This window comes from Plecotus auritus (genome assembly GCF_963455305.1).
Source record: "Plecotus auritus genome assembly, chromosome: 4".
In the NCBI taxonomy this organism is placed as follows: Eukaryota; Metazoa; Chordata; class Mammalia; order Chiroptera; family Vespertilionidae; genus Plecotus; species Plecotus auritus.
In genome coordinates, this window is record NC_137775.1 from 102,276,811 (window position 1) to 102,345,385 (window position 68,575).

General features: G+C 55.1%; 4 protein-coding genes across 14 annotated transcripts; 3 read left to right on the plus strand and 1 right to left on the minus strand.

Moving 5' to 3' along the window:
- Positions 1-15,085: 15,085 nt before the first annotated feature.
- Positions 15,086-30,359, plus strand: POU5F1 (POU class 5 homeobox 1; the record flags this gene model as incomplete). 4 transcript variants are annotated; one of them, XM_080665063.1, is made up of 8 exons in its annotated part: positions 15,099-15,245; positions 15,373-15,520; positions 17,519-17,543; positions 18,420-18,506; positions 28,728-28,842; positions 29,153-29,283; positions 29,583-29,741; positions 29,887-30,359. In XM_080665063.1, 4 exons carry the CDS (start codon positions 28,731-28,733, stop codon positions 30,148-30,150), a joined length of 666 nt encoding a protein of 221 aa, XP_080521189.1. In that variant the 3' UTR covers positions 30,151-30,359. The 4 variants fall into 4 exon arrangements, with proteins under 4 accessions (XP_080521188.1, XP_080521189.1, XP_080521187.1 ...); XM_080665061.1 differs by having other exon boundaries at positions 15,099-15,520; XM_080665062.1 differs by lacking the exons at positions 17,519-17,543; positions 18,420-18,506 and having other exon boundaries at positions 15,086-15,520.
- Positions 30,360-31,443: 1,084 nt separating this feature from the next.
- TCF19 (transcription factor 19) lies at positions 31,444-34,941 on the minus strand (the record flags this gene model as incomplete). Of its 3 annotated transcripts, none has more annotated exons than XM_080663537.1 (4): positions 33,888-34,465; positions 32,429-32,984; positions 32,142-32,172; positions 31,444-31,836 (listed from the first exon to the last, which is right to left on the minus strand). In XM_080663537.1, exons 1-4 carry the CDS (start codon positions 34,123-34,125, stop codon positions 31,714-31,716), a joined length of 948 nt encoding a protein of 315 aa, XP_080519663.1. In that variant the 5' UTR covers positions 34,126-34,465. The 3 variants fall into 3 exon arrangements, with proteins under 3 accessions (XP_080519663.1, XP_080519662.1, XP_080519661.1); XM_080663536.1 differs by lacking the exon at positions 31,444-31,836 and adding an exon at positions 34,838-34,941 and having other exon boundaries at positions 31,932-32,172; positions 33,888-34,407; XM_080663535.1 differs by lacking the exon at positions 31,444-31,836 and having other exon boundaries at positions 31,932-32,172.
- A 312-nt stretch (positions 34,942-35,253) lies between these two features.
- On the plus strand, positions 35,254-47,541 carry CCHCR1 (coiled-coil alpha-helical rod protein 1). 6 transcript variants are annotated; one of them, XM_080663551.1, is made up of 18 exons: positions 35,254-35,311; positions 36,343-36,409; positions 36,485-36,686; positions 38,566-38,869; positions 40,730-40,893; positions 40,977-41,112; positions 41,224-41,334; positions 41,526-41,675; positions 42,091-42,201; positions 42,305-42,411; positions 44,614-44,726; positions 44,882-44,927; positions 45,074-45,210; positions 45,336-45,524; positions 45,606-45,707; positions 46,399-46,550; positions 46,651-46,819; positions 47,056-47,541. In XM_080663551.1, exons 2-18 carry the CDS (start codon positions 36,394-36,396, stop codon positions 47,220-47,222), a joined length of 2,376 nt encoding a protein of 791 aa, XP_080519677.1. In that variant the 5' UTR covers positions 35,254-35,311; positions 36,343-36,393; the 3' UTR covers positions 47,223-47,541. The 6 variants fall into 6 exon arrangements, with proteins under 6 accessions (XP_080519677.1, XP_080519679.1, XP_080519681.1 ...); XM_080663553.1 differs by lacking the exon at positions 35,254-35,311 and adding an exon at positions 35,342-35,368; XM_080663555.1 differs by lacking the exon at positions 35,254-35,311 and adding an exon at positions 35,363-35,426 and having other exon boundaries at positions 46,693-46,819; positions 47,056-47,511.
- A 2,567-nt stretch (positions 47,542-50,108) lies between these two features.
- PSORS1C2 (psoriasis susceptibility 1 candidate 2) lies at positions 50,109-51,101 on the plus strand (the record flags this gene model as incomplete). The annotated part of the gene is made up of 2 exons (XM_080663556.1): positions 50,109-50,163; positions 50,746-51,101. 2 exons carry the CDS (start codon positions 50,109-50,111, stop codon positions 51,099-51,101), a joined length of 411 nt encoding a protein of 136 aa, XP_080519682.1.
- Positions 51,102-68,575: the final 17,474 nt, after the last annotated feature.

The window sequence follows — 68,575 nt, forward strand, 5'->3', positions numbered from 1 at the left end:
GTATGAGTTCCTTATATATTTTGGATATTAACCCTTTATCAGATGTATCATTGCCAAATATGTTCTCCCATATAGTGGACTCCCTTTTCGTTTTGTTGATGGTTTCTTTTGCTGTGCAGAAGCTTTTTATTTTGATGTAGTCCCATTTGTTTATTTTCTCCTTAGTTTCCTTAGCCCCAGGATATGTATCCATAAACATATTGCTACGAGAGATGTCTGAAATTTTGCTGCCTATGGTTTCTTTTAAGATTTTTATGGTTTCCCGACTTACATTTAAGTCTTTTATCCATTTTGCGTTTATTCTTGTGTATGGTGTGAGTTGGTAGTCCAGTTTCATTTTTTTTTATGTATCTGTCCAATTTTCCCAACACCATTTATTGAAGAGACTCTCTTGACTCCATTGTATGCTCTTGCCTCCTTTGTCAAATATTAATTGAGCATAAGGGCTTGGGTCGATTTCTGTTCTGTTCCATTGATCTATATGCCTGTTCTTGTGCCAGTAACAGACTGTTTTGATTATGGGGCTTTGTAGTATAACTTGAAATCTGGTATTGTGATTTCTCCAACTTTGTTCTTCTTTCTCAAGATTGCTGAAGATATTTGGGGTATTTTTTTGGTTCCATATACATTTTTGGAGTGTTTGTTCTAGCTCTGTGAAATACGCTGTTGGTATTTTAATAGGGATTGCATTGACTCTGTAGGTTGCCCTGGATAGTATGGACATTTTAATGATGCCAAGTCTACCAACCAGGAACACAGTATATTCTTCCACTTGTTTATATCTTCCTCCATTTCTTTTTTCAGCATCCTGTTGTTTTTTCAGTACTGATCTTTTACCTCCTTGGTTAAGTTTATTCCTAAGTATCTTAATTTTTTTGGTTGCAATGGTGAATGGGATTGTTTGTTTAGTTTCTCTTTCTGAGAATTCATTAATGGTGTCTAAAAAAAAGCCATCAATTTATGAGTGTTGATTTTGTATCCTGCTACATCGCCTAATTAATATACTAAATATAGTAGTTTTTTGGTGGAGTCTTTAGGGCTTTCTATGTATAATATCATGTCATCTGCAATTAATGAGAGTTTTACTTCTTCCTTTCCAATTTGGATGCCTTTTATTTCTTCTTCTTGTCTGATCACTGTGGCTAGGACTTCCAGTATTATGTTGAATAAGAGTGGTGAAAGCGGGCATCCCTGTCTTGTTCCTGTTCTTAGGGGCAATGGTTTTAGTTTCTGCCCATTGAGTATGATGTTGGCTGTAGGTTTGCCATATATGGCCTTTATTATGTTGAGATATACTCCCTCTATTCCCATTTTGCTGAGAGTTTTTATCAAAAAATGGGTGTTGGATTTTGTCGAATGCTTTTTCTGCATCTATTGATATGACCATGTGGTTTTTGTCTTTTAGTTTGTTTATGTGATGTATCATGTTTATTGATTTGCGAATATTACACCAGCCTTGCATCCCTGGAATAAATCCACTTGGTCATGGTGTATGATCTTTTTAATATATTGCTGAATGTGATTTGCTAATATTTTGTTGAGGATTTTAGCATCTATGTTCATCAGGGATATTGGCCTGTAATTTTTTTTCGTTGTAGTGTCTTTACCTGGTTTTGGAATTAGGATAATGCTAGCCTCATAAAAAGAGCTTGGATTTTTTTGGACTAATTAGAGGAGTACAGGTGTTAGTTCTTCTTCGAATGTTTGGTAAAACTCCCCTGTGAAGCCATCTGGACCTGGGCTTTTGTGTGCTAGGAGAGTTTTGATTGCTGTTTCTATTCCATCAGTTGTTATTGGCCTAATCAGATTTCCTGATTCTTCCTGATTCAGTTTTGGGAGATTGTATTTTTGTAGGAATTTATCCATTTCACCCTCATTGTCCAGCTTGTTAGCATATAGTTGTTCATAGTATTTTCTTACAATCCTTTGTATTTCTGTGGTGTCAGTGGTTATCTGCTTTCATTTCTGATTTTATTTATTTGGGTCCTCTCTCTTTGTTTCTTGATGAGTCTGGCTAACGGTTTATCCATCTTGTTTTACTTTTCAAAGAAGCAGCTCTTGGTTTCATTGATCTTTTGTATTGCTTTTTGTAGTCTCTATGTCATTTCTTTCTGCTCTAATCTTTATTATTCTCTTCCCTCTACTTACTCTGCTCTGAAGCTGGCAATGGAGGAGTCTGTGTAGACCTGACCTTTACATTTTACTCAGTAGGAGTTGGGACACTTATTAATAACATATAGAATTATTCCATTAACTAATTAGGAAGACTTTATAGTTTTAATGTAATAGAAGGCATAGAGATAAAGGGAAAAGAAAGTAAAGTAGACAAACTGAAAGGGACTAGGTAAGTTGCAAAAGTCTATATGTTACAGAAGGTATATGTAAGTTGCAGAGGGTTTATGAAGAATTGGAGTTGAGGAAGTAAAAGGTGAGAAGGGATATAAAGAAAGGGATATAACAGGAAGAAAGGATATTAGAGTAGGAATACTTAATAGAAGGCATAAGGCATGGAGATACATTTTGAAGGAAAAGAAAGTGAGTTAAAGTTGTAAGAATATTTGTAAAAGTCATAGAAAGGTAGTAAAGAGAATTCTTAGAAGGAAATTATAGGTATACTATATAATAAATATAATTAGATAAATAAATCTAAAGTAAACTAATCCAGAATTTGTTTGGTTCTTTTCCAGTCTATTAAAAGGAAAAGCTTCTTTACAAAGGAAGTTACTACTAGAGTACAAGATTGATAGATATCAACCAATCTACCTAGTCAGAGGGGGGAATGATAGGGGAGGCCTACAAACTGATAGGTAGAGCACCTGAATTAATCTGAAAAGAAATCATATTATTTTAAATCTTATAACACATATGCTTATGTGCATAGTGGGGTTAAGTTTCTTATGTGTGAATAGGGGGTTAAGTTTTTCTTAAAGTTTCCTTTTCAAGGCCTTTGCGAAGCGATGGGGGAAGTGACTCAGCTGTGAATCCAGCAAGCAGATCCAATAAACATGGTCAGGTCGACCCACCAGGAGTCAAAACATCATCTCATCAACATCATCTCATTGCCTGACGACTAATTACAATAGCTGACATCTTCAGACCATGAGGCCTGCATGTAGCTGCATCCTGTACCCCAATTCCCTTCCCGCTTGTGCCCTAGCCTTGAAAAACCTGTTTCCCTGAATACTTACCTTGCAAGGGCCATAAACCATGCACAACCCCCACAAGGGTGGCTGATTGCTGACATCAGCCAGGGCCTTTGAGCTTAGTCTCACTGCCCCCTTACCACCATCAAAGGGGGGGTGCAAAAGCCCGAGAAAAGCCTGGGAACGGGGAACAAAGAACTGAGTGCCCTTTATAAGATCAGAGGCCGCTGCAATCAGCGCTCAGCTTTGGGAACAGATTCCCCTGAGCCACAGCATGGATGCTCCTGCAATAATATGCATTTTCTGAACCTTCCGAGTGCCTGGTTGTATGTCTTCCCACCGCCTGGAAATTTTGCCATAACAGATAGAGCATTGGCCTGCAGACTGAAGGGTTGCAGGTTCAATTCTGGTCAAGGGCACATGCCCAGGTGGCAGGCTCGAGCCCCAGTTGGGGGCATGCAGGAGGCAGCCAGTCAATGATTCTCTCTCATCATTGATGTTTCAATCTCTCTCTTCCTCTCTGAAATCAATAAAAATATATTAAAAACAAAAAAGAAAGAAAGGAAGATGAGGACACAGCCATCTCCATTAGAGGTGACCAGGTGACCTTGTCAGCGACCTTGACCAGACAGATTTCCTGGAGGAACATGAGCAGAAGCCAGAATGAAGTGGATCAAACTATGAAAGAAGGATGAAGAAATGTGAACGGCAGGGGCAGATAGGCCTTAGGTGTCCAACTCTGGAGATGGGTGGGGTATGGTGGGCAGGACCGGAAGGTCGATTTGGATTCTGAGCATTCTTCTTTACATCCAAAGCTTAGAGTAAGGGGATTAACATTTATTAACTATTTCCACAGTCTTCAGAGAGATCTTCTGAAATAGGTTTTATAATCTGAAGAATAAATTCCTCCATCTACCAGAGCCCTCAGAAAACTTCAGTCCTTTGCCCTGAATACAAAGACAATAATGAGAAGTTCTGGGGGCTAGACCTCACAATTTGGGTCATCATTCTCAATAATGTGCAAAAAGTCAGTATGTTTTGCTTCTCAGAAGGATTTCTTTGGGGGGGATTTCTTCTTAAAGAAAGGTATTTATTTTAAAAATATTTTTATTGATTTTTAGAGAGAGGAGGGGAGAGAGATAGAGAGAGAAACATCGATGTGAGAGCAAAACATCAATTGGTTGCCTCCTGCATGCCCCCCACCAGGGATTGAGCCCACAACCTCTGCATGTGCCCTGACCAGGAATTGAACCAGCAACCCTTTGGTGCATGGGACGATGCCCAACCAACTGAACTGCACTGGCCAGGACAAGAAAGGTGCGTGCAATACGTGTGTCTGACAGAGGATTTGTGTCCGGAGTGCACACACTATAAACAATCCCTAAGACTTGGTAACAAAAAAGACAAACAAGCAACACTAACAAAAACGAGTAAAAGAATTAAACAGACACTTTCAAAGGAAGATGCATGAATGGCCAGCACGCATATGCTACACAAAGAGCCGGGTTCAAGAAAACTCAGCGTGTTGCTCGCTGCTTCCAAAGAAATAACCCGGAGGACCGGCTGGGAAGGACATGGGTTTAATTAGGGCTTAGGTGTGCACTGGGGTGGCCGGCCAGCGAAGCTACCGCAACACAGGCTTTCACAGCACAGGGTTACATGGAGTACAGAAAACAAGGCAAAACAGGGCAGGTGGAATGCATCACCTGCAAGCTGTGTGAGAGCAAAACGCTGGCTGTTTCTCTGCAGTTTGCAGTCCGGGCTCACATCTAGATACAGGTTCTTCTGGGTCTTTCTTAGACGCAGGAGCTGGCCAGGCTCCCAAGGTCTCACAGTTCGCTTACGGATGGCCTTCGTCCTATTCCACAGGGTGGGAGGGGGAGTTGGAGCGTGGGAAGGGCCCATGTTCTCACATACCACACAATAAATGAAGAAGTTTCCTAACTCAATAATCATCAGGAGATCGGGAAAAAGCAATGTAAAACCACAGTGATAAGCCACTATGCATTCATTAGAATGACTAAGAGTGCCCTGGCCAGTTGCTCAGTGGTTAAAGCATCAGCCCTCTGCAGGGTCACAGATTCGATTCCCCTTCAAGGGCACATACCTCGGTTGCAGGTTCAATCCCTGACTCCACCCCTTTTCCCCCACACTTCCGTCAGGGCAAGATAGGAGGCAACCAATCAATGTGTCTCTCTCATGTAGATATTTCTCTCTCTTCCCATCCCCGCTCCCTTCCTCTCTCTCTAAAAATCAATGGGAAAAATACTCTTATGCCTCAGATGAGAAAAAAATGGCTAAAAGTAAAAAGATTAATAACTACAAATACCGGCAAGGGTGTAGGGCAACCTCAACTTTCATTCACTGCCTGGAGGAATACAAAACAACCACTTCGGAAAGTAGTTTTATATCTTCTAATAAAGTCAAACAAGTCCTCTATAACTAGCATTTACATCCCTAGGTATTTACACAAGAGAAAACCCTAAAGACTCCACCAAATGATGATATATGTCCATAAAGCCACATACAAGAATGTTCATAGTTGTTTTATTTGTAATAAATGAAAATGGGAAAACTCCCAAATGTCCAAAAATTGTGGAACAATCTGCAATAGAATACCACTCAGTAATAAAGATGGAGAACTGCCGACACGTGCCACAGCAGGGACAGATCACACAGATAGCATGCCACAGGAAAGTCCAGGCACCAAGAAGGCTCTATGAGTGCATTTATGAAGTTTTAAAACAGGCAAGACTAATCTATGGAGCCAGTCTTCAGATCAGTGGTTGTTTGGTGGTTGTTTGGGCATGGCGGGGGGATGAAAGGAGGCAAAGGAAACATCAGAGGGGGAAGCAGTCTATATCTTGATGGGGGTGTGGGTGACATGGCTGTATATGTTTATTAAAATTCATTTATGGATTCACTAAAGATCTATTCATTTCACTCTATGAAAATTATACCTCAATTAAAAATATTTATAATAACACATTTTTTAAAATCCTCACCCGAGGATATTTTTCACATTGATTTCTAGAGAGTGGGAGGGAGAGAGAACGTGGGAGAGACGCATTGATTGGTTTGTCTCCCTCGTGCTCCTCTACTGGAGCCGGAGAATCTGCAACTGAGGTACATGCCCCTGACCAGGAATCAAACCCGCAACCCTTCCGTCGGCAGGCCGATGCTAACCACTGAACAACTGGCCAGGGCTAGAATAAAACATTTTTTCAAATGTTTTTTTTTTATTGATTTTTAAAGAGAGAGGAAGGGAGAGGGAGAGAGAGATAGAAACATCAATGATGAGAGAGAATCACTGATGGACTGCCTCCTGCACGCCCCCAACTGGGGATGAAGCCCACAACCTGGGCATGTGCCCTGACCCAGGAACCGTGACCTCCTGGATCATGGGTCGATGCTCAACAACTGAGCCACGCCAGCCAGGCAAATATTTCTAATGTTAATTAAAAAAAGAGATCATTGCAGGCATGATGTCTGAGACATCCACCACAGCATTGTGAAGGCACAAAGGAAACAACCACAAATCCATAATAAGGAGTGAGTTAAGTAAACAAGAAAACAGTGGAATTCTAGTTCTTGTGGCTTCAATACCGTTTTCGGAAAGCAGTCTTGTACTATTGTGTATTCTTCACAACACGTCTCTGTCTGCCATCAACTGTGGGCTCTTTGAAGTTAGGCACCGCCCCAAGTTCTAATAGTCCAGAAGTCAAATATTCTGCCCTGTTACTCCTATGAGCACGCAAATCACTTCTTTTTAAGCTTGGGGCGAGGATCTCTTTGGACCCCACCTGACTCCCTTTCAATCTCTTACATACCAGGTGTATGGGGCTGGCACCCCAAAGGAGAGACGGCGCAAACAGCCTCTGCATGGGGTTCATAACCGGTGACCTGAGACCCCGTGGGAACCCAGGCCCGGCCAGAGGGGGAGCCCGGAGCGCTCAAAGCTCCTGCTGGCCGGCACCTACACATTTTGTTTACAGAAAAGAGTCAAGTATCAAACGGCCACAGGGTGAGTATTAAGAGTGTATGTGTCTGCTGGCCAACATTGCGTGACCTGTAAGGTTTCAGGAAAGAGGGAGATCAGTGGCCAGAGAAGGCATTAGGGTGGTGGGGGCAGAAGGTGGAATTGATGGGGAAGTAGCTTGCTTATTCGTAATATATATTATTTGCCAGGAACTTTATATTAGTGTCTTCTTTAATCTTCACAATGTTCCTCTGAGGAGAAAGCTTCCATTTCAGAGACCTATAACTGAGAGTTGGGATTTGAGTAACCAATCCACAGACACAGCCAGGGGCGAAGCCAGCCTGATCCCAGGCCCCCACTGGCCCGCCCTCTCCCCACCTCAGGGCTCCTGGATGGGACAAGAGCTGAGGGGCCTTTCTGGACAGCTTTTGACAATCCAACACAGAGTCGCCGTCAGCCATGGCAGCTATGCCCAGCTGAGGGAATAGGGTGTAACACGAACCCTCTGGGGAGGGGCCGGAATGCCCAAACCACAAGTCTGGACACTTGGATCAGGACCCCATCTGGACACGGATATGAGTGGGGCCGCTGCCCACTGTGGGCTGTAAGAGTGCAGAGCTCCGACCACTCGATGCTCAAACTTGGCGGCTCCAGGGTCACCTGGGAGCCCACAGGACTCTGCTGCCCACGCCACCACCTCTCCATCTGGACTGGGAGCTGGGCGCTTGCGCTGCTGACACTATTGTGTGAGCTCCCCTTTCTGTGTGTAGCCTGTGTGTAACCCTATTGGCTTATTGGGGAGTCTCCCTGAATACACCTGGCATTGTGGAAAGATACAGACATTGTGAGTAACTCCTTTCAGGATGTAGATTGCTCGAGACACCTCCTGAGAAGCGGGGGGGGTTTGAATGGGTCCTGAGATGGGACAGTGCTTCCTAGGGAGAGCTGGATCTGCACTCAAAGAGGAGGGGCTCCCCCTCTGCGCCCACCCCCCCGCCCCCACGCCCTCCTTCAACAACTGTAATCTCTCCTCTGGCCCACCCAGCACCCCTCCTCTCCCTCTCCTCATAATGACTACAACAGGCGAGGAAGAAGAGAAATTGCCTTTGCCCTCCTGGGCTCGCCGCTCCTGGAGTCCCTGCCCCCCATTTACTTTTTCCCCATGCCACTCCATTCCCTTTGTAACTGAGTGCCCATGTGTCCGGAGAGCTGTGCTTGCCTCTGGGGACAACACAACGAGTGAGGCAGCCAGCTGTCAAGGACGTCACTGTCTCCTGGGAACAAAGGCCGGGAGCAGCTTGTGAACTTCTCCTTCTGTGTCAAAATGAGGTCTCGGGGCCCTAGAGGGAGGACAGGGGTCATTCAGGGATGGGGGTCATTCAGGGACGGGGCCTATCCAGGGCTGACACACAGGGATTGCAGCTTCCAGAACTTTCTATTGAACACACAGAGATAATGTGTTTAGCAATTCAGTCCTCCTGACTGAATTCCTTCCAATCTTCTGGAGGAATGGGCAAGCTTGTTCCAGAACAAGGACAGGCAAGGTGAAAAGACCAGTCCCCAAGGGTTCTGGCCCAGGGCACAGGTTCTGCTGGTCACCACTGTCCACCCAGATCCTAGGTCAGCCTTCTCCCAAATCTCTCCCAGACAGTGCTGCACCCATAGTGGTCTCCATGGACGTCAGGCTCCGCCAGACTGGTGAGAAAAGACGCGGCACTGACACTGGCTGAATTCACAGGGGCTGGAAGCTCCTGAGACAGAGAAACTTCAGCCTCTTTACAAGGTTCCATTACAAATCCAAACGGCCTGCGAGCCTATGAAAGGTCACTCAGCTGATTAGCTATAACATCTGCAGCGGATGAAGACACAGGGAAAGGAGAATAAAACCTGAGAAGTGGGAGGTTGGAATGGGTCTTGAGATGGGACAGTGCTTCCAATCTCTGTAGAGACTGGAAAGTGCTTCCACTGTTTGTGAATGTAACCTGACAATATTAATGAAAACATTCACCCCGCTCCCCCCACAGCAATCCACAGTGGGGAATACCTCACATAGAAATGAGAACTGGAGGGCAGAAATATGTAGGGTGTTTATTGAAGCTTCATTTGCTATGTTGAACTGGAAACAACCCAAATGTCCATCAAAAGAGAAAAGACTCGGGCTGGGGAAGGGGGTCAAGAGGTGTTGGGGAATTCAGGGAGGGTGGACTAGAAGGGTCCATGGGGAAAAAAGGGGGACATCTGTAATACTTTCAACAAAAATAAAGATTAAATTTTTTTAAAAGAGAGAAAAGGTTAGGTAGACTGATAGATGCACACATGGACTATTATGGAGTTACTAAAAGGAGTTTAATCTTGTTGGGAGTAAGTTTCTCCTTGACCCTGCTTGCTGTAGCAATTGTCGGGGTACTTACTCTTTGAATCCTGCTCCACTATGCCAACTGTTGGGTCTAAGTCCCTCTGCCAGGGGTTGGACCTCCTTGGACGCCGGGTCTTAGAAGACAGAGAAGACATGAGAAGTCATGGGTATATAATAGAGTGTTTATTGTAGTCCAAGTAGCCATTGCTACTAAGGAGCCATCAGACAAAACAGTCCACAAAGCAGTCCTTGCTAACACAGTAGCAAACACAGGAGCTATTGCTAACAAAGTAGCCTCACCAAATAGCCTCGCACCCCCTGGTCAGTGACACATCTTCCCCAAAACACAGCCCCCCAACATAGGAGCTGTACAGGAACCAGCCACACTGGCTGGTCAGTACACACTTTATACCAACTTAGACAAAAGAGGCTTCTGGCCAAATAGTGACCTCAGGGCACCCCTGGGCAGTGTCTGCATCCTTGCTTTTGCACCCGCAGATAGCAAATTAGCCTTGAGCACCCTGATTAGGATTCCCATGCTCAGAGTGGCCTTGAACATCCAGTGTATGCTAGATAGGGCCCCCACAAACCAATTGTATGGAGAGATGTTTATGAATTGTAGAGTATTAAAACAGTGCTATCCTAGCTTTGTGAGAGCAAAAACAAAACCCTCAAATCTATGAATATCTGTTTCTATGATCCTCAGAGAAATACACACTAGGGTACACAGAGACCAATCTGGTGGCTACTCCTGGTGGTGAAAATAGAATGCATTTGTTAACTTACCTATAATAATAAAAGTGTAATATGCTAATTAGACCAGACAGCCAAACGACCTTCTGGACGTCATTCTGAACGTCCTTCCAGATGAAGCTGCAGCAGCAGGGGCCAAGGCAGAGGTGGTTAGGGGCGATCAGGCAGGCAGGTGAGCAGTTAGGGCCAATCAGGCAGGCAAGTGAGCAGTTAGGGGCATCAGGCAGGCAGGCAGAGTGGTTAGGGGCAATCAGGCAGGCATGCAGAGTGGTTAGGGGTGATCAGGCAGGCAGGCAGAGTGGTTAGGTATGATCAGGCAGGCAGGCAGGTGAGCAGTTAGGAGCCAGCAGTCCCGGATTGTGAGGGGGATATCCGACTGCCGGTTTAGGCCTGATCCCACAGGGCCTAAACTGGCAGTCAGACATCCCCTGAGGGGTCCCAGATTGCGAGAGGGTGCAGGCCAGGCTGAGGTAACCCCCTCCCTGTGCACGACTTCCGTGCACTGGGTCTCTAGTCTTTTATAAATGTTTATAAATGCTCACTGGTCTATAGGAACAAGCAAGTATTACTTTTGTAAGTTAAACTTTATACGTATCAAAAGTTTCTTGGAAGTGCCCTTAGTGGTCCCGGACCTGTCTCTTGCTTCAACCATGTTTGGATGGAGCAGACCCAGGGATGCCCCTTCTTCCAGCCTCCAGCCACCCTCCTATGTCTTATCCAATCACCACCTTCAGAACCACCTCCGGGACCAGCCAACACACCGGTTTTTTTCTACCTTAACTTCTTATTGCCAAACAACCATGAGATCCCAAATTTCTCAGAATTATTCCACCGAGATGGAGGCTGTGGTCAACCACCTGGACAACCTGCATCTTCAGGCGTCCTACACCTACCTCTCTCTGGGCTACTATTTCGACCATGACAATGTGGCTCTCCAGGACGTGGGCCACTTCTTCCACAAGTTGGTGGAGAAGAAGCGCGACGGCACTGAGCATCTCTTAAAGTTGCAAATCAAGCATGGCGGCCGAATTCTCTTCCAGGATGTGCTGAGACCTCCCAAGATGAATGGGTAAAACTCAGGATGCCATGGAAGCCGCCCTGGCTCTGGAGAGGATCCTGACCCAGACCCTGTGGATCTGCAGGTCCTGGGTTCTACCTGCGCAGACCTCATCTCTGTGACTTCCTGGAGAATCACTTCCTGGATGAAGACGTGAAACTCATCAAGAAGATGGGCAACACCTGACTAACATCTGCAGGCTGCAGGCCCCCAGGCTGGGCTGGGCGAGTGTCTCTTCAAAAGGCTCACCCTCAAGCACGACTAGGAACCTTTGGAGCCCAGAGGCCTTTGAGGGGCCCCTTTGCATTCCCCTGGTGTCTGGCTTTTACCTGAGCCTCTTCCCGAAACTACTAGCCATTCTTTTTACCACTCTGGAAGCCCTCTCCCATGCATTGGACCAAATGAAACAATAAAGGTTTTTGCAGAAAAAAAAGTTTCTTGGCATCAAAATTACAACTAAAATACAGAACCATAATTCAGAACTGCCTGAAAGCTGGCTGAAGGAAGTACTACAACCAAAGAAGTAAAGAAGAAAGCACATTGAGACTGGTAGGAGGGGCAAAGGCACAGAACCGGCTGGTCTGAAACTCACATGTGCCATTTTTATAATCGAGAGAGCGATCGTCTCTATGGAGGCTGCCTGTGAGGAGCAAGGGGTCCCAGCCCCACACCAGACCCCTAACCCAGGTTTCCAGAGCTGGAAAGAGAAGTCCCTGCCACTACGGGCTGTAAAACCCAGCTGAGTGACACAGAGGCTGCTGGAAACCGAGGTGTTCTATTTAAAGGGCCGGCACATGAACTTAGTAGGATTCTCAGCACCGGGCAGCTCTGGCAGCTCTGGGGTACTCAGACACATATGGGGAGGAACTGGATTGTCTCGCAACTGGGCAGGAACTCTGGGATGACTTTCTCCCAGACAGGGGTGCTCGCAAGGATCATTGTTCCTGTGCTGGAAACTCCCCTGTCACAGGGTTGACTGGCAGCCATATCTGAGTCTCCAAGCACACTGTTTGCCCTGGTGATTCCCTGAGACCCTGCTCCATCCAATTTGCAGCCCCACCCAAGTTGTTTGCAGCAGGTTTTCCATATGAATGGCTTGTCCTGGCCCAGGCTTCAGACTTTGTTAAAATCTCTCAAACAAGCTACAGCTCGTGACAACATGCCCCAAACCTATCAATAAAAATCCTAAGACCTGGCTCAGGTGGCTGGGGAGGCTGAGCCACTTGGTCCTACAAGGATACCTACTATACAAGGCCACTCTACCAATTCTGGGAAACATAGCAGCTCTACTTAATACATGGAAACAAACACAGGGAAGCAGTCAGAATATGGAGACAAAGAAACATGTCATAAATGAAAGAAATGGAAGCAAGCAAACTACTGAATACAGGGTTCAAAACCATGGTTACAAGGTTACTCAAGGATCTTCATGAGACTTTCAAGGATCTTAGAGAGAATGTCAAAGACATGAAAATGACCAGTCAGAAATGAAACAGGGATTCAACAGTAGAGTAGAGGATTCTGAGAATCAAATCAAGTATTTGGAATATGAGGAAGCAAAAAACACCCAAGCAGAAGAGCACAAAGAAAAAAGTATCTAAAAATATGAAGATAGTGTAAGGAGCCTCTGGGACAACTTCAAGCGTACCAACATCTGAATTATGGGGGTGCCAGAAGGAGAATAGAGAGAGCAAGGTATTGAAAACCTCTTTGAAAAAATGACAGGAAATTTCCCTACCTGGTGAAAGAAATAGACTGAAAAGTCCAGGAAGCCCAGAGAGTCCCAAACAAGAGGAATCCAAAGAGGTCCACACCAAGACACATCATAATTAAAATGTCAAGGGCAAAAGACAAAGAGAGAATATTAAAAGCAGCAAGAGAAAAACAGTTAGTTACCTACAAGGGAGCACCCATACAGCTGTTAGCTGATTTCTCAACAGAAACTATGCAGACCAGAAGGGAGTGGCAAGAAATATTCAAAGTGATGAATAGCAAGAACCTACAACCAAGATTACTCTACTCAGCAAAGCTCTCATTTAGAATTGAGGGTCAGATAAAGAGAAAGCTAAAGGAGTTCATCACCTCCAAACCAGTATTACATGAAATGTTGAAGGGTATACTTTAAGAAGAGGAAGAAGAAGAAGGAGGAGGAGGAGGAGGAGGGAGAAGGAGAGAAGAGATAAAAAAAATATGAACAAAAAAATGGCAACAAATACACATCTATCAACAATTGAATCTAAAAATCCAAATAAGCCCTAGCCGGTTTGGTTCAGTGGGTAGAGGGTCAGCCTGCAGACTGAAGGGTTCCAGGTTTGATTCCAGTAAAGGGCACATGCCTGGGTTGTTGCCTCGATCCCTATTAGGGGGCATGCAGAAGGCAGCCGATCAATGATCTTCTCTCATCATTGATATTTCTATCTCTCTCTCCCTCCCCCTTCCTCTCTGAAATCAAGCTATATATATAAAAAGCCAGCAACCAGAACGCTGTAACAACTGGTCGCTATGACACCCACTGCAGCTAGCGAACTGGCCGATGGGGGGGCGGGGGGGCTGGCCAACCTCCCACAGCCCCTCCCCCAGTCAGCCTGCCCCTGATGGGCCCCCACCACCCCAATTGGCCTGTGGCTCCTCACCCCAGCCAGCTCTGCCCCATCAGCCCCCCACTCTGATCAGGGGCAGAGCCAGCCAGCCAACCACCCATGGCCCCTTCCCATGGCCGTCTCCACCCCCAATCGGCCCCCCATCCCAATTGGGGGCGGGGCCTGTGGCCAATCCCCCGTGGCCCCTCCCCCCAGCCAGCCCGGCCCTGATTGGGGCAGGCTGGCTGGCCAACCTCCTGCCATTTCCTCATCCTGACAGGCCCAACCCCAATCGGGGCAGATCGGGGCCAGACCAGCCAGACCCCACCCATGCACGAACTCATGCACTGGGCTCTAGTAAGAATATATTTAAAAATAAATAATATATAAACAAACAAGAAATCTAATGAACAAAATAAACTGGTGAGTGAAATAGAATCAGAGGTGTGGAAGCATGGAACAGATTGACTAATCTCAGAGGGAAGGGGGGCAGGGGGGTGGGAAGATATTAACCAAAGATCTTACTTATGGATACAGGCAGTAGGGTGGCGAAGGCCTGGGGTGGGGCGGGAACCGGGTGGAAAAAGGGGGACATCTGTAATACTCTCAACAATAAAGATTAAAAAAAAAAGTTTCTTGGTGATGGTTATACAATGTGAATGTACTTAATACCACTGGGTGGTACACTTAAAATGGTTAAAATGGTTTTATGTTATATGTATTTTCCACAAGTTTTAAAAAACACATACATATTTTTTGATGTGAGAGAGGGAGAGGGAGAGAGAGTTAGAAACATCAATGATGAGAGAGAATCATTGACCAAGCTGCCTCTTGCACGCCCCACACTAGGGAGCCTGCAACTCCCGCCTGTGCCCTGACCAGGAATCCAACCACCGCCTCCAGGTTCACAGGTCGGCGCTCAACCACTAAGCCACGCCAGCGGGCTATTTTACCACAATTTTTAAAAAACAAAACAGAAACAACTTCTGATGCACCCCCAAATTATTCTGTGACTGAGAATGGAAGTTGGGGTCTGTCAGAAGCTCGGAAATTACTTAAAAACGACTTTTAGATGCAACATTTAATTGTGAGGCTGCGCCGGAATTCCCGTGGGACTAGATGATGTCCAATGAGATCCCAGGGAAGAAGGAAGTCCCGCCTATCAAGCCGCCGCTCCCAATGGGAGCCTCTCTGGACGGCGCAGGGTCCCGACTGCGCAGGCGCAGAAAGCTCGGACAGTGAGTGCGGGAGCGCGGGAGGTCCGTGTGCGGATCCCGCTCCGCCTTCCAGGTCGTCTGAACGCCTCCAGCTCCGCAGCGAGAGGCTTGCGGTCCAGGGAAACAGGCCGGATGCTCCAGCCCCACCGCCGGGGCTGACGGTGCGGGTCGCGGGCGCCGGGTTTGGGGAGGGCCCGACGGTGTAGAACCCTCCCCGAACCGCGGCCCTTCGAGACCCTGGTGACCACTCTCGCGTTTCCTCTGATGCTGGCTGCCTCTCCCGAGCAGATCCCCAGTCCGCTCCCGACGCCTAGTATTGCCGCGTGGCCCGAACAAAGAAAACAATGATATCAAATTACCTTCCAGCCCCACTCGCTGACTAGCTGCTCGCTGCTTAGTGCGAGGAGCAAAGACCTCACCTAAAGGGGGCAGCCTGGTAAGAAACGAGCGGGGCGGGGCCATAACATGCCCCAAATGCTGTCCGCAGAGTGGGCCTGGGCTGGGGTCTCCGAGGAGGTGAGTTCCGCCTCTGGGGGTTCAGAAGGAGGTGAGGGGGTGGCGGACCAGCCCCTGGGCAGCCGGAGGGGAGCACAGGCGGAGGCAGCGCAGGGCTGCTGGAGCGGCTTCGCTACCATTGCTTCCTGGTCCTGACTAACACGAACCGGCTGCATCCCAGCCATGTCCCTCCATGGTAGACCGTCCCTCCCAGGTTACAGATGAGAGGCCTGGAGGTCATGATTCCCCTAAGCTCACACTGTTCGTGTGTTGGTGAGTGAGGGATGTCACTTTTTAAAAAATTATATTTTTTATTGATTTCAGAGAGAGGGTGAGGGAGAGAGCGTTAGAAACATCAGTAATGAGAGAGAATCATCGATCGACTGCTTCCTGTGCCCTTCCCACCCACAACCAGCCCCGGATCCAACCATGACCTCCTGGCTCATGGGTCAACTCAACCACTGAGCCACACCGGCTGGGCAGGATGTCACTTTGTTTAGTCTTCTTGGTTCCAAATCCTAGGCGGGTCCCCTTTTCCCACACGCGCCAGGCCAAGAAGTTGTGGTTTTGAAGGCAGCAGGAAGGGCCTCGGAAGGATCTTGAGCAGGGCAGACAAGTGGTCCAAGTTGTGTTGGGAGAGATCCGTGAGCAGTTGCGGGGGAACGGGGGCGGGGGCCGGGGAGAGGCGGGGCTGCGGGGCGGGGAGAGGCCAGAGGGGCTTGGGTTCCTCCAAAAGGAGCCGAAAGTCGGCCTGGAAGCCGCTGGGAAATCGCTGGGCTGCTCAGGCCCTGCGCCCTAGGAGCGGCCAGGAGAAGCGTGAGCTTCCACGCCGAGGGTGAACGGAGAAGTCCGAGGCACAGGCTGCTGAGACCCCGGGCATCACGGCTGGAGTCTGGACTTAGCAGTTAGGAAGCGGGGGCCTGGGCAGGCCAGCGTCATGCTGAGGTGGAGGCATAAGCAAGATGTGATGAGACATTGACTAAGTGAGTTACAGCAGTACAGTCTCATTTTCTGTTTAAAAAGCAAGTTACTATATTCATGAAAAGTTCCCAGGAGGTGCCCTAACCGTTTTGGCTCAGTGGATAGAGCGTCGGCCTGCGGACCGAAGGGTCCCAGGTTCGATTCTGGTCAAGGGCATGTACTTTGGTTGCGGGCACATCCCCAGTAGGGTGTGTGCAGGAGGCAGCTGATCAATGTTTCTCTCTCATCCATGTTTCTAACTCTCTATCCCTCTCCCTTCCTCTCTGTGAAAAATCAATAAAATATATATATATATAAAACAAAAGTACCCGGGAAGCTCATTTGCCAAGCTGATATGCTGGGAAGAAGGGTGTGTGTGTGTGTGTGTGTGTGTGTGTGTGTGTGTGTGTGTTGGGGGGGGCTATCACTTCCTAATATTGTTCTGAGATAGTTGATGTTACTTTTTTATCAGGAAAAAATCAGTCACGTAAAATATCTCGTTAATTAAAAGTGAAAGGGGTCGAGACCCACAGGTTGAAAACCGCTGTCAGGGTTCGCCTAAGACCATCGGAAAACACATTTATTTACATTATGATTCATAACAGTAGCAAAATTACAGTTATGAAGTAGCAACAAAAAGTTTTATGGTTGGGGGTCACCACAACATGAGGAACTGTATTAAAGGGTCGTGGCATGAGGAAGGTTGAGAACCACTGGTCTAGAGGAAGACATTTCTGGATAAGAAGCCAATGATAACAGCAGCTGTTTGATTAAAACTGCCCTGGCTGGTTGGCTCAGTGGTTGAAGCATCGGCTCCAGGACTGAAGGGTCAAGGGTTCAATAACCGGTCAAGGGCATGAATCTGGGTTGCAGGTTCCCCAGCCCTGGTAGGGGCACCTGAGGAAGGCAACCAATCGATGTCTCTCTCACATAGATGTTTCTCTTTCTCTCCCCCTTCTCCCTTCTTCCCACTCTCTAGAAGTCAATGGAAAAAATATCTTCGGGTGAGGATTAAAAACAAAAAAATGTTTTAAAATACCTACTAGGTGCTTGAGGGGAGGGGTAGTCCCCTAATCCTCTAAGATTGGCATTATTTCCTCATTTTATAGTCCATCTCAGAAGAATTATCAGTGAGGTACTTGTTAAAGAGATTCTTGGGTCCAGCCGGGGTTGCTCAGTAGATGAGCGTTGACCTATGCACCAGGAAGTCGTGGTTCAATTCATGGTCAGGGCATGTGCCTGGGTCAGGGAGTGCAGGAGGCGGCCTATAGGTGCTTGCGGGGAGGAGGGAGTCCCCTAATCCTCTAGATTGGCATTATTTCCTCATTTTATAGTCATTGATGTTTCTGTCGCACCCTTTCCCTTCCTCTCTCTGAAATCAATAACAAACAAAAAGCTAGATTCTTGGGCCCCACCCAAACCTCCTGGGTCAGGCTCTGGAGAGGAAAGGGCCCAGGTGATTCTTAGGCTCTGGCAAGCCTGGGGGTGGGACACTGCCCTCCTCCCCCCTCAGGAGCTGGTGTTCAGGGGAGGGTTTCCCTGCTGGGTTGAGGGGACTAACGCAGGGAGACTGAGGAATGAACTTTGAACTAGAAAAGGGTAGCCCCTGAGGGAGTGCAGTGTGCCGTGGGTCAGCCCACCCTCCTCTGAAATCGGGTGCAGCAGTGGGGAGTGGTCTAAGGCGGGGGAAAAGGCCTAAAGTGGCTGGCGTATGGAGCAGAAAGGGGAACAAATCCTGAGAGTGCACAGTCTCAGGTAGACATGGACATGCAGCAGCAGGGGTACCGAGGTGTGCAGACATTCCTGCCCCGAGAGAGGGGTGAAGGCAGGGAGTGGGGACCTGAAGCTGGAGAAGTCAGCTTTCGAGGGGCCTTCTTTAGCCTGCCAAGGAGCCCGGAAGTCATCCCGAAATCACAAGGGGATCCTGGAAGGAGCAGCAGGATGTGTGCAAGCAGCTGTGTTTCCAGGTGAGTCACTGGCGCTGAGGACAGTGTCCGTAGTCTAGACGGGAGGGAGGGAGACGAGCTGGAAAGGCTGGCTGTGATCCACGCAAGCCATGCTGTGGTGATAGGGAAGTCCAGATCCGAGGGACAGGTAGGAGACGGCAGGGCGTGGCCGGGAGGCTGCTGGAGGACAGGCGCCCAGTGAGGCGCTCCCTGGCTGGGAATAGCCAGTTCTGCTATTGAAAAGCGGGTGGATGGGCAGGACTCCTGTGCGCTGCACGTGGTGAGTGAGTGGTACCTGTGCGGCGTGTTAGACATTGGCAGGCACGTATTGTGACCTGAGGTGGAAAGAGGAAGTACCTAGTAGGTACTAAAGCCAGGAGAGTCGGAGGACTCCCTACTGAGGGGCCTCAGTTTGAGGGACAGGTGCCTGCTGCCTAAGCCTGATCCTAAACATGTTAGCCTCCCCCGTCACTGTGTGTGCTCCTCACTGTGCGTCGTACATTTACTGAATAAACCATGAGATTTGATCTTAATTTGGTCTGGGAGCCTTTTTGTTCCGCGGCCTCAGGTACCAGGAGGCTGCCTACTGTGGCATCAGGTGCTTCTGCATCACAGCCCCGCTCTGCCTGAGCAATCAGGTAGATTGGGGTGAGAGACAACTCCCAGGCAGATTGGGGTGAGAGACAACTCCCAGGCGTATAGGATGAGGGGCAGGTTGTTCCGCGGTGGGGGCTTCTGGGTGTGCTTGGTTTGGACCTTGGGTCAAGGTGGCCCACAGCTGTTTGGATGCACTGGTGCCAAGTGCAGGAAGTTAGAGCCTGGCAGTCATTGCTCTAAAACGATGAGCCTGGATGAGGTCCTGCAGGGAGGCAAGAGTTCCCTTCCCGTGTCCACTCCCACTCCCCTTCCCCACTCCCTTAGACCACTCCCCACTGCTGCACCCGATGTGATGCCCTAAAGCCTCACCTCAGGGGAGCCTGTGGGACCATCCCTGAGTGTTGACACCTACTAGCAATGACCCTTTCCCACACCTTCCCCCTCAGCAGCCAATTCTCTGTGCTAAGACTTCTTTGTCCTTTCCCAGCCTTGGGTAGCCCTTCGTGAATTCCAGGCTGCTTAAATGACCAGCCTTTCTTATGCTGCTGCAAGGAAGGCAGGTGGGCAGAGTCCTGGGCATCATGGTCCCTGGTCCCCGCCCAGGACCCAGGGGCTTGGGAGAATCTGTCCTCAGACTGAGGCCAGAGCCTGGCACCTTGTTGTCACCCTAAGGCGCATCATGGAGCAGAACAGCCAGGCCAGGGTGATGGGGACCAGGGCAGGGCTCAGCATGGTCCTCAAGACATAGGCCTGAGCACGCATTGTCCAAGGAGTATGTATTAGGCTCAGTACTGTCCCTGAGCTGGCGCTCTAGATGCGCACTGTCCACTGAGAGTCTGTCTGGCGGACTTCATCCCTGACTCCAGACCCTATTATGTACCCAGTGGTGCCAGGACTGGATATTGCCATTGGCTATTGGAAAGGGTAGAACATAACTATATGATTCCCACCCTTCCCCCAGGCAGGAAACAGGGCTAGAGAGTCCCTGTGGTGAAAAAAAAAAAGTTATATTCAACTTTTCCAAATCCAGGGCCTGGGAAATAACTGGCCGCCTTTTGACTCAGGCTCCCCCCCCCGCGCCCCTGCATAGTTATAGGAACCCTGGAAACCCGGTCAGGGTCCCAAGCTGAGAGTATTTCTAACCCGCATTTTCTTTCCATCTAGCAAACATCCAAGGGTCTAGTACTAGCTGTTCACGGTGCTGTTACCAATCAGAAACATTGCAAGAGCAGCTGCCAGTTTTGAATTCTTATTGGCAGGTTTTGCATTAACACTGGCATGCATTATCTCATTTTGACCTTTACTTGTGAAGGAGGGACTATTATTGCCTCCCATTCCAGAAGAGGAAAGAGGCCTAGAGAGGGTCAGTTACATTTGCTATGGGCAATATAGCCAATGGTGACCTTCACATCTAGGATTTAAACAGGGCGCTGTGCTGGGCGCAGGACATGGGGCCCTTCCTTCAGGAGGGCTCTGTGTGGTGGGTCAGCTCAGTGCCATAACTGTGCCATGAGCGATGCATGCTGGAAACGCAGCAGGGCACCCCTGGGGCTTGGGATAGAGGGCGAAGTGCCACAGGACTGCTGGGCATGTGGTAGCAGAGAAGGTGTGCTGTGGAGAGCGAGTACCAGCTGCAGCAGGGGCTGCCAGGCGTTTCGGACGTGGCGGGTGTGGGGCTGGGGAAGGCCACGGCTGGCTGGCCTGGGACTTTGCAGTTCTGGGGCTTTGGCACTTCAGTCACACACTCCAGACCTTTGGTCTGTGAGTTGCTGGGGGAACTGCAGATGAGAAGGGAGAGGAGCAGCCCTTTGTGACCAAGAGCTAAGGCTACCCTTCTGGGGAGAGGAGTGGGGAAGGAGGAAGGGCTGAAGGATGGGACAGCCCCTCAAACTCCATCGTATTTCCTGTGTCCCTGTGCGCACAGCTCTGTTGCTGACAGCCCAGCCATAGTGCTCCCTCTGTCACACATACCTGGTCAGCCCCTCTCCAGGTGCTGCTCAAGTTCTGACCCAGGGCTTACACCACAGGGCTCTGGAATGCAGTGAGTGGGGTGGGGTGGGGGGTGGGGGCAGCCGCTGTGTGTGGGGTCATGCAGTTTGCAAGACCTGAGGCAGCAAGGCTCTCCTGGTCTAGGAAGTCTTCAGGGCTCCTCCCTGTCCTGGTAGCCCCTCAGTGCATATGACTCTACAAAGGCCCTGGAGGGGAACCAACACTTGGGGCCCGTGACTTGCGTCCTGCATAGTCTAGCCATTTAGTTCAAGGTGAGGCCTCCTAGTGCCCAGGATCTCAGCCACTGCACCCAGGAGGGTGGGGCTGCTTAGAGCCTGCAGTCCAGGAGCTGCCCTTGGACATGCTCAGAGGACCTCCTGTCTGGTGCAGCAGCAGGCTGACCTCTTGAGCAGCCAGAGTGGCCCAGGGAAAGGCAGGGAAAGGGGGACCGGCCGTTCTGTCCGAGTCTCCCCATTCTAAGCAACCCCTGCCTGGATCCACTGTGGGCTCCTGCTTCTGCAGGGTCCTGGAAGAAGTGGGAAAAGGGCATAGCTGAAGGGACCTTAGGGACCATCTGGTGTCCCTCTCTGGGAGGGTGAGGCCCCTAGTGGCAATGTAGAGAGCAATGGGTGGAAAAGGAGAGGAGGGAGAGGGCGTAGGTTAGCATTCCTATTGGTCTCTAGCCTTTGGCCTGGGTGGTCTCCTTTACAACACACCCCTCTGTTTTCCTTGAGAAGTTTTACCTCCTGAAATGTTTCTTGTAAGCGCCCAGGCACTGAAAACCAAATCAAAACTGGCCTCCCAAGCTCCTCAGACTTATCTTAACCAAATGTGAGCCAGATTTACCAGGAAGGGAAATAGCTGACTCACTATTTGAGGTAAGAGTGTCTGGATTTGGGAAAAGAAGACTTCGTTTGCAGACCTCATGGGAGACACCAGAGGGTCAGTTACTGAGAAGAGGATGGCTGACTGGCAGGAGCAGTGGAATATGTGTAAATTGAAATAAAGGGAGATAATCACCCAAAGTGGGCAAACCTTTGTCAACCAAACTTAGTTTTAGACTGTAATAAGGAATGAAATCATTTATTTGGGAAAAAGAACTGCAACTCCAAGAAACAGATTCAGATAGCAACCTATATTGGTTCCATCAAGACAAAGGAAAAGTCACCTTTTGTACAGAGTTTTCCTGCCCACAGTTCCCATTTTGGTCCGTTTCAGGTAAATGAGGTTTCCAAATTGGACAATCTGATTGGTTGGTATATATTCAAATGAGGATATAATTCATGCAGTTCTGATTGGACGGGGCAGGTCCCAGTCTGCAGGTAGAGGTGACTAGGGTTCCCTGCAGATTGACCCAGATGGTGTAAAAGTGAGGCACAGCTCTAGCGGGTTAGAGTGGCAGCCCGCCCACTGAAGGACTGCAAGTTCGATTCCAGTCAAGGGCACATACCTCAGTTGCAGGCTCCATCCCTGGCCCTTGTCGGGGCATGTGCAGGAGGTAACCAATCGATGTGTCTCTCTCACAAATTCCATGTTTCTCTCTGTCTCTACCCCACCCTTCCTCTCCTGCTAAAAATAAATGGGAAGAAATACCCTCAGGTGAGGATTAACACAAAACAACAAAAAACCCTGAGGCACAAGTGGAAGCTGCGCATTCAGTCTGGGTGCTCCCTGGTGCCCTGGTCAGGGAGCCCCTGTCAGCAGATGGCCACGGGGCTCTTATTATTTATAAAACTTATCTCCCAGGATAACTCCTTCTTGGGGTTCAAAAATGAATCTTGTTGGGTCCACAGCCTGAGCCTGCTCTCCTCAGCCCTCCATTATTCCCCTTTCTTCTGCCTTCACCTTAAGAGAACCCAGAAGGCAGACGAGTGGGCTCAGCTGCCCTCGCTGGTCATTCTGCAGCCACACTCACTCGAATGGTCTGGTGAAGGGCCTTGCCCTGCACTGCAGTGAAGTGTATGTGGCGAGTTTGTGAGCCCAGCCCACACTGGTTTTAGTGAAAAAATCTAAGAGCAGGAAGGTCAGGAGAGCCAGGTCTGACGTTGTAGCCCGCTTTCAGTCTCCTCCAGGCCAGCGCAGGGGCGGGCCGTGGAAGCCCGGCGAAGTGCAGCCGCCTACCCTGCAGGCCTCCCGGGAGGCTGGGCGGGGAGCGGGCACGTCTCAGCCCCCGTCTGCATGGAGCGTTGCTGGAGGCCGGCTAGGGCTCCAGACAAACTTAACTTGCCATTAAGGTTCTGGGTCAGAACCAGGCAAGCACAGGGCTGACCCGACTCAGATGTCAGGCCACAAGCCATGGGGGACCCTGGACCCAGAGACCTGCCCCGCCTCTGGCTCTCTCTGGAATGGCCCTTGCCCAGGCCAGGAACATACCAAACAAGAGGGTGGTGTTGAGGGGTAACTGGGGAAGGTGTTTGGGGAGCACTGGGAAGACTGGGGGGGGGGGGGCAGCAGGACCTCTGGCCTGGCCTGGAGGGTGGGTGATTTGAGGGGCCTGGGTGTGGAGGGCGGGTGAGCCCCAGGCTTTCCCTGCCCCTCCCAGGAGGCCATCTCCTGGGCAGACAGATGCGTGCATGACCAAGGTGCTGTGAGGGCTCTGTCTTGGGGTTGGGGAGATGGCTGGGGAGGGGCTCCTCCTGCTCCAAGCAGTTTCTCCACCCCCACAGGCCCCTAAACCCATCCTTCTGGGCAGTTAGTGGCTTCGAAGTGAGTGCAGCTCCAGCCCACTCCCCTGTAGTGGTTCCAACAGGTCTCGGGAAAGAGTTGAAAAGCATGAATCCTTGTCCAGAAAGTACATACAGAGGACACAGCAGCAGGGCCTGTGCGATACAGGCTCCGAGGGCAGACAGGCTCACGCACCTCAGGGCACCGCCAAGGGCCTAGGGAGGCGAAGACAGCGGCCAGCCAGGATGGCCCCACGGCCCAGCCCCCCAGAAGCCAGGCGCCGCGGGGGCCATGGACTCCACCCAGCAGCGCCGACGCGGCCGAGGTGCAGATGCCCGAAGGTGGCGGAAGTCAGTGTCCAGGCTCAGGTGCTGGCCTTGCAAGCTGAAGGGAACCCCCCTAGCTTCGCAGGGGCTTCCATTTAGGCCAAGTTTTGAGAACAGACAAACTTCATACCCCTGTCTCAGACGACGCCTGAGGGCCACGCTCTGGGCCGGCAGCGAGCCCTAAGGACATGGAGGAAACAAACCCTGAAGGTGCGCTTGGGGCAGGCTTCCCGCAATGCCCCTGCGCCCCCCCTCCGCCCCGGTCGCTCTCCACCTCCTCTGTATCTGTCCGCCAAGCCCCCCCACCCCAACAAAGTGCCTCCCAGGGCTCGGAGGGGGTGGGGTGGATGTCAGCCTTGACGCCTGTGCCTCCAGAGGAAGGGGGCAGGATACCTGGGCCCCAGTAGGGGGCCCTGTCTGAGGCTCAGTCTTGGAGGGGGATTGGGGTGGGTTCCCGGAGCCGCTCTGAGGGGTTTTCCGTGTGAGGGGACTGGGGCTGGGGGATGGCAGGAAGCTGTCCGCAGGGGAGCCATCCAGGCCCATTCAAGGGTTGAGCACTTGTTTAGGGTTAGAGCTGCCCCCTCTGGGGATCTGGATTGTCCAGCCAAGGCCATTGTCCTGCCCCTCCCCCCGTCCCTCCCAAGCCTCTTTGAACCTGAAGTCAGATATTTTCTCTTCCCCTCCCTTCTGGGCTTTCCCCACCCAGGGCCTCGGGCTGGAGGCTGGGGCTGGGGTGGTGGGGGAGGGAGAACAGCCAGCTAGGTACTGGATATTCGGGTCCCACAGTGAGGGGTGTCGGATCCCTCTATCTGGACAAAGGTTGGGGAACCCCGGGCACAGTCAGCCCAGAGCCTGGCCCTAGAAGGGGCAGTGGGGGTCAGTTCCTGAGTCCAGCCGGTGAGGGGCTGTGGAGTGGAAGCCTCGGTGTGGAAGGGAGGCCTTGCTTGGCAGTCTGCCCTGGAAATGGGGTGGCATTTAGCAGGCTGGGTAGAGGGCAGCAGCCATCCGCAGCTTTGGGGTAATGGAATTTGGCCAGTAATCTGGATGAATGCCTGGGTCTCTGGACTAGGGGTAGGGGAGGGCACAGGGTGGCTGATGAGGAATCGAGGGGTAGCTCAGCAGTATTTGGTGTGCACAGAATAAATGTGGGAGGAGCTGGGCCCCAGTGCGCAGGCAGTGCCAGGGTCTTTGGAAAGGGGTCAGGTACCTGGGCTCCTGGAGATCCTGGGGAAGATGAGGGGTCCCAGACGGCTTGGAGGTGTGCAGAGCCCAAGGGAGGGCCAGGCGGTGGGCAGGGAGTTGGAAGAGAACGTCCTAATCGGGGACCTGTACCAAGGGCCCTGGGGCTGGGCCCCCAGACTCACCTCACGGGGGCTCCCAGACATTCCGTTTTCACAGACATCACCACTCCCAGGAGGCAAACACCCTTCGCCTCAGTTTCTCCCACCTCCATGGCCCTCTCCTCCCCCCCACCCAGGGGGCGGGGCCAGAGGTCAAGGCTAGTGGGTGGGGTTGGGGAGGGGGCGAGTGGCGAGCAGTGCCTCAGAGAGCCCTCCTTCCACCAGGCCCCCGGCTTGGGGCGCCGTCCTTCCCATGGCAGGACACCTGGCTTCCGACTTTGCCTTCTCGCCCCCCCCAGGTGGTGGAGGCGATGGGCCCGGAGGGCCGGAGCCGGGCTGGGTTGACCCTCGGACCTGGCTGGGCTTCCAGGGCCCTCCTGGCGGGTCTACCATCGGGCCAGGGCTTGCGCCCGGGACCGAGGTGTGGGGGATTTCCCCATGCCCCCCACCGTATGAGTTCTGCGGGGGGATGGCCTACTGTGGGCCACAGGCTGGAGTGGGGCTGGCACCCCAAGGCGGCCTGGAGGCCCCCCAGCTTGAGGGCGAGGCAGGAGGCGGGGTGGAGAGCAACTCTGAGGGGGCCTCCCCCGAGCCCTGTGCTGCCCTGCCTGGGGCCCTGAAGCTGGAGAAGGAGAAGCTGGAGCCCAACCCCGAGGAGGAGGTGAGTGAGGTGCAGTGGGACTGGGTGGTGGCGGGACCCGGCAGGGGCGGCCAGGGAGGGGAGGGGAAGTGGTGGCCTGCAGCCTTCTTGGCCTGTAACCCAAAAGGGGAGCTGCAGGGGCCGGGTGGGAACCGAGGCCAGAATTCCGGCGGAGCGGAAGGGAGGCAGGGGCGGGTGGCCTCGGGGAGTCGGAAGCTGGCCCAGGATGGCCTTGCTTCGCGCCTGGCCTTCTTGCCAAGTATTTACCTTCCACTTCCTAGGCCTGACCAGGGTCTGGTCACTCAACTTATTACAGCCCAGCGTCTGACCCAGCTTGGGGTTTGAGCCCCTGCTCCCACCTGGAGCCTCTCTTGATAACTTGATCCTTATCTTACCCAAATGCCCGAGGGTAAAAGCCGTGCTCACTTATCCCGGGGTTATTGTTCCTGAGATTGGAGGGTGTGGCTGGTTTCTGTAGGCGCTCCTGTTTGGGCTGTGTGGCCGAGTGCAGTGGGCTCACCCCCTGTCCAGTTCAGGGTTGGTCCCCCATGGCTTCTGCCTGGGCCAAGAGCCACCTTGTGCAGAGGGCACCACCTCTAGAGCGAGGAGACTCAGTGCATCGGAATTTCTTAAGCTTTGAACCGGCGCTTCCAGGCCATTCCCCAAAGGAAGGCACGTTCAGTCCTGCCGGGACTACTCGGGGTGAATGGTCCAGGCTTCCGAAGAGACCAGTGTGAGCAATTAGGGATCAAGCCGAAGCCTCTGGCCCGCTGAGGAGGGGTGAGCGGTTTCAGCCGGCCTCGGAGCCCTGCCTCCTGCCTCCTGCCTCTTGGCTGGAGGCACTGCTGAGCCTTGAATAATAATGGCTGCCAATTGCGGTCCATTTCCTAAGTGCCTGGCTGTGTGCTCGGGTTTCTACATCATTATCTCATTAACTGCCACAAACTCTCCCAGTGAGGTATATTATTAGCCTATTTCACGGGTCTTAAACTGCTAGATGATAAAGCTAGGATTTGAACTGGGGTTTACCTTATTTCAAACCCCCAAAGTAGGATTTGGAAGAGCCCTGATGGGGACAGCTATGGGTTTGAAACCTTGGCTGAGCAGGATTGGGAATGGAAGGTAGCGGGTGTGAAGGTGATGTGACTGATTACCCTTGAAATACTTCCTCAAGGCTTCCAGGACTGCACAAAGGCCTAACTCTTCCCCGGGCCCCTGGCCTTCCCTGGGGTGCCCCGGGCTCAGCCCACCCACCTCTCTTCCGTCTACCTTTCCTTGCTGTCCTCCACCCTCAAGGCTCAAGGGCCTCGTAGACTTGACTGCTGCGTTTGCCATCTGCTGGGATGGCTCTCTCAGCAGCTGCACCTCACCCAGTAGCTCGAGGCCCAAACCAGGCGTCCTCATTTCCCCAGTCTCCCTATGTCCACTCCTTTGGAAAACCACTATCTTTACCTTGGAAATACACCCCAAAACCAATACTTCCTGCCACCCTGTCCCAGCCACCACCATCTGTGCCTGGATAATGCAGCTGCCTCCCTAGTTACCCCCTCACTTCCTGCTTAGTCCCTGGTCACCATGTCAACTGGACTGAACACCTTGCAATGTGAGAGTCAGATCTTTTCAACTCAATGCAACATCGGCAGCGTCTGCCCTGCTCACCCCTCTGATCTCCTAGCTCCTCCCCTTCCCTTCCTCTGCCCACTCAGCCCGCTTGCCTGGGGGCCTTGTGCTGCCTGGCCTGTGCCTGCCCGCCTCACCCGCCACCTCAGGGCATCCCACTTGGCTGTTTCCCTTTGCTCTGTGCACCACCTCCGTCTTATTTAAATTGTCCCGTAATTCCCCACCCTGCTACGCTCTGTGATCCTATTCCTGGTTTCACTTTTTCCACCGTGCTGACATACCGGATAGTAATTGTCTCCACACTAGCATGGAAACTCATGAGGCCAGGGCTTTTTGTCTGTTTTGTGTAGCCACTGGCTTAGAGAAGGTGTAGAATAAATCTGTTGAATTAATCATTGAGGATGCTTCCATATTGCAAAAAAAGATATAAACACAAGGGATAGTTGGCTTTTTTGGGGAGTTCAATTACCACACACCCAGGTTTCAGATTCAACACCACCATCATCCCCTCCCCTCCCCGGTCAGGAGCCTGGAGCCTGCAGGAGGCAACGGATATGTGTCTCTCTCCCCACACCCACACCTCTCTAACATCAATTAAAAAATGGGGGATAATCAACTTTTTAAATTCACCAGCTATATGCAAAGCACTTTGTCCATACCTCTTACAGCACCTGTAGCTTTCTGTGGTGTGTGTGTGCATGCTGGGTCATAGTCTGGGACCCCACAAGCAGCTGGGAGATTGCCTCTGAGATGAGAATTAGAGCTGGTGCGGTGCCCTTGATTTCTCTAGGACTGTTCCTCCAGCCAGAAGCCTCTTGGGTATTAGAGCTGCCCAGCAGGGGTTCCCCGTGACCTGCTCTTTTCAGCCTGTGTGCTGCTCCGCAGCTCTGGGTGTGCTGCTTGGGGGTGAATGATGGCTGTAGATGGGTTGTTTCAGGTGTTAGGTGGGCGGCCTGGATGCAGAGGTATTCCCACAGACCGGTCCTGGGGGCCCGGGTGGGCAGGGGGTGGACAGCGGTGTGCCTGTGTTCTTACACGTCCTCTGCCTTTTTAAATGCTGTTGCAGAACATGAGAGCTCTGCAGAAAGACCTTGAGCAATTTGCCAAGCTCCTGAAGCAGAAGAGGATTACCCTGGGGTACACTCAGGCCGACGTGGGGCTTACCTTGGGCGTTCTCTTTGGTGGGTCCCCCTCAGCATGTTCTGACCCATAGAACACAGGGACCACACCTCCCTTGGGAGGAGCAGTCCTGAACCTGGGCCTTTGCTACCAAGGGCATGAGGGGCGGGTGCTCCGGGGCAGGCTCTGCCCTTGCCCAGGATGAGGGTGCAGAGGGAGGAAAAGATGTTTGGGCCTTGACCTCCATCTGGGAAGTGGGATCCTGGTGTGGCACCTTGTGAGCGTGGGAAGAGGTGGTGACCCCTGGGTCTCAGGGTCACGAGAGCCTTTCCTGTTGCCTCATCTTGCTTCTCTTTCAACCTACCTCCCCAGGCAAGGTGTTCAGCCAGACGACCATCTGCCGCTTTGAGGCTCTGCAGCTCAGTTTGAAGAACATGTGTAAGCTGCGACCACTGCTGCAGAAGTGGGTGGAGGAAGCTGACAACAATGAGAACCTGCAGGAGGTGAGGGTGGGCGGGTGCCCAGGGGCCTGCTGTGACTGGGCCCCACTCCACTGCTTCCACCCTGGCTGGCACCTCTGCTTCTTGGGGCCGTAGCCCTCCATGGGGGGAGGTGGTTGCTCAGCGCTGCTGGGCCAGGTGCAGCTGCTGGTCTAAGCCTGCCCTTCCAGGATCCTTCTTTCTCACCTTCCGGTTCTGGTGACACCTCCACCAATGCCCCTTAGCAACTTGCTCTTGAATCAGACCTCGTGGGTTCGAAGCCTGCCCTCCTAGCTCTTTGTTACCCCCTCCCACCTGCCTAGATATGCAAAGCAGAGACCCTGATGCAGGCCCGAAAGAGAAAGCGGACGAGTATCGAGAACCGAGTGAAGGGCAACCTGGAGAACATGTTCCTGCAGTGCCCGAAGCCCACCTTGCAGCAGATCAGCCACATCGCCCAGCAGCTCGGGCTGGCGAAGGACGTGAGTGCCCGTCCCAAGCTCCCTGCCCCCACCCCCTGGCCCGAGCTCTGGTGCCTGCCCTTCAACCTCTCTGAATCTGTTGGGTTTGGGCTAAATGACCCACCTGGAGTTTATGAGCAAGTCACTCTCCCTCCCCCACCCCCAGGTGGTCCGAGTGTGGTTCTGCAACCGTCGCCAGAAGGGCAAACGATCAAGCAGTGACTATTCTCAACGTGAGGATTTTGAGGCTCCCAGGCCTCCTTTCTCAGGGGGACCAGTATCCTTTCCTATGGCCCCAGGGCCCCACTTTGGCCCAGGCTATGCAGGCCCTCACTTCACTACACTGTACTCCACGGTCCAGTTCCCTGAGGGTGAGGCCTTTCCCGCTGTGCCCGTCACCACTCTGGGCTCTCCCATGCATTCAAACTGAGCTGCCTGCCTTCCCAGGACGGGGAGCAAGGGAAAGAACCCGAGATAGTCCCAGGGCTTTGGGATTGAGTTCTTCTTACTATAGAATTGGGAGCACAAACGGTGTGGGGGCAGGAGTTTGGGGAGCTGGTTGGCGGGAAGGTGAAGTTCAGTGATGCTCTTGATTTTAATCCCCTATCACTTTGATTTTAATAAAGAAACCCGGGACACAGTGGGTGGATGCTTGTGTCTTTGGTTTATCCTCTTCCAGTTACTGAAAGGGCGGGGTGGTACGCAGATGACCCTGAAGCCAAAGTGTGGAACCCACCCGAGTCACACAGTGGCAGGGGAGCTGGGCCTGGAACCCACGTTCCTTCGTAGGGTCCCTCAGAGGCAGAGCCAGTTCTTAGGAGCTCATGACACAGGGTCCCAGGGGATTTGAGTTGAACTTCTTATTTCTGCCCACAGATGTGGTTACTTATAGACCACTCCCTACTAGGAGCTGGCCTTTTGCTTTCCCCGTTCTGCTTCGGAAGTCCTCGGTGGCATTGTGCTAAGAAATCCAGTCTTTAGGTACTTATTTCCTCTGCATAGAGCCCCGGCTAGAAACTCCTTCGTGTGCTTTCTTGGTGCCAGGGTCCATGAGTTTCCCTTCATTTTGCCTGTCCTGTCCATGAGTGACTCAGCAGACCCTCCGCGCGTTGCCGCTACCACATAGGGGTCCTTGCTCCTTCCTCTGTGGAAAAATAGGTTGGTAAGCCGTGGTAGGAGTGGAAAGAGGGGTGGACCTGTATCAAGATAAGGCAATGCCCCACACGTGGGCTGAGTTGACACTGGTCCAGGCAGCGGCTGCTCTAGTTGGTTCTCTGCCCTGGTAGTGCAGGCACAGCTTGTTTTAGTGCACTTCACAGATGTACTTTGTCAAATAGAAGGCAAGATCCCCCCACAAGTAAAAGATGACGGCTCACTTTGTTGCGGTGGTCTGGAACCGAACCCGCAATATTGGAGGTCGGCCTGCACAGGTTCTGCCATCTACGTGAAATCGCCCAAACCCCAGCTACCTAGCTTTAAGGGCAGTGGATGTTTTCTTTTAAACTAGAACCCTTCATTACCTGGGTTTCTTTTTTTCAGGCTCCAACTTCATCCCATATATTTGCACTTTTTCAGTGACCAGGTCTGTATTTGTCTACCTTTTCCACTCATCTCCCCTTCCCCTAAGAATTCACATTTTCCAAACCTTTCCAAGTCCATTCTACCAAGACTTGGAAAGCAATGCGTATCAACCCACAAAGGAATAACTACCTTGCAGCAAACTGATATTTTCATTCTTTATTTGGAAATGGAAACAAACCTCTGAAAAGCCAGACCACAGGCTACAAACATGGTCAGCGGTAGAATTAGAGTTTGGGGGCTGTGCCCTAGGTTTTCCCAGAATGCCTTAGGTGGTGCCATCCAAGTTGAGGACTCACTTGTCTGGGTCTGGGGCTTAATCTTCAGGCACAGGTGGTCTCTGTAGTTGATGCTCTGATCAGACACTAGTGTCGTGACAGTAAGGATCTATGACTTGTAACAGGGAATTTACAGCTCATAGCAACTTCCTGAAAGCATTATCTTTGGCAGGAAGCCATCTCTTTGTCACCTTGGCTGCAAGGGCCTGTTCCAAACCTGGGATCCATAGCAATGAGCCCTGCCCTGTAGTCATTCCCTCCTGGGGAGGCAAGAGAAGAGGCATTTCTTAGGACCCACTGGTGTCCCACTGTGTCCACCCGTGGCCAGCTCTATCTGACTCCTTGGTGGTGGGCCTTAGGTCTGGACGCCCATGTGACACCCTGGGCACCGGAAGTCAGCCTCCCTGGCAGCCTGGATACTGCAGCCAGCACAGGCCACGTGGAACCAGAGGTCACATCCATCACACTGAACCCAGGCCACTGTTTCTTCTTGGGGCAGGCAGCAACAAGGGGCTGCACAAGGCTCCCCGCCCCCAACCACAGGAGGAGTCATGGGGGTGCTCACGGGGTGCTTCGGAGGATGCCCACGTTGATTTCTGAAGAAAAACAAAAACCTGGTCACTAAGAACCTGTAGGAGAAGCCTAGAACTTTTCCTTGGATGAAAATAGTGGGTCCAGATAGACTCACCAGAGTGGGGTGGTGAGCCTGGTTGCTAGAGCTCACCTGGTTGATATTCCAACCTGTTGTCTGCCCACTGCCCACCTCCTCCCCAGCTGGGGGCCACCTCCCAACCTGAGGATCTAAAAAGTAATCGAAAGGTAGGGAAATCAGACTGTGATCTCGCCACTTACCCACTGGGTGTCAGTGGCGTCTTCTCTACACAGAGTTTCTTCCTGGGCTCTCTAAGGACTGGGGGGCTCTCAGGAGCCTCTCTCTCATCATCCAATTCTGCCAACACTCGGTGAGCTGATTTCCTTCGGTTTCTTGGGGTTGGGGCAGAAGGGGTGGTCCCCTCTTTCCCATGGGGAGTGCGGGGAGGCAGGCTTGGTGGCCCACCCCCACTCCTGGAGAAGGTGAGGGGCTGCGGCTGGAGCTTGCTGAGGCTGCCAATGGAGTTGAGGATCAGTGTGGCTTTGGGTGCAGGGGACAGGGTGCTGAGGGGACGCTGTGGAGCCCCCCGGGGAGGCAGCATGGGCTGGAAACCAACCCCGGTTCCCTCTTCTACTCTAGACCGTGGGATGGTAATGGCAGCGAAATCTTGAGGTTTGACTCGGACTTGCTGAAACATGAAGTAGAACTCCGAGGGGCCGGTTCCTGGGGGCCTTTCAGGGCCAAAGGTCAGAAGGTCACCATCGCTCAACTCCAGCCTGTGACCCCTAGGGAGTCGGACATTGTTGACCAAAGTCCCTGTTGATGGTGGGGCACCAGACATACAGGGAATGACAAAAGCAAATGACCAGTTAGGAGTGGAGAAAATGGCCCTGACTTTCTGGGGAACACGAAACAGGACACCTGACCTCAAATCCTCACATTCTCCTGAGTCCCTCGGCAGGTGGCATCAGATCCTAAGCTCTTTCTGAGTTGGGAACAGGTTTGTTCTGCCTCCCACAGAACATGGGAGGGAACATTCCATTGAGGTCCAGTGTCAGACATGCTCACCCTCATCCAGCTGCCACTCAGCAGAGCTCAGACTCTGGGTTTCGATCCTGACGCCACCTCTTACCAGCTCTGTGACCCTGGACAAGTTAACCTCTTTGTGCCTCATTTCCTTGTCTGTAAAGTGGTGATATTAATGCCCACTTACATTCAGTGAATTTAAAACTGCCTGGCTTAATAGTAAGCATTAAATGAAGGTGCTACCATAGTTACCACACGCTCCTCAAATGGACTTGACAAAGTCCTTCCACTTCACCCAAGAGGAAAACTAAGACCCAGAGACATGAAGTGACAGCCTGAGGCTGGCTGTGACCACCTCGACGGCAGGGAGTAAGACACAAAACAGTTAAACATATCCTAACTGCCCTAATACAGGAACAAGTGTCTCAGCAAGTCTGGAATCTGAGTTCAGGCCCCCCAGTGGCCACAGAACACCCCCATGGATATTTTTCTCATGCTGCCCCAGGCTCTGGAACCAACTCCTAGCCCCTGTTTGTGCTAAATGGAGACCAACAAGTGTCAACGTGGCATGCTTCTGGTGGGAAGACAGGTGCAGACTGCCTTGCCCACCTATCCATCCAACCTGATAGGGAGGCAGGCAGGGTCCCTGTGGAATCCCTTAATCATTCCATCCCTGAACTGCTTACTGCTCACCTTGGCTGCTGTGGTCCTCCAGGCTGACCCTCCAGTCATCACCCTGGCGCTCAGCGTGCAACTCTGCATGGACTCCGGAGATGAAGCTGGGCTCCTCTTGGGGCCGCAGGGCCACATCACACAGGTCAGCTCTGCGGCCCAAACGATAGGTGCAGCCAGTTCCGCTTGGGGGATGGAAAGTGTAGAGGTCGCCGCCCCTGCCGCCCCCAATGCGCAGCAGCTGGAAGCAGGGCAGCATAGGCAGTGCACTGCACACTTCTTCCACTTCAGGGATCCATCACCTTTCCCTCCAGGCCATGCACGGTGGTCTAGGCTCACTTTCTGTCTGGTGCAAACTTGAGTTATGCTTTGTGCAATTTCAACTTTGAGCACAGTCCCTGAGCAAATCCAGAATGCAAGGGTCCTAGGCACGCGATGCAAAATGGCTGTCAAGCAGCTCCAAAGCGGAAAAATTCGGGGCACTATGGCACGTTTGATGAGCCAGATCCTTGAGCCGCAGAATTTCCCGGGAGCCTTCAATCTGTTCGAGGCAACATACCATTAGGCAGCTTCCGGGGAACTAAACTGGTGTGCTCCTAATTCTGCAATGCTAACTTGTCACCGCAATGACATTTGGAGAAAATAGTTTTCTGTCAGACCCGCTTATCCAAAGGGAGTAAGTAGCCAGCCCTCCTGCTTGCCCGCGCCTCGCTCTTCTGGCCAACCCCTCACTCATAACTAGTTAGGTTGAAACCCAGTGGGAAGTGACTCCACTGTCACCCCCAAAAAGGCAGAGAAAACGGGTCCCTACGTTTTCCAAGACACTGGACCTAAACCCTATCTGCCCGGCTTCTCGGGGTGGCGGTGGGGATGGGGCGGGGGGGGGTGTGTGGAGAGAAACAGCTCCCTGAGACGATGCAAGGCAAACCTAGCCTTCTGCCCACCCCAGCCCAGCTCAGTGTTGGATCTACCGCGTGGTACGGTTCCTGCAGGCAGTGCCGGCCGGTGCGGCGTCCGGGACACTTGGGCTCCGGCCCGGCGGGCGCTCCGCAGCTGTTTGACAGCAAGGGCGCGGGGCCCGGAGGGGCGCGGTCTCCGCGCGCGGGCAGCGCAGACCCCGCCTTCGGAATTCCCGGGTCCGAACTTGGCGCCCGCAAGCCTGCCTAGTGCCGTTTCTGATTGGCCAGCTTCCGGGTCTCCTCCGTTCCATTGGTCAGGGTCAGACGTAGGTCTCGCCTCAGCCTTTTCTGATTGGTTTACAGGTTTTCCCGGGTTCCCGGAGTTGGGAGGAACCGCCAGGGCGCGGAGACAGCAGCGCCAGCATCCGGCCCGGCTTTAGACACTACTGCGCCTGCGTGCACCTCCGACCCGCCACCGGGCCCGCTCTGCGCAGGCGCGGTCAGGCCGTAGGCTGGCCGGGAGCCAGGTGCAGGCTCTCGCGCTAAGTGAGGGCCTCGGGAGCGTCGGTTGGGGGAGGGAAGGGGCTGAGCGGGGCCTCGGGGGTGGGTTCCGGGGCTGGTCGGGGAAGAGGGGACAGGGGCCGGTGAAGGAACGGACGAGGTGCAGAACAGCCTTAGCGCTCAGGGTCCAGCGGGGCGAAGGCTCGGTGTCCCGGGAGGGGTGGGGCTGAGGGCCCGTGGAGGGCGGGAGGCAGGAGCGGGCTGTGGAGCCGAGCTGAGGGTGAGGCGAGGGAGCCGGGCAATGCCTTCAGGAGAAAAGCAGATTAGAGTGCAGGGCGGGCGATAGGACTCGCAGATTGGGGGGACATAGGTGAATTTGGGTGGGAGGGTGGGAGGCCTTGAGCCTCTGTGCCCCGGACTCTGGCGGGAGCAGGGTGGGCGGCGGGGTGGGAAGCTGATGGGATAGTGGACAGGAACAGGAAGCTGCTGGGAGGTTTGTGAGATGTCTGGAAGCTGGCTTTTCTGCCCAGGGATCTAGGCTGCCTGGACCCCCCGGGGTCCTGGGGAACCGCGCTGCCCGGCATGCGGCCACATCCCTCCGGGGCCAGGCCTTGGGCCAGCGCTTTAGTCGGGAGGGACCCGGGGGTCCTGGCTTGGTGTGTGGATGGGCTTCACCCAGGCCTTGCCGAGCCTTGGAGGGGACTCTGGAGCCTGGGCTCGCAGCCCCTGCACTGCACACCTTTCTCACGCGCGACCAGGAATGGCAGAGTCTGTAGAAACTTGAGGAGGAGGGTAAAGGCGCGCCCGGACCCTGAACGTTTGAGTGAAGCCTGAGGGCTCCCTCTCAGCCTCTCAGTAGAGTCCCCCGCTCCTGGCTATGGCCATGGTTCTGCCAGGGGCCAGGCTGGGTCCAGCAGTGGTCTGTGGGCGTCTCTTTCTTCTGGGAAGTAGGAAGAGAGGAGCTCGTGGCCCGGGCCTGGCTCTATCTGAGGACCGTGACTTTGTCTTGGGGGCTTTCTCTTTGGAAGGTGGCCTGAGCATTGAATTGCAGTGCCCTTGTTTCTCCTCTTGTCCAGGGGAACGTAGATGGCTGGACACAGAATCTAGAGGCTTCAAATAATGTGGACATGTTTCGACCTTCAGGTCAGTGGGACCTGGCAGGGGACTCGTGTTGTCTCTCCCCGGAAACTGACCATCTTTGTCCTTGTGATTCCTCAGGTTCCACGGGGCTCATCCCCCCATCCCACTTCCAAGCTCGGCCCTTTCCAACCATGCCAAGAATGGCCCCCACCTGGGTCTCAGACATTCCCCTGGCCCATCGAGGTGTCTCAGAGAGGCGGCCAGACATCCAGAGGCCTCAAGGGATCATGTGGGAACAGGACGTTTCTGGCGATGGGCAGGAGCCGGGGTGGAGGGGCAGGTAGGGGTCCATTGCCACTTCTCAGGCTTCCTTGCCAGTGACCCTTCTTCACTGAAATAGGTTCCTTACCCTAGTCCAGACCTTAGTTCCATAATTTGTTCATTTATCCATAGCAATTATTGGTGCCTACAATGCATAAATAGTAAGAAGAGCATGCTAGATGCTAAGGGTGGGGATAACAAACAAATAGAAATCCTGGTATCAATGATTTCTTTAAAATTCCAAGGGAAGAGACACTGACCAACAGCTGATCATAAGGCAAGATGATGAAGTTCAAACTGGGACCGTGTCCTATGCTAGTATGGGCTCATTCTGGTGGGTAGTGCTGTCGGAGCGGGCCATGCTATTTGTTGACGTGTTGTCTGTAGAGCTGCTCATTGATGGTTCCTGTGTGTCTTTCCCTGATAAACTGGCAGGCTGTTGTGCATTGTGCTCTAGAGTGGGATTGCGGGTGGGTCTCCCTGGGCCCCACCAGCGGGCAAGGAGCATGATGACGATAGGGAGCACCAGAGCTGATGTCAGGACACAGGCTCTCTGTTCCTAGCTTGGCTACCGGCTATGGTCCTGTGGCTATTCACTTAGTTTCTGTAGGCTGTCGTTCCCTGCTTAAAAAGTCCAGTGGTCTGGGCCTCAGTGCAGGAGCTGTGCCAAGAGCCGGGTCACAGGTGCTTTCAGCCAGCGGTTGCCAACCCGTGGTCCGTGAGGTCCAAAAGGTTGGCGACCGCTGCTTTAAGCTGTATGGGCACCAGGAGACTTTGCTAAAGGCCGGGACTGCGTAGTTTATTGATGTGCTGTCCTCCCGAACCCCTCACTCAACCTACCTGACTCTAGAGGTAGTCTAGACGCTCCCAGCCAGCACCTGGTAGTGTTGATACTGGGAGCCCTTAAACCAGAATTCAGAAGCCCCTCCCTGTACTTCCAACCTCTTCACTTCAGAATGTGTGGCCCATTGATAAGCACTGTTGCTGTTAAGACATCAGCCGGTATATAGCTCTCTCTAGAGCAGCGGTTTTCAGCCTTTTTCATCTCATGGCACATAAACTAATTACTAAAATTTTGTGGCACACCAAAAAATGTATTTTTTGCCAATCTGACCAAAAAAATAGGTATACTTTTGATTGATTTACAAAATAATAATAATTACCTACCCTTTCTGCTTCAAAGTGACTTTTTTAAAAATCACGTGCTGCCCAACTTGCCTAGCTCAGTGATTGAGCGTTGACTTATAAACCAGGAGGTCATGGTTCGATTCCCAGTCAGGGCACATGCCTGGGTTGTGGGCTTTATCCCCAGTGAGGGGCATGCAGGAGGCAGCCAATCAACGATTCTCACTATTGATGTTCTATCTCTCCATCTCCCTTTCTGAAATCAATGAAAATATATTTTTTAAAAAGTTAAGTAAATAAAAAGTTAGGTGCCTATACTTGTATATAAGGATTTCTGATACCAAGAATGAACCAATCAGATGCAACCTTATTCGACATGACCAATAAGATACAACTCTTATGAGACCTATATATTTATGGTCCAAGACTGAGTACTCACACCCCACACAGCTATTGTGTTAGCTGTTGTCATCTTTTTTACTTGACAATCTAAGGGAAAAGAGGTCAGTGCCCCTGACTAAAGAGTCAGGTATTGCATGTTTTAAAAATTGTGGCACACGGTTGATAATCACTGCTAGAGAGCCATGAGCCCAGAGACTAGACCTAATATGCTTAGTAGGGCCTTGGTGAATGGCAATGGTGATGGAAATGCAGAGACTCATAAGGTCCAGCTTCATTCCCCCATCTCCCCACATGTGAGCAGAGTGATCTCTTCTGGGGTCACCTTCCCAGCCCCAGAGACAGGTCTCACCTGTGCTACCCTGTCTTTCAAGGACTGCGGAGCTGCAGGGGTCACAGGCCTTGCGCCAGCAGGCAGAGCTGATCTCTCGGCAGCTGCAGGAGCTGCGACGGCTTGAGGAGGAGGTCCGGGTCCTGCGGGAAACCTCGCTACAGCAAAAGATGAAGCTGGAGACCCAGGCCATGGAGTTGGAGGCTCTGGCACGGGCAGAGAAGGCTGGCCGAGCTGAGGCCGAGGGCCTGCGTGCTGCCCTGGCTGGGGCTGAGGTTGTCCGGAAGAACCTGGAAGAGGGGAGCCAGCGGGAGCTGGAGGAGGTTCAGAGGCTGCACCAGGAGCAGGTGAATGTGGGGATGGGAAGGCCTCACCTTCACAGTGGGGATCTGGGCAGGGGCTTCCCTGCAGAGAGGAGATATGAAAAAAGACACCCATGAGCAGTGGAGGGATGAAAAAGCATGCCCTGGAAAGAGGGGGACCTTGGTGTTTTGGTCTTATTCAGATGGCTCTTGTTCCCAGGACTCAGCTGACCACCCACCACCTGAAGCCCTCCTTCCCCTCCAGTAGGAAGTAGTCTGTCTTCCTTATCACTCTGGTTACCCAATTAATATGGGTGGGTCCCGAGGTGAACTGGGAAGGAGACTGTTCAGTTGGTAAGCATTTATCAGTGCTTACTCTTCCATCCCTGAGACAGGAACTGGGCCTCTGGTGAACACACCAGCCAGTCCCTGCCCTCCTGGGTGCAGCTGGCGGCCTAGAGGGCGACACACATTCAACACTTGATTTAATCCTAAGTAGTTGCCTGCCATTGGGAGAAGTGCCATAAAGAAGGACAAGGGAGCCTTAAGCTGGTAGGAAGTTAGGAGGGTCACCCTAATAAGTCCGCATGTTAAGAAATAGACCCATAAAGATACCGGAAGAAAACCTGGGTGAATTCCTGGTAATCTTGAGTGGGGAAGGTCTTTACATATCATTCAAGATCCTGAGCCACTAAAGAAAAGATTGGAATGTTGACTTTATAACACTACTAGTAAACTTAGGAATGGCAATAAAAGTAAAATTAAAGGACAACTGGTAGCCCTAGCTGGTTTGGCTCAGTGGGTAGAGCGTCGGCCTGTAGACTGAGGGGTCCTGGGTTTGCTTCCAGTCAAGGGCACATGCCCGGGGTTGCAAGCTTGACCCCCCGGGGTGTGCAGGAGGCAGCCAGTTAATGATCCTGATCATTGATGTTTCTATCTCTCTTTCCCCTCTCCCTTCCTCTCTGACACCAATAAAAAATAAAAAAAGGATAAAAAATAAAAAAAAGGAAACTGGTAAATTAGGAACAATATTTACAGCTCATATCACAGGAAGAAGCTAATATCCCTACTCTATAATGTGTGTGTAGAAATTGATACAAGGAAGTCAGCAATCCAGCCAGAGATAGTTAGAGAAAAATATAAATGGCCAAAGATGCATAATGATAAGAGGTGACTTTTAAAAAATATATATATATATTTTTTATTGATTTCAGAGAGAAAGGGAGAGGGAGAGAGAGATAGAAACATCAATGATGGGAGAGACCTATTGATTGGCTGCCTCCTGCAGGCCCCCTACTGGGGATCGAGCCCGCAACCCGGGCATGTGCCCTTGACCAGATTTGAACCTGGGACCTTTCAGTCCACAGGCTGATGCTCTCTCTATCTATTGAGCCAAACCGGCCAGGATAAGAGGTGACTTTTGTTCTGAGTAGAAGTTGGCTTGTCGGGCATGGGCGGTGGAGATGGGAGCTGCTGTGACATGGGGCAGCATGTGGGACAGGAGGCGGCCCGAGGGGTTTGAGTGCAGGAGCCAGAACTTTATCTTGGGAAGGAGCTGGGTTTTGCTCAGAATGCCAGCTGCTGGCAGCTCCTCAAGACTGGTCAGGAGGTGGTTGCTGTCGTCTAGACCAGAGGTGAGGGTGGCCTACCTCAGGCTGGTGGCCAGAGGTGGAGAGAAGTGAAGATATGATTTGGAGGAAGTCCAGACAGAAACTGCTGATGAGTTGGAGTGTGATGGGGAGTTAAAGGGTCGGCCCCATTTGCCAGGTCCCCGAGGCCCTGTGGGCGATGTGTTGGGCTGTTGTCTAAGGTCACAGGAAGCGGGAGACAAGGCCAGAGCCAGGGGAGATTTGGAAAGCCCAGGTGGGGGTGAGCCAGCCCCTGCTGAGACCCCTTTCTCTGCAGCTGTCCTCCTTGACACGGGCTCACCAGGAGGCTCTTTCCAGTTTGACCAGCAAAGCCGAGGGCTTGGAAAAGTCTCTGACCGGTCTGGAAACCAGCAGGGCCGGGGAAGCCAAGGAGCTGGCCGTGGCCCAGAGGGAGGCTGAGCTGCTGCGGGAGCAGCTGACGTAAGGGGGGCCCAGCAGGTGGTGGGTGGGGTGAGTCTCCAGGGTGCCCCCTGATGGCTGCCCTATTCCCACACTAATCCTAGCAAGACCCAAGAAGACTTGGAGGCTCAGGTGACCTTGGTTGAGAACCTAAAGAGATATGTGGGGGAACAAGTTCCCCCCGAGATTCACAGCCAGGCATGGGAGTCAGAGCGACTCGAGCTTCTAGAGACTGTGCAGGTGAGCGTGCAGGGCGCATCTGTGCAGGTGGGTGGCCCAGGACCTGGGAGGATGTACGTGCCCCAGGAGAGAAGGGTGCAGACCGGCGCTCTCCGCCCTGCTCCCTGGCAGCACTTGAAGGAGGACCGGGATGGCCTGCACACAACAGCGGAGCTGCTGCAGGTGCGCGTGCAGAGCCTCATGGACATCCTGTCCATGCAGGAAGAGGAGCTGGCCAGGAAGGTAGGCCCCTCGCCCCGCCCCTCCCTGTGGGCAGGACCCTGCTGAGAGCTCCCCTCCCTGCACACACACCTCTGCTCTTTGTGGCTCCTGTCACCTGGGCAGCCCAGAGAGAAACCAAGATGCAGCTTCCTCCTCTGCTCCCCCAGGAGCCACACTGACCGCTTCCTCCCTCAACCCTGCCCCTGCCGCAGGTGCAACCGTCAGATTCTCTGGAGCCTGAGTTCTCCAGGAAGAGCCAGGCCCTGCTGAAGCGCTGGCGGGAGAAGGTGTTTGCCCTCATGGTGCAGCTAAAGGCCCAGGAACTGGAGCATGGAGTGTGCATGCAGCAGCTGAAGGGACAGGTCACTTGGCGCTCTTCCTCCCCATGGTTATCCCTGTTTTCTTTACATAAGGGGTGGCATTTAGTTAACCAGTGTTACCAAGTGGCTGCCACGTGCAGGGAACAGCCCTAAACAAAGACAGAGCTTAGGCCCTGGAGCAGACACAACAGGCCAGCAGACAGTTAGATAACGTCAAGAAGTCATGTGTGCTGTGAAGAGTGGGGTGACCCACGACACGACAGACTAGGGGGGCAGCCTTTGGTAGGATGGTGAGGAACGGCGCTCCTCAAGGTGCAGGGCACATGCTTTGCCTGGAGACCTGGACTTAGACTCCATTCTCAGGAACCCAAGCTTCTTGTCTCCCTGAGTGGAGTTCTTTCTGAGACCTTTACACTGCCCCTTTGCTCCCAGTGTCTGCCTGCCTCTTCTCCCCCAGGTGGCAGAATTCCAGGAAAGAGTGGCCGCCCAGAACCAGGAGCAAGCCATCCTGCAGCGCTCCCTGGAGGACAAAGCTGCGCAGGTGGAGGTGGAGCGGATGGGCACCAAGGTCAGAGTCTGCCACAGTCAGGGGTTAAGGGAGGCCTGGGAGCCCCAGTCCATGGGCCAGGACCCCGGAGAAGGGACCCTTCCCTTTATTGTCTCCTTCACAGTCCCTGCAGATGGAGCTGAGCCGTGCCCAGGAAGCCTGGCGCCGGGGGCAGCAGCAGACAGCCTCGGCTGAGGAGCAGCTGAAGCGTGTGGCCAAGGCTGTCAGCAGGTGTCTGGGATAGAGGTGGGGGTGCTAGGGGTGGGTAGGATTTCTGCTTCCCCAGCCTCCCAGAGACCTTGGAGTTTAAGAGCCTTAGGCAAGCACAGCTAGAAAACTGGCCACTGGAGGGTGCAGGCTAGAGGATGCGGGCTGGAGGGACTTAGCCTCTGGAGGATGCGGGCTAGAGGGACTTAGCTGCTGGGGTGCAGGGCTGGAGGGACTTAGCTGCTGGGGTGCAGGGCTGGAGGGACTTAGCCATGTAAAAGCTCCTGTGTTCATCTTCTGGGGCAGCCCCTCTGCATTCACACCAGGGTCACTCTGACTGCCATTGCCTGTGTGGCTGGAGGTGAGGAAGCATCCTCCTGCATTTGGTCCAGTAACAGCTTGAGCTAAATGGAGCCCTGGTAGGATCCCACCTTCACAGCTGTTCTCGGATGGAGAGTGTGGGGACTTGTTCTTACTTCCTCTTTAAAATTTTACAGGCATGCCCTGATTAGTTGGGAAATTGTCCAAAGCTATACACTTTATCGGCGTATAGGTATCCATTTAAAATGCATGACAGCTCCTTCTTAACCAATTGCAAGTCCCCCTGCATTTCCTTCCTAACTCCTTATAAAGCCTTCAGAAGGGCCTCTAAGGAGAAACGAAGCTTCTGGTGCTGGGAAGCACCCCTCCTCGCCTTGGACATTGGGGTACCTGGTCTGCATGGAGCTCTTTTTTTCCCCCCAATATATTTTTTTTATTGATTTCAGAGAGGAAGGGAGAGGGAGAGAGAGATAGAAACATCAGTGATGAGAGAGGATCATTGATTGGCTGCCTCCTGCACACCTCCTACCAGGGATGGAGTCCGCAACCCCGGGCATGTGCCCTAACCGGGAATCGAACTGTAGCCTCTTGGTTCATACGTCGACACCCCACCACAGAGCCACACTGGCCAGGAGCTGAGCCATGCCCTGTGTGGGCCTACTGGTTTGTTGCCTGGACTCTGCAAAGGTTTACTGCTACCCCAGCTCAAAATTGTGTTGCAGGATGGACTTTGTGCACCATCCCCTTCTGTTGAATTTATACCTTGTGGACTAATTGAACTTTAAAAAATGATGAAAAGTTTCATGCACACATGGAAATAGAGCAGGTAGTTCCGATAAACCACCACCCAAGTTCAGTCCATCGCATGTGCTCCCACCTGCAGGAGAGCAGAAAGACTCGCTGTGGGCAGGGTTTTCCTTTGGTATGAGGACATACTGAAATGGGCCTTGCTAATGGCTAATTGCCAAAAAGTCCACAGCTCACGCTTGGCCTATGGCCAGATGTGTTAGCTAGTTTTTAGACGGCTTGGAGACCTTATCAGAAAATGGCTTTAATAAGAGCCATGGAAGGGGTTGGAATCAACAATGCAGTTTCAGGTAAAAGTGGTCTCTGCTGTGCCGAGGGATCCAACAGGCAGCCTTTGTGTCTTCCTGTTTTTCTGTTGGCGGAGACTTGACTGTCCCCGAGTTCCGGCTCTGCCCCTGGATGCTACCGTGCCCCCCGACCCGACCTGTTTAGGCTTCTGGGTCTTTTGAGCCATGTTGGTTCTGGTGGGGGCACAGCCAGCCAACAAAGGGATGCACCTAGCCTTCACTGGGGTTGGGATCCTGGGATACACAGGCACTTAATGCTTCTTGGAATGGGTCCCTTAGAAAACCGATGGAGGCCATGGCTCTGTTCCTTAGGAAAAGGCACCTAAGTGCACACCCCCTGAGTGTGGCACAAGTGCCGGGGGTGGCCCCGACCTGCAGAGGCACCAGGGGCCTGGGGTGGAAGTCTAAATCCGCTCGAGATGAGCCAGCCTGTGGCACTCGCCTTGGCCCCACAGAGCCATGTCTGCTCCCCCCTGACTGCAGTGGCACCTGGGCCCAGATGAGGTGTGCCCAGGAACCTCATGGCAGCTTTACTGCTGGGACCAGAGGAGAAGCCGGGGGACCAGGAGCAGCGTGCTTTTCTGATGAGCAGCTGGGCCCTTTGATATGGCAGTCGCTCCAGGGCTCAGGCCCCAGGTTTTCCTGTTTTATTGGCCAAGGAGCCCGGGCACGACTTGGCTTCAGCTTTTCTTTTCCCAACTCCGATTTCCCTTCCCTGCTGCCCGCAGGTCCGGGGAGGTGTCCTACAGCAGGTCAAGTCCTTCTGGGGATGAGGTGGGGTGGAAGGTGAGCGGCCTTGTACCTTGTCCAGCTTTCAGATCTGGCTCCAGAACACTGTGGCCGAGGTGGAGCAGGCTGCAGCCCGGCTGCCCAGCCTCAGTAGCCGAGTCAGCTATGCCGTCCGCAAGGTCCACACTATTCAGGGTGGGTAGGCAGCTGCCAGACCAGATCTGCCCTGCCCCACCAGCTGTCTTTTGCCCGTGTCCATCCTCCTGCCTTCTCCTCAGTTGGAGCCTTTTCCCCTTACTCCCCACCTCCCTTTCTGCTCCAAACACTGCTGCTGTCTGCCTTCCTCCCAGGTCTGATGGCTCGAAAACTGGTTCTTGCTCAGCTGCGCCAGGAAAGGTGAAGTTTGGGGCACTTGGAAGTGGATTGGAGGATGGTGGTGGGGCTTTCAGGTGTTGGTTGTTGGGACCCAAAACAATAGGAATGAGGAGGGATGGGGTGAAGGAGTCAGGCAGCTGGGTGACCCCTCCCCCACTCTGTCTCAGCCACCCCCTAGCCCCGCCAACCGAGGAGGTGAGCCTTGAGTTGGAGCAGCTGCGGGAAGAGCGGAATCGCCTGGATGCAGAGGTGCAGCTCAGTGCCCACATCATCCAGCAGGAGGTGGGCCGGGCCCGGGAGCAAGGTACTCTTGGTCGCCTGGCCTGGGTCCCTGTCTTCTAGCTGGGACAGAGTCGGCGTGCTGGGGGCTGGGGGCTGGGGCCGAGGACATGGAGAGGACCAACGAAGCCTGAGTCCACCCCTTCCCAGGGGAGGTGGAGAGGCAGCAGCTGAGTGAGGTGGCCCAGCAGCTGGAGCAGGAGCTGCGGCGGACCCAGGAGTCCCTGGCCAGCGTGGGGCTGCAGCTGGAAGCGGCTCGCCAGGGCCAGCAGGAGAGCACGGAGGAGGCTGCCAGTCTGCGGCAGGAACTGACCCAGCAGCAGAAGGTCTACGGGCAAGGTGTGCAGCAGGGAAATGGGCGTGGAGGGTGGGGTCCATGAACCACAGCTCCCCGACACCCCATGTGCATCTTCACCCCAGCTCTGCAAGAGAAGGTGGCGGAAGTGGAATCCCGGCTGCGGGAACAGCTCTCGGAAGCAGAAAGGAGACTGAACGAGGCCCGGAGGGAGCACGCCAAGGCTGGTGAGGCTCGCGGGGTGGACGTGGGTGTTCAGGAAGAAGGAAGTGTGCAGACAGGTTATTTTAGAAGCTTTCTGTGAAGCTTCCTTGGAAGTATGCAGGTGATGGAGTTACCAGGGAACGGCCAGCTGAGTTCTCCGGCAAGCACCCCGATAGCCAGCACCCTCCTCAAAGGCGATGCCCCTCCACGCCTCCCCACCAAGGACCCCCAGCTCTTTATTAGGAAAAACGTCTAACCCCTTGCAAGGGAGGACAGTCCTGTGATGAGCGCCTGCACCGTCCTTCTGCGCCTCGGCCCTGCCCTCACTTACCTGCCACACTGGTTCCTCTGTGCACACACCACCAGACTCATTTCTGGGGTCAGTGAATTACAAGCATCATAGCTGTTGACCTGCATCTCCTACAGAGAGGAAAGTGTCCCATACAGGCTCAACGCCATTGCCACATTGACGAAAATGTACATTCGTTGGACAAAATGTCATATTCAGTCCATATCCAGATTTCCCCTCAGGGCTCTGGGAAGCTTCCTGTGGGGAGCAGATTCACAGGGTCCTCGAGCGGCAACCCCTCTCTCTATACAGAAGGGACAGTCACCAGGCTGGGACCCAGCGCTCCTGCCCATCATCCCAGTCTTGTTTTCATGGTGCCTCGCAACCTCTGGGCAGCCCCACACCTGTCCCCTGCTTCCCCACAGTGGTCTCCCTGCGCCAGATGCAGCGCAAAGCCACCCGGGAAAAGGAGCGGAACCAGGAGCTCCGGCGCCTGCAGGAAGAGGCCCGGAAGGAGGAGGGGCTGCGGCTGACCCAGCGCCTGCAGGAGCTGCAGAAGGACAAGAACCTCCTGCTGGTAGGGGAGGCGGAGGCTGGGCTGGTCAGGGAGTAGAGGTGTGGAGAGAAGAGGGGGAGGCTCTGCCCTGCTAGGCGGTGTTGAACCCTCTCCTTCCCAGGCCACCTTGCAGCAGGAGGGTCTCCTCTCCCATTACAAGCAGCAGCGACTGTTGGCAGTTCTTCCCCCACTGGATAAGGGGGGGTCTGTGCAGCCCAGCCCTCGGCCGGCAGGGCCATCGGCACCAGCACCTCCAGCAGCAGCGTTTGGCCCCAGGGCAGCCACTAAAGGTAGTGGTCTAAGTGGGAAGAGACAGACGGGGGACAGGGGGGCACTTCTGGAATCTCTACCCCAGACACTCCAGTGCATGAGCCTTGTTCTCTGTGACCCTTTATTCACATCTGCCATGGACCTGAGCACCTCCTCCCTCAAACCCCCCTACCCCCCTCTCCCAGGGGCAGCTGCTCCTCTGCACATGACCTCATGGCCTTCTCTTGTCTGGCTCCCATCCCCTGGTCTTTCCCAGAATCCCTTTCTGTCCTGCTGGATGACCTGCAGAGTCTGAGTGAGGCCATTTCCAAAGAGGAGACCGTTTCTCAAGGAGACAACCAGAACTCTCCTGCAGCCAGGGGCTCAGAGTGCCTGGGTGCTCAGGGGGGCCCAGTGGGCCAGGAGGATCATGAAATGGGGTGAGGTTTGGGGGCCTGCCCTCGGGGATACCAGCCACCAAGGTGTCTGGATTCTGTGCCTCAATAAAGATGACTAAATAGCCCTAGCCGGTTTGGCTCAGTGGATAGAGCATCTGCCTGCGGACTGAAGGGTCCCGGGTTCAATTCCAGTCAGGGCACATGCCTGGGTTGCAGACTCGATCCCCAGTGGGGGAAGTCCAGGAGGCAGCCCATCAATGATCTTCTCTCATCATTGATGTTTCTATCTCTTTCTCTTCCTTCCTCTCTGAAATCAATAAAAAACTATATTTTTTAAAAAAGATGACTAAATAGAGCCATTGCACGGATGTATTGTGTCTGGGACTCCTCTGTGCAGCTGCCGCCGGGAAACGTGAGAGGTGGCCCCACACAGAGGGACCTTTGCCTTTTCCAAAACCCCTTTCCTAGGTTGCTGGGAAGTTTTTTGAGAAGCTCCAGGTTTTCTTTATTCTCTAGTTTCAAACTCTTTACCTCTGGAAGGTGATCAGCGCCAGAGTAAGGAGAATAAACCTTCACCCACTCGGCAGGCAGGGCCCCGACTCAGGGCCCGAGGGGGCGGGGGCAGGCAGGTCCCTGGGAGAGACATGATGGACAAGTGCCCAATGAACAATGAGCGTTCAAACAAGTGCTATGAGAGAAAAGGAAGGACGGTGATGTGACAGGCACCCGACGGGTCAGGGCGACCTCTGAGGGGGCAGGAAAGGCCTCGGGGACATGGCTGGACCTGAGGGGTGGGTCAGGCTGTGCCAAATGGGAGGAGTCCCTGCAGGGGAGCACCGAGGGGGGCGCTGCAGGGCAGACTGGAGGGCTCACCCTGAGTCTGCAGAAAGCCCTCAAGCACTTTTATATTTTTGTAAAAAATACTTTTATTCAGAGGAAGGGAGGGGAGACTGGGGATCAAGCCCGCAACGCGGGAATGGAACCGTGACCTCCTGGTTCATAGGTTGATGCTCAACCACTGAGTCAGCTGTCTGGGCTTGAGTACTTTTTTTTTTTTTTTTTTTTTTAATTTTCTGATTTCAGAGAGAGAGGAAGAGAGAGAGAAACATCAATAATGAGAGAGGATCATTGTTTGGCCCGGCCCGCAACCTGGGCATGTGCCCTTTGTAAGGTCTGGGGCTGGGAAAGCAGGAACTTTCCCGATCCCACCCCCGCTGAGTTGGACAAGCCACAGCCGTGCTGGCGCCCTGCTGGACAATAAATAACTGCCCGAGACTTCTCAAGGATGGCCAGAGTGTAGCTGTACCAGCTTCCTGCTCATAAATCACCCGCCACAATCTACCTCAGATAAGCTACCTCGAATAAACCTGATTGGTTCAACAGCAGCATAAAGGAACTCTGCCAGGCACAGGCGGGTGTGACTCCCCTCCCCCCCCCCCCCCCCCCCCCGCCCTGTACTCTCGGACCACGGGACCTCACCCGAGAGCTTTCAATAAACGCTATCTTTCGCTTTTACCCTGCTTGTCTTAGTCAACTTATTGGCTTCGGTCAGATTAAATCTTACATCTCTGATGAAGCCTTACACCCTTGACGGGAATCGAACCCAGGATTCTTCAGTCTGCAGGCCGATGCTCTATCCACTGAACCAAGCTGGCTAGGGCTGGGCTTGAGTATTTTTTACTTTATTTTTTAAAATATTTTTTTAAATACTTTTATTGATTTCAGAGAGGAAGGGCGAGGGAGAGAGAGATAGAAACATCAATGATGTGAAAGAATCATTGATCGGCTGCCTCCCGCACGCCCCCCACCGGGGACGGAGCCCGCAACCCAGGCACGTGCCCTTGACTGGACTCGAACCCGGGAGCCTTCAGTCTACAGGCTGACGCTCTATCCACTGAGCCAAACCAGCTAGAGCTTGAGTACTTTTTAAACAGGGAAGCAGCCACACAATTCAGTTTATATTTTTAAGCCAAGGTGGCTGGCTGTGGGTGTGGGCCAGATGAAGGGAGCGGATTAGGGTGTAGCGATTGGGGCGGGGGGGGGGGGGGCGGCCGCGGAGGGACAGTGGTGTCCTGTGCTTCTGGGGGAGACCAGGTGGGGAACTACTTGGGGAGGAAGTGAGTTCTGTTTGGGCCACATTATTTCTCACCTGCAGGCCGAGGAGCCCTTCCTGAGGGGAAGTCCCAGCAGGACTCCTGAGACTTAGACAAGACTTTGACTTAAAGGGTGAGGGGGCGGGGGAGTGGGCAGAGTTGGAGCCAAGGACAGGAGGGGCCTGGAGGGGCAGGAGGAGGTCCAGAGGGAGGAGGGGGAGGCTGGAATGACCAAGCTGAGAGCCTGTGGCGTGACTGCTGGAACAGCGCTGAGGTGGAGAGAAGGAATCAGGTAGTCCTCACCTTCCTCGCTGGCCAGCCTCCAGGAGGGAATCTCTCGAGGCCCCTGCGCCCTGGAGCAGGCGTGTGCTCTGAGCAGCTGCTTGGTCCTGAGGGAGTGGAACTTCAGGGAAGGCCTGAGCCCCAGGGGGAGAGCTCAAACAGTGGAGGGCGGAGGCTCTCAACCTTCTGACACCTTCCTGGGTGCATCCCAGGCATCCAGGGGAGCCAGCACCTCCCTGGGCCCTGCCCTCAGCCTGTAATTACTCGGCCCCAGCCTGCTTGCTCCCATTCCTTGGCTTCCAGTGGCTTTGAGGAATGAGAGGCAAAAGTCCCTGTGATTGGAGATGACAGTGGGAGGCAAAAAGGAGGGATGCCAGCCTTAGAGGTTACACGCCAGCATGGCCTTCCAAGCGTGTTTGACCGGTTAGATCTGATGCGACTCCTGTGTCACTGGGCTGGCCCCTCCCCAGAGATGGGCCGCCTCCCCTATAAAGCCTGTTGGGGTTCCCAGGCACCCAGGCTCAGCCCACCCCTGACATTGGGGCCAGGAGACAGCCATGATGCTTGACTGGAAGCTGCTGGGGATCCTGCTGCTGTGCCTGTACCCAGGAGGTGTGCTGGGAATAGAGGCTGGGTGCATTTGGGGTGAGGGGGTGGTCAAGGTAAGAAGAAGGCGGCCCCTAAGAAGGAGGGGTGAACTGGATGCATAGGGATGAGGAGGTTCTGGGAATTCACTTGAGGGGAAGAGTTAAAGGGATGTGAGGTGCATGTAGCTCAGAGCGCGTGTCTTGCTGGTTGGGAGGTAGCTCCATGTGGCCACTGAGGTCAGAGTTAAGGTGTGCGGAGCTGAGGGCTATGTGAGGGAGGGTGGAGGTCCCGGGGTGCCACTTGGGGGCTGCAGACCAGCGTAGGGGCCATGCCAATGGGATGACCCAATCAGGGCTGGATGGAGCTTATTGGGGGGGGGGGGGGCCCTCTCCGTTTAAAGGTCAAGTTAATGGTTTGGGACAGAGTTTTCATGTCATTTTAAGATCACTCCGGTGTTTTGTAAATGTGTGGGAGTTATTTCTGAGGTCTGTTTGTGGGGTTGCTCAGGCTGTGGTCCATCCCAGGCAGGCTGACCCTGGGCCTGCAGCTGGCTGGGTCTGGCTCTGGCCCGCATCACCTCTTACCTTTCTCCTTCCTCCTCTATAGGCATCTCAGGCAGTGGAGACCACCCCTTTCCCCCACCCACAGAGGCTGGACAGGAGGAGGGCTCCCCAACATTGCCTCAGGGTGCCCCCATCCCCGGTGACCCCTGGCCAGGGGCACCCCCTCTCTTTGAGGACCCTCCACCTCCAGGCCCCAGTCATCCCTTGAGAGACCCGCCTGAATCTGGAGTCTGGCCGCCTAAGCCTCCTAGAACTGATCCCCCTAAACCTCCCCGGCCTGACGATCCCTGGCCAGCAGGACCCCAGCCTCCAGAAAACCCCTGGCCTCCTGCCCCTGAGACGGACCACTGGCCTCAGGAGGAGCCAGACCATGACCCGCCCCGGGAAGAGTACAGATAGCCGGACCTCCCAGAGCCGCCCAAGCCCATCTCTACCTTCTGCTTCCCCTGCATTAGCCACCCTTCCTTCCTCACTCCCTCAGTTGCAGCTCAGGCATGAAGGTGCGCTCTCAGCATTTCCTATCCGCTCCTGAGAGCCATATTTAGCGCCCACATTCCCCCTCTGTTTTCTCTGACAGCATAAGCATATACCCCTACTTCAGTCCAGTCCTCTCTTCTACTTGCCCCCCGCCCACCCCCGCACCCCCTTCCTGGGTCCCCTCACCACTCTGTGCTCTCTGCTGCCACCTGGTGGCTTATACTAGGAACTGTCAGGAGGCAATGGTGGTGCTTCCGTGAGATGGAAAAATAAAAAGCATGTTTTCTTAATTTTGAATCGAGGTTTGATTCTTTGCCAAGGATGAGGTCCGTCCTCACAGCCACACCCCACAGACATTGGAAGTAACTTCAGCTCCTGGCTTGCCATGTGCTCCAGGACGTGGGACTCAGTCGCAGGGCGGCTGGAAGTGTAACGGACAAGGGGGTTCAGACCCATCCGATCCCAGGACCCTGGTTTTGAAGAACGGAAGCCAAGCTAAGCCTCTCTTCACTAGCTCATAGTTTTCGCAGACCCCTGCCGGGATATGGACGTTCCCAGGGCCATGTGCGGGAAGACCAATCAGTATTGTTCATCACAATCAATATTTGTAGTTTCTATCAATTGTCTTGTAATAATTTTAATTATAAGCTCACTGCAGAATAACTGTTTTTAACACTTAGAGTCTTATGGTCACAGGGCATACGCTTCAATTTATATACGTATCTTTGATACAGAGATATACAATAAGGACTTTCCAAAAATACAATAAAATACACGGAAAAAGATACAATGAAAACATTTCATTAGGATAAAACTCTATAGGGAAAGTGGAACAGAAAAGAAAAAAAAATGAGGTGAGGTTGCGACCGCTTGGGTTTAGGCCAGGAGAGGGCATGATCGGCCCAGCTGCATGAAGACAATTCCTGGAAAGCATAGGAATTGCAGTGTTTAAACTCATAATGGAAAATATTAGCTGCTGACTTGAGAATATGTGAGGGGTACATTATTTTTCAAAGTTCTTTTCCTAAAAATTTTTATTTGACTTTTGAGAGAGAGAGAGAGAAACATCAATTTGTTGTTCCATTTATTTATGATGCATTTGTTGCTTCTTGTATGTGCCCTGACCAGGGATCGAACCCAAAACTTTGGTGTATCAGCAAGTCGGTAGCTCAGTCGGTTAGAGTGTTATCCAAGGCATCAAAGGGTTGCCGGTTTGATCTCCGATCTGGGCGAGTTAGGAAGGCAACCAATCAATGTTTCTCACATTGATTTTTCTCTCCCTCTCTAAAATCAATGAAAAAACATATCCTCAGGTGAGTATTAAAACATAAAATTCTTTTAGAGAGTATTTGAGCAGGCAAGTTCAAAGGGCAGGGCCCAGAGATCCTAATGACCTGTCAACTGAGGGGCTGACCCGGTGGGGACTGAAGTGGGCAAGAAGAAACCGAGGGCTGGTGACCTCAGACTTTGTCCCGCCAAGCCAGTCTGTTTATGGGGTAACTCCCACCCAAACCTGTAAGTGACCAGTTTAAAAAACAGCCCTAGATTTAGAGAATAATTTTGGAACAGATAATTTAATGGGCCCCAAAGTGGTCTGGGTTCACCATTCATTCATTCATTCAGTCAGTCATTATCTTATAGCCGTACTATGTCTATCAATGCTGGGTGCCCTGGGAGAGTATCCTCCTATATTATAAAAGCCTAATATGCATATTGTCCCTTGACCAGGAGTTTGACTGCTCACTATGATGTGCGCTGACCACCAGGGGGCGGCACAGAACATGGCGGGCATTGGTGACAAGGCACTGGCAGTGGGCAGCAGTGGAAGTGCTGCCGGCCCCAATGGGCTTCTGGGTGAGTGGGACCGCAGCTGCTGGGACTGCAGGGGCCGATTGGGGTCACCGTGGGTTTACGCAGGAGCTGGTCTACTGAGGCCGGCTGGGAGAGAGAGTGCCGCCCACGCGGCTTCCGTGTGGCACCACTGGGCGGCCCAGAGGCCCACGCTGCGCCCCGGTCCATGGCGTCGGGCCGCGCTCATCACATCTCCACATGGGGACTCGGGTGCCGTGACTCAGGCAGAGGGGAGCTCATGGGGGCCCGGGGGTCCAGGTGCTGCCCAGGGCCCAGAGGTCAGCTGGGACCTGCCCTTCCACGCCAGACCTCCTGCTTTGATCACCGGCCAGGCCCAGGGACTGCACCCGTGCAGGAATTCCGTGCACTGGGCCTCTAGTAAAGAATAAAAGTATATAGTCTCCAGTCTCAGGAAGCTTCACATTAAACTGGGGGCACAAGGCTTACATGCAAAGTTACATCGTCACAGATAGGAGGGATGCATGTAACTACATAACTCCTCAAGGCAACACAAAAGTACATAATAGCCTTGGCAGTCAGCGCCCTGAGTTCCAATGAGACTCAAGGGGAGGGAGCTGAACAGTCAGGGCAGGCTTCCGGGGGAAGGATGCTGCAGAAGGGCAGGCTGCGTGCGTGCGTGCCTGGGCCCCCAGGGCTCCGCTCTCAGAGGCTGGTCCTGGCTGCCAGGCGGCCTTCCTCTGCCCAGCCAGTCGGATTTCTCCATCCACCCGTGCCCGCACCCTCCCAGCCTCCGCTTGGGGTGAAGTTGTGCCTAGCCTCCTCCCTCGGCCTCTGGGGAGCAGAGACTGTTCTACACACTCCTCTGCGACCTGCACCGTTTGGGTGCCTACTGACTCCAGTGTGCTGTCCCCTCTGCGGCTGCTGGGGCTTTGCCAGGTGCAGGGAGTGGTGGGAGCACCTGGAAATGAGTCTTCACTGGCCCGCTCCCCGCCAGCCCTAATGGCCGACAGACCCGGGCTATCTACACCCCAGTGCTCTGAGCCCAGGCTGCTCTCCATGAGATTTTACTTGGCCTCTTTCCCTTCCAGGTCCATGTCCTTGAGACAGGCCAGCCAGTCAGGACAAGTGGAGCAGGGAAACCGAGGCAGAACCGTTTATGAAAACTACAAGCAGTTTACAGCCATCAAAAATTTTAAAATCCTGTCTTCCCTGACCAAGGACACTTAAGAATAAATGGTTTATTCTTCTCCCCAATCAGAGGATAAACAGCTTAATTCACTCTACTCAGGGAGACAGATAGCAGAAATCTAATTAGTGCTATTTATGCCACCCTCACCCAAGGGCAGACGAAGTTCAGGGAATAAATGTCATTTTGGCAAATCAGCTAAAGCTGGTTGAGATCCTCCCCTAAGACCTCCCCTAACACCCAGCTTTTAGACCCTCAGGGAAGGACCTGGGCTGCCTTCCCCAGGAGCATGCCCCCTACCCCCAGCGTGCATCTCCTAAACTCTAAGGGTCCCCAAGAGATTTGCATCCAGGGGAGCAACCATGGGCGGTGGCAGCTGTCCGGGGCTAACCCCTGAGCCTGTCGCGAAGGCCCCTCTCCTTCCACTTACCAGTGAGCAAGCAGCCCAGCCTGGGCTCTCCTGTTGCTGCTTCACCCTAGGCCCTTCCTTGTTCCACTGTCCCCAGCTTTAGTAAACGTCCTCTCATCTCACAATCATCTTTCCTGCAGGAAGCCAGAGTTCACACACCACCAGCTGGCCTTGCCAGGGCCCCTCTGGGCAGGTTCAAGTCTAGTAACATCCCCACTCCCTTCCCCTTCTCCCCACCTTCATCACTTTTTAAATTTTATTATTATTTTTTTGTTAATCCTCAAGGATATCTTTTTCACTGATTTTTAGAGAGAGTGGAAGGGAGAGGGAGAGACACAGAGAGAAACATTGATGTAAGAGAGACACATCGATTTGGTTGCCTCCCGCACGTGCCCCACCAGGTGGGCAATCAAGCCTGCAACCCAGGTACATACCCTTGACCGGAATCGAACCCAGGCCCATTCAGTCCTTGGGCCGATACTCTATCCACTGAGCCAAACCGGCTAGGGCCTCCTCACTTTTTATTAATCCCTTTAACTTGAATATTTGTCCCAGGATCTGCTTCTTGTGAATCAACCTAAGGCACAAAGTACAGTTGGCTGCAGACCATCACAGCTACTGTTTCCTGTGCCTGTGCCGTATGGTCACTGTTGTCAGGTGCCTTACAGATTAAGCTTCCACTTAATTTGCACAATAACTCCATCGTTTTTACTATTTTGGAGAAGAGAAGCAGGCCATGGAGAGGTACTGTCATGTGAGGCCACACAGGGGACAAATGGCAAAACCGGGATTTGAACTCAGATTTGTCCTATGTTAATGTGTCTGGTTTTAACTACTACATGTTCCCATCTCTTCATTCATCTGTGTACCTCTGACACAAAATACAGTGCCTCGCCCTGGCCGCTTTGGCTCAGTGGATAGATGTTCGGCCTGCGGACCAAAGGGTCCCTGGTTTGATTCTGGTCAAGGGCATGTACGTACCTCAGTTGTAGGATTCTCCTGGGCCTGGGCCCTGGTTGGGACATATGTAGGAGGCAACCAATCGATGTGTTTCTCTCACATCAATATTTGTCTTTCCCTCTCTCTTCCACTCTCTCTAAAAATCAATGGAAAAATATCCTTGGGCGAGGGTTAAAAAAAAACACCAAATGGTGCCTGGGCCTTCAAGGACCCCTAATACATTGTGTTAGTCACTGCTCTCCAGGAAACAGAGCCCATCTATATATATAAAAGCTAATACGCTAAGTGTCCTTCCCACTGTCTGCGCACTGACCACCAGGGAGCAGATGCTCAACGCAGGAGCTGCTGAGCTGCAGTGACTTGGCAGCAGCGGTTCTCAGGTAATGCACCCTGAAACCAGAGAGGAGGAAGCCGGATTCCTCCCGGGGCCACAAGATTCCACCTTCAACCATGGGTTATGTTGTTGCTGGGGCCCCGAATCTGGTTTACTGCACCCTTGCATTTGCGTTCCACACCCCGTAGGACAGCAGCTTTGCAGAGTGCCCTCTCGCACTCTAGGACCCCTTGGGGGATGTTGGAGAGCCGGTTTCAGCCTGATCCCCAGAGGCCAGGACAAGGGACCCCTCCTGCTGGAGGGACCCCACTCACTCCACAGCTGCCTTTTGAGCCACAGAGCCACCCAGGTGTGGCCGGCCTGGGAGGGACCGAGGAAGGTTGGCTCCAGGGCATGTCTGGCCCTTCTCCCCCAGTCCTGCCCCGCCGGCCACCTTCTAATTAATTTCCTCTTCATGTGCACTAATTCGTGCACCAGGCCACTAGTAGCATATAACAACGGAGACTCATCGTAGGAACTGGCTGGAGACTATGGAGCCATGATCTGCCGTGGGCAAGCTGCACACCAGCACGGCCAGGGCCCTGACGCAGTAGAGTGGAGCTGGGGAGTGGGTGGTGTAGGACCAGTCACAGAGGGAGGAGAGGCCAGGGTGCCTGAGGCAGGGTAGGTGGGGCTGGGCGTCCCAGCTACAGGGGGACCTCCCATTCTCTCGGCCCCTCAGAGATGGGACAACGCCCTCCCAAGTTGTCCAAGGTGACTCTTCTGAGCCCAGTCCCCAACTTGGATGCTCATCTCTCCCACCAACTCCCTCACCGCCCATGCGGAAGCAGCGTTTGAGCCGCTCTCTGGTGTCCCACAGCTGAGGCCAGTGCGCTGGTGGCGCTCATTGGTGAAGGAAGTGAGGCTGGGCAGCAGGGAGAGAAGGAATGGTTAGAGTGAAGGGTTCATAATCTGGGGAAGACGGAGCTGTGGTGGGACAGGTAGGTGGGGGAAATGAGGGAGGCTCGGTGCTGGGCGCGTGCACTGGGGGAGGGCGAAGGCTCCGGGGTACTGTGGGGAGCGAGATGAAGGGCATGGGCGCAGGAAACAAGTTTTTCTCTGTTTGTTTGGTGCCCGGCTGTCAGTGCACCCAGGCTGGCGGCTGGCCACGCTCATTTCTGGTGCCACCAGGCCCCAGTGCCACCACACTGTCCCCGCAGGCTCCTGAGGAGAAGGCCCACAGCTGCTCCCTTCTCTGAGGGCTCATGTGCCAGCGTCCAGGGCCCCATGAAGAGAAGTGTGGGCATCTCTGCCCCAGCTGCCTCGGGGCCGCAGCCCCCCGGCACAGGTCTCCCAGGACCGCCCAGAGGCTCCCAGCCCGGCATCGGACCCTCCCCTGACAGCCAGCCTGGCAGGGCCCACCCGAGGCCAAGGGCCCAGGCAGTGAGCGGCAAAGAGCCGGAGGAAGGCCACCCTCACGTGCCCCCCTCAGGACCTTGGGAACCCAGGCTCAGGGGATCCCAGCCTCATCCCACTGTTCTCCTCCCTGTCCAACCTGTGCAAGCCCTGGGAGTGGTCGCCCCTCTGCCTGGGGCCTCTGTCCTGTGTCCAAGGCCGGGTTCTGGGGCAGTCTGGGTCTTGGCTACCCACTAGCCCCAGTGAGCCAAGTTGGGGCACATCCCAGTCTCTGCTCAGGGTCAGGGTCAGGGTTGGGTTCAGGGTCAGGGTCAGGGTCAGGGTCGGGGTCAGAGTCAGGGTCAGGATCGGGGTCAGGGTCAGGGTTGGGGTCAGGGTCAGGGTTGGGGTCGGGGTCAAGGTCGGGGTCAGGGTCAGGGTCAGGGTTGGGGTCGGGGTCGGGTGGGAAGGCAGGCTCTGATCTGGAGGAAAGGACGCCAGAGCAGCAGGGCAAGGATGTTGGTGAGGGAGGTGGGAGTGGGAGGAAGGAAGTGGAGGAGGAGGTGATAGTGATTGGAAAGCCATGCAGGGGGGTCGATGGAGAGGAGAGACCAGAGGTGAGAAGTGGAGGGAGAGGGAACGGGGGCATATCCCTGGGTCCCTTCTCCTTGGGGAGGGTCTGGTGGGGTTCGGAACAGGGAGGGGCTGCCTGAGCCGAGGGCCATGTGGGCTACTCTGCCACCCGCAGGGGATGGCTCCGCCCAGGGGTGGCTGGCGGATTTGAAAGGGCTGCTTGCTGGGATGGGCACAGGTGCCCGGCGGCCCCAGGCACACTCCGGGCCTCCCAGAAAGAGGGAGATCTTCTCAGAGCTTGGAACAGCAGCATGCCGGGGTCCTAGGGTGCCCTGCCTTACTGACCACAGTCATTGGTATGGTTTTTCCTTTTTTCTTTATATATTTATTCAATCCTCACCTGAGGATATATTTTTATTGATTTTAGAGAGGAAGGGAGAGAGAGAGTGTGTGAAACATCCATCGGTTGCTTCCCATTCATGCCCCAACCAGGGATCAAACCCACAGCCTAGGTATGTTACTTGACCAGGAATCGAACCCGAAACCTTTTGGTGTATGGACGACACTCAGCCAATGTGGCTAGGGCATTGTAATTATTATTATAATAAAGTTTTTATATGAGGACAGCATTAGCACCTCAGTCTTCTTTTTTTTTTAAAATATATTTTTTTATTGATATTTTACAGAGAGGAAGGGAGAGGGATAGAGAGCTAGAAACATCGATGAGAGAGAAACATCGATCAGCTGCCTCCTGCACACCTCCCACTGGAGATGTGCCCGCAACCAAGGTACATGCCCTTGACCGGAATCGAACCTGGGACCCTTCAGTCCGCAGGCCGACGCTCTTTCCACTGAGCCAAACCGGTTTCGGCACCTCAGTCTTCTTAAAAAAAATATTTTATTTTGTGGATTTTAGAAAGAGAGGAGCCCTAGCTGGTTTGGCTCGGTGGCTAGAGGGCTGGCCTGCAGACTGAAGGGTCCCAGGTTCGACCCCAGTCAAGGACACATGCCTGGGGTGCGGGCGTGCAGGCGGCAGCCAATCAATGATTCTCTCTGGTCATTGATGTTTCTATCTCTCTCCCTCTCCCTTTCTCTTTGAAATAATAAAAAAAAATTAAACAAGAAGCTTGCATTTAAAAGAAAATAGGAAGAGGGGAAGGGAGAGGGACGGAGAGTTAGAAACATCAATCACTGCCTCCTGCACCCCCCACACCTGGGGACGGAGCCCGCAACCCGGCATGCGCCCTGACTGGGACTGGAACCAGAACCTTTTGGTTCATGGGTCGACACGTAACCACTGAGCACCGCCGGCTGGGCCCTTGTTATTATTTTTATATCTCTATTTTAATTAGACCTCCTCCTACTGATGAGTGGATGGCCAAATAAGTATTTATCTCCTCAAATGCTCTATTCCTGGGAGGGGCCAACCTGACCTCTGTGAATTTATATTGTTTTTTTGAGCCGGACGGATGACATATGCCAGGAAGCGGGGCCCCAAAAGGCCCCGAGAATATGTTACAGTCCTCTTTCTGCACCTGAGGCTGAGGAGGACTCCAGGCGGCTGGCGGGCGGCACCGAGCCAGGAGAGTTGAGATGCGGCTCTCTTGAGCGAGCTTACTCCTTCGAGGGCATTGTTGCTGCATCGCAGTGTGCGGCCAGATGCTCAGGGGCCCTGGGCCCGAGACCACACCCAGGACCCGCCCAGTCAGGAGTCCTTGCAGCACCCCTTTGCATCCAGGAAGGGAAGAAGGAAGCCTGGAGCCCGCCCCCCCCCTCGCCGCATTGGGAATGGAAAGGAACACAAATTCCAGAGGAGAGAAAGGGGCTGACCCGAGGGCCCAGGAAGGATTTAGGGTGCTTGCTCTTTTCTTGAATTTCCACAACATCATGTTGATTCCCATGTCCCCCTTCTTCTTTTTTTTTTATTGTTTTTTTTTTACAGAGAGGAAGGGAGAGGGATAGAGAGTTAGAAACATCGATGAGAGAGAGAGAGAAACATCTATCAGCTGCCTCCTGCACACCTCCTACTGGGGATGTGCCCGCAACCCAGGTACATGCCCTTGACTGGAATCGAACCTGGGACCCTTCAGTCCGCAGGCCGACACTCTATCCACTGAGCCAAACCAGCTAGCCCCATGCCCCCCTTCTTGTACAGTATGCGCTTCTTGAGGCAGGCAGCCTTGTCTTCGTCCGTGTGCCTCACTTCTCTCCCCACCGGCCAGAGTGTTCATCAAGCTGCCACGCGCCCCGCTTCACGGACGAGGAAGCACCTGCTGAGGGAGGGACAGGGCTGGCCTACACACAGCACACACCAAGTCAGATGGGCCTGACTGCTGGGCTCCAAACCAGTTCTTCCCAGTTCCACACAGCAGGTGGGTGAGTGGGAAAGAGAAGGATGGATGGGAAAGAGGATGAGGTAACTGGAGATGTTCATACCCATCCATAGGCCACAGGTTGGCACCCACGTGCTGTTTCTTAGCTGGGAGGGGACAGTGGGACTGGATGGGAGGATGAACCGCGGACCCACTGCAATTCTCCACCCGCTGACAGGGCACTTGCGCTCCTTCCGCTGTGGTGACCGCACCCTGGATGGCGGTGGGGACGCTGTGCCTCGCTGTCAGCATGGAGTCGGGGAGGTGAGTGACAGAACAGGACCTCAGGCCTGGAGAGCAGTAGCCCACTCCCTGGACATGTGGTCAAAGGCATGGCCAGTGGAGAGAAGCTCCTGGACAGTGTCGTGTGGAAGCTAGAGAGGGGGCTGACTTAGCTGGAGCCGCGGGCACAGCCTCTGCCTTCGGGCTGTGCGTGTGACCAGGCAGGAGACACGGTGTCTGCTGTCCAGACCCCTCCAGTGCGCTCCTGGCTGCCACGCATGTACTGAGCATGTGCTGTGTGGAGTGCCGGGCCATGGCAACGTCTCAGGAAGCAGTTTCAGCCCCCCCCACCCCCCGCCCCCAGGAGCTCTGTCTAGGGAGGAAACAAACACGGCAATAAACTGACAAACGAGGCTCCGGAGGCAGGAGCCAGGGGGAGGCCTAACAGTGCCAACGGCACGTTTCACTCCACCTGACAGGCTGTGCCCTGACCCGAGCTCTCCCCGTGCCTGTTCTCCTCCCTTCAACCTTCAGCCAAGGGCCTGGCACTGGCTCAACCACTTCCTGACTTAAACCAGACCCTCATGTTTCTCCTCCCAGCACCCTCAAAGCACAGTGCCCAGCCCTGCCTTTTGCAGCCTGACCTCAGCTCCTGTGATGGGGCAGACGGACAGCAAGAGGTGTCCGCTGTGACCTGGGCCGCGACCTCGGGGCTCACCTCACTCCCGCCTAAACCCGCCGCTCCCAGCTAGGGTTCCCTGCGCGCCAGGCTCACCACCAGAGGGCGGCCCGGCTCCCGTGCTCCCTGTCCAGGCTTCCTCCGCTGACCCGCTGCGCCCCGGAGCCAGGCCCGCACAGAGGAGGCCGCGCACACGCTCCGCTCCCGTGCCGGGATGGAGGGGGCAGGATGTGTGGCCCCGGGTGCCAAGTCCACATCTGCGGTGAGGAGAGATGGGCAGAGGAGGAAGGAGACACTGCTGGTCCCCGAGGAGAGGAATCCCTTGGGCTCCAGGGAGGGTCCTGACCCCTCAACTGGTGCCGCTGGCAAACTGCAGCTTCTGCCCATGCCAGGAGGGGCAGTGCCCGCACTCCTGTACACTGTGCTGGGGGGAGGGCAGTGCCCGCACTCCTGTACACTGTGCTGGGGTGAGGGCAGTGCCCGCACTCCTGTACACTGTGCTGGGGGGAGGGCAGTGCCCGCACTCCTGTACACTGTTCTGGGGGGAGGGCGGTGCCCGCACTCCTGTACACTGTGCCGGGGGGAGGGCAGTGCCCGCACTCCTGTACACTGTTCTGGGGGGAGGGCGGTGCCCGCACTCCTGTACACTGTTCTGGGGGGAGGGCAGTGCCCGCACTCCTGTACACTGTGCTGGGGTGAGGGCAGTGCCCGCACTCCTGTACACTGTGCCGGGGGGAGGGCAGTGCCCGCACTCCTGTACACTGTGCTGGGGGGAGGGCAGTGCCCGCACTCCTGTACACTGTGCCAGGGGGAGGGCAGTGCCCGCACTCCTGTACACTGTGCCGGAAGGAGGGCAGTGCCCGCACTCCTGTACACTGTGCTGGGGTGAGGGCAGTGCCCGCACTCCTGTACACTGTGCCGGGGGGAGGGCAGTGCCCGCACTCCTGTACACTGTGCTGGGGGGAGGGCAGTGCCCGCACTCCTGTACACTGTGCTGGGGTGAGGGCAGTGCCAGCACTCCTGTACACTGTGCTGGGGGGAGGGCAGTGCCCGCACTCCTGTACACTGTGCTGGGGGGAGGGCAGTGCCCGCACTCCTGTACACTGTGCCGGGGGGAGGGCAGTGCCCGCACTCCTGTACACTGTGCTGGGGGGAGGGCAGTGCCCGCACTCCTGTACACTGTGCTGGGGGGGAGGGCAGTGCCCGCACTCCTGTACACTGTGCTGGGGGGGAGGGCAGTGCCCGCACTCCTGTACACTGTGCTGGGGGGAGGGCAGTGCCCGCACTCCTGTACACTGTGCTGGGGGGAGGGCAGTGCCCGCACTCCTGTACACTGTGCCGGAAGGAGGGCAGTGCCCGCACTCCTGTACACTGTGCTGGGGGGAGGGCAGTGCCCGCACTCCTGTACACTGTGCTGGGGGGAGGGCAGTGCCCGCACTCCTGTACACTGTGCTGGGGGGAGGGCAGTGCCCGCACTCCTGTACACTGTGCCGGAAGGAGGGCAGTGCCCGCACTCCTGTACACTGTGCCGGGGGGAGGGCAGTGCCCGCACTCCTGTACACTGTGCCAGGGGGAGGGCAGTGCCCGCACTCCTGTACACTGTGCCGGAAGGAGGGCAGTGCCCGCACTCCTGTACACTGTGCTGGGGGGAGGGCAGTGCCCGCACTCCTGTACACTGTGCCGGGGGGAGGGCAGTGCCCGCACTCCTGTACACTGTTCTGGGGGGAGGGCAGTGCCCGCACTCCTGTACACTGTGCCGGGGGGAGGGCAGTGCCCGCACTCCTGTACACTGTGCTGGGGGGGAGGGCAGTGCCCGCACTCCTGTACACTGTGCTGGGGGGGAGGGCAGTGCCCGCACTCCTGTACACTGTGCCGGGGGGAGGGAAGTGCCCGCACTCCTGTACACTGTTCTGGGGGGAGGGCAGTGCCCGCACTCCTGTACACTGTGCCGGGGGGAGGGCAGTGCCCGCACTCCTGTACACTGTGCCGGGGGGAGGGCAGTGCCCGCACTCCTGTACACTGTTCTGGGGGGAGGGCAGTGCCTGCACTCCTGTACACTGTGCCGGGGGGAGGGCAGTGCCCGCACTCCTGTACACTGTGCCGGGGGGAGGGAAGTGCCCGCACTCCTGTACACTGTTCTGGGGGGAGGGCAGTGCCCGCACTCCTGTACACTGTGCCGGGGGGAGGGCAGTGCCCGCACTCCTGTACACTGTGCCGGGGGGAGGGCAGTGCCCGCACTCCTGTACACTGTTCTGGGGGGAGGGCAGTGCCTGCACTCCTGTACACTGTGCCGGGGGGAGGGCAGTGCCCGCACTCCTGTACACTGTGCCGGGGGGAGGGCAGTGCCCGCACTCCTGTACACTGTGCCAGGGGGAGGGCAGTGCCCGCACTCCTGTACACTGTTCTGGGGGGAGGGCAGTGCCTGCACTCCTGTACACTGTGCCGGGGGGAGGGCAGTGCCCGCACTCCTGTACACTGTGCCTGGGGGAGGGCAGTGCCCGCACTCCTGTACACTGTGCCAGGGGGAGGGCGGTGCCCGCACTCCTGTACACTGTGCCAGGGGGAGGGCGGTGCCCGCACTCCTGTACACTGTGCCAGGGGGAGGGCGGTGCCCGCACTCCTGTACACTGTGCCAGGGGGAGGGCAGTGCCCGCACTCCTGTACACTGTCCTGGGCGGGAGGGCAGTGCCTGCACTCCTGTACACTGTGCCGGGGGGAGGGCAGTGCCCGCACTCCTGTACACTGTGCCAGGGGGAGGGCGGTGCCCGCACTCCTGTACACTGTGCCAGGGGGAGGGCAGTGCCCGCACTCCTGTACACTGTCCTGGGCGGGAGGGCAGTGCCTGCACTCCTGTACACTGTGCCGGGGGGAGGGCAGTGCCCGCACTCCTGTACACTGTGCCGGGGGGAGGGCAGTGCCCACACTCCTGTACACTGTGCCGGGGGGAGGGCAGTGCCCGCACTCCTGTACACTGTGCTGGGGGGAGGGCAGTGCCCGCACTCCTGTACACTGTGCCGGGGGGAGGGCAGTGCCCGCACTCCTGTACACTGTGCCAGGGGGAGGGCAGTGCCCGCACTCCTGTACACTGTTCTGGGGGGAGGGCAGTGCCCGCACTCCTGTACACTGTGCCGGGGGGAGGGCAGTGCCCGCACTCCTGTACACTGTGCTGGGGGGAGGGCAGTGCCCGCACTCCTGTACACTGTTCTGGGGGGAGGGCAGTGCCCGCACTCCTGTACACTGTGCCGGGGGGAGGGCAGTGCCCGCACTCCTGTACACTGTGCCTGGGGGAGGGCAGTGCCCGCACTCCTGTACACTGTGCTGGGGTGAGGGCAGTGCCCGCACTCCTGTACACTGTGCCGGGGGGAGGGCAGTGCCCGCACTCCTGTACACTGTGCTGGGGGGGAGGGCAGTGCCCGCACTCCTGTACACTGTGCTGGGGTGAGGGCGGTGCCCGCACTCCTGTACACTGTGCCAGGGGGAGGGCGGTGCCCGCACTCCTGTACACTGTGCTGGGGTGAGGGCGGTGCCCGCACTCCTGTACACTGTTCTGGGGGGAGGGCAGTGCCCGCACTCCTGTACACTGTTCTGGGGGGAGGGCAGTGCCCGCACTCCTGTACACTGTGCCAGGGGGAGGGCGGTGCCCGCACTCCTGTACACTGTTCTGGGGGGAGGGCAGTGCCCGCACTCCTGTACACTGTGCCAGGGGGAGGGCGGTGCCCGCACTCCTGTACACTGTTCTGGGGGGAGGGCAGTGCCCGCACTCCTGTACACTGTTCTGGGGGGAGGGCAGTGCCCGCACTCCTGTACACTGTGCCGGGGGGAGGGCAGTGCCCGCACTCCTGTACACTGTGCCTGGGGGAGGGCAGTGCCCGCACTCCTGTACACTGTGCCGGGGGGAGGGCAGTGCCCGCACTCCTGTACACTGTGCTGGGGGGGAGGGCAGTGCCCGCACTCCTGTACACTGTGCCGGGGGGAGGGCAGTGCCCGCACTCCTGTACACTGTGCTGGGGGGGAGGGCAGTGCCCGCACTCCTGTACACTGTGCCAGGGGGAGGGCGGTGCCCGCACTCCTGTACACTGTGCTGGGGTGAGGGCGGTGCCCGCACTCCTGTACACTGTTCTGGGGGGAGGGCAGTGCCTGCACTCCTGTACACTGTGCTGGGGGGAGGGCAGTGCCCGCACTCCTGTACACTGTGCTGGGCGGGAGGGCAGTGCCCGCACTCCTGTACACTGTGCTGGGGGGAGGGGCAGTGCCCGCACTCCTGTACACTGTGCTGGGGGGAGGGCAGTGCCCGCACTCCTGTACACTGTGCTGGGGGGGAGGGCAGTGCCCGCACTCCTGTACACTGTGATGGGGGGAGGGCAGTGCCCGCACTCCTGTACACTGTGCTGGGCGGGAGGGCAGTGCCCGCACTCCTGTACACTGTGCTGGGGGGGAGGGCAGTGCCCGCACTCCTGTACACTGTGCTGGGGGGGAGGGCAGTGCCCGCACTCCTGTACACTGTGATGGGGGGAGGGCAGTGCCCGCACTCCTGTACACTGTGATGGGGGGAGGGCAGTGCCCGCACTCCTGTACACTGTTCTGGGGTGAGGGCGGTGCCCGCACTCCTGTACACTGTTCTGGGGGGAGGGCAGTGCCCGCACTCCTGTACACTGTCCTGGGCGGGAGGGCAGTGCCCGCACTCCTGTACACTGTGCCGGGGGGAGGGCAGTGCCCGCACTCCTGTACACTGTGCTGGGGGGAGGGCAGTGCTCACACTCCTGTACACTGTTCTGGGGGGAGGGCAGTGCCCGCACTCCTGTACACTGTGCCGGGGGGAGGGCAGTGCCCGCACTCCTGTACACTGTGCTGGGGGGAGGGCAGTGCCCGCACTCCTGTACACTGTCCTGGGCGGGAGGGCAGTGCCCGCACTCCTGTACACTGTGCCGGGGGGAGGGCGGTGCCCGCACTCCTGTACACTGTCCTGGGCGGGAGGGCAGTGCCCGCACTCCTGTACACTGTGCCGGGGGGAGGGCGGTGCCCGCACTCCTGTACACTGTCCTGGGCGGGAGGGCAGTGCTCACACTCCTGTACACTGTGCTGGGGGGAGGGCAGTGCCCGCACTCCTGTACACTGTCCTGGGCGGGAGGGCAGTGCCCGCACTCCTGTACACTGTGCCGGGGGGAGGGCAGTGCCCGCACTCCTGTACACTGTGCTGGGGGGAGGGCAGTGCTCACACTCCTGTACACTGTGCTGGGGGGAGGGCAGTGCCCGCACTCCTGTACACTGTCCTGGGCGGGAGGGCAGTGCCCGCACTCCTGTACACTGTGCCGGGGGGAGGGCGGTGCCCGCACTCCTGTACACTGTCCTGGGCGGGAGGGCAGTGCCCGCACTCCTGTACACTGTGCCTGGGGGAGGGCAGTGCCCGCACTCCTGTACACTGTGCCGGGGGGAGGGCAGTGCCCGCACTCCTGTACACTGTGCTGGGGGGAGGGCAGTGCCCGCACTCCTGTACACTGTGCCGGGGGGAGGGCGGTGCCCGCACTCCTGTACACTGTGCCGGGGGGAGGGCAGTGCCCGCACTCCTGTACACTGTGCCGGGGGGAGGGCAGTGCCCGCACTCCTGTACACTGTGCCGGGGGGAGGGCGGTGCCCGCACTCCTGTACACTGTCCTGGGCGGGAGGGCAGTGCCCGCACTCCTGTACACTGTGCTGGGGGGAGGGCAGTGCCCGCACTCCTGTACACTGTGCTGGGGTGAGGGCAGTGCCCGCACTCCTGTACACTGTGCCAGGGGGCGGGCGGTGCCCGCACTCCTGTACACTGTGCTGGGGGGAGGGCAGTGCCCGCACTCCTGTACACTGTGCTGGGGGGGAGGGCAGTGCCCGCACTCCTGTACACTGTGCCAGGGGGCGGGCGGTGCCCGCACTCCTGTACACTGTGCTGGGGTGAGGGCGGTGCCCGCACTCCTGTACACTGTGCCGGGGGGAGGGCAGTGCCCGCACTCCTGTACACTGTGCCGGGGGGAGGGCGGTGCCCGCACTCCTGTACACTGTCCTGGGCGGGAGGGCAGTGCCCGCACTCCTGTACACTGTGCCGGGGGGAGGGCGGTGCCCGCACTCCTGTACACTGTCCTGGGCGGGAGGGCAGTGCCCGCACTCCTGTACACTGTGCCTGGGGGAGGGCAGTGCCCGCACTCCTGTACACTGTGCTGGGGGGAGGGCAGTGCCCGCACTCCTGTACACTGTCCTGGGCGGGAGGGCAGTGCCCGCACTCCTGTACACTGTGCCGGGGGGAGGGCGGTGCCCGCACTCCTGTACACTGTTCTGGGGGGAGGGCGGTGCCCGCACTCCTGTACACTGTCCTGGGCGGGAGGGCAGTGCCCGCACTCCTGTACACTGTGCTGGGGTGAGGGCAGTGCCCGCACTCCTGTACACTGTGCCAGGGGGCGGGCGGTGCCCGCACTCCTGTACACTGTGCTGGGGGGAGGGCAGTGCCCGCACTCCTGTACACTGTGCTGGGGGGGAGGGCAGTGCCCGCACTCCTGTACACTGTGCCAGGGGGCGGGCGGTGCCCGCACTCCTGTACACTGTGCTGGGGTGAGGGCGGTGCCCGCACTCCTGTACACTGTGCCGGGGGGAGGGCAGTGCCCGCACTCCTGTACACTGTGCCGGGGGGAGGGCGGTGCCCGCACTCCTGTACACTGTGCCGGAAGGAGGGCAGTGCCCGCACTCCTGTACACTGTGCTGGGGGGAGGGCGGTGCCCGCACTCCTGTACACTGTGCCGGGGGGAGGGCAGTGCCCGCACTCCTGTACACTGTGCTGGGGGGAGGGCAGTGCCCGCACTCCTGTACACTGTGCTGGGGTGAGGGCAGTGCCCGCACTCCTGTACACTGTGCTGGGGGGAGGGCGGTGCCCGCACTCCTGTACACTGTGCCGGGGGGAGGGCAGTGCCCGCACTCCTGTACACTGTGCTGGGGGGAGGGCAGTGCCCGCACTCCTGTACACTGTGCTGGGGGGAGGGCAGTGCCCGCACTCCTGTACACTGTTCTGGGGGGAGGGCAGTGCCCGCACTCCTGTACACTGTGCTGGGGGGAGGGCGGTGCCCGCACTCCTGTACACTGTTCTGGGGGGAGGGCGGTGCCCGCACTCCTGTACACTGTGCTGGGGGGAGGGCGGTGCCCGCACTCCTGTACACTGTTCTGGGGGGAGGGCGGTGCCCGCACTCCTGTACACTGTGCTGGGGGGAGGGCGGTGCCCGCACTCCTGTACACTGTTCTGGGGGGAGGGCGGTGCCCGCACTCCTGTACACTGTTCTGGGGGGAGGGCAGTGCCCGCACTCCTGTACACTGTGCTGGGGGGAGGGCGGTGCCCGCACTCCTGTACACTGTGCCGGGGGGAGGGCAGTGCCCGCACTCCTGTACACTGTGCTGGGGGGAGGGCAGTGCCCGCACTCCTGTACACTGTGCTGGGGGGAGGGCAGTGCCCGCACTCCTGT

Coding starts and splice junctions, on each gene's coding strand:
- CCHCR1 (XM_080663552.1), top strand. CDS start 35,849: ATGCGGCCACATCCCTCCGGGGCCAGGCCTTGGGCCAGCGCTTTAGTC. Junction 36,059..36,342: donor GTAGAAACTTGAGGAGGAGG/GTAAAGGCGCGC, acceptor CCTCTTGTCCAG/GGGAACGTAGATGGCTGGAC. Junction 45,525..45,605: donor GCAGAAGGTCTACGGGCAAG/GTGTGCAGCAGG, acceptor TCTTCACCCCAG/CTCTGCAAGAGAAGGTGGCG.